Source organism: Parasteatoda tepidariorum, chromosome 12 (genome assembly GCF_982258835.1).
Source record: "Parasteatoda tepidariorum strain Cologne lab strain chromosome 12, Ptep-v5.0, whole genome shotgun sequence".
In the NCBI taxonomy this organism is placed as follows: domain Eukaryota; kingdom Metazoa; phylum Arthropoda; class Arachnida; order Araneae; family Theridiidae; genus Parasteatoda; species Parasteatoda tepidariorum.
This window is the reverse complement of record NC_141766.1, coordinates 4,857,309-4,916,121: the sequence shown is the minus strand read 5'-3', so window position 1 is coordinate 4,916,121 and position 58,813 is coordinate 4,857,309. Positions and strand designations below refer to the sequence as shown.

Below are 58,813 nucleotides of genomic sequence, written 5' to 3'. Positions count from 1 at the left end.
AACGTAAACATGCTTTTGGAGCTATGTCCATATTTAAAAAGACACTGACATAGTGCTTTTGTTACAATTATTATGTATATATTGAGTGTATAATTTTGCCGCGCAGGGGCACAAATATTTGTATCTTCCTCTCTCGCTGATGCATTATGGTAGCAAGGAATGCTGTAATTCTCATGGATAAAAATAAATTTTCTTCCGCGTTTTTTTAAAAAATATTTATAAAAGTGGTAATTAAGAGGTAAAGATTTAATCCTTCATTTATACGTAATTAGTACTTTGAGGTAAAATGTGGTAGCATAACTTTCATGCACTCCATTATGTTAATAATTTAAAAACAAGCATTTTGATTGGAATTAGAGCAATTTTCAATCTTCAAATGGTAGGCTATTAGGAGAAAATATCTGCTTAATTTGAAAGTAAGTTAGTATATTATAAAGCTATTATTGAAATGAATTAAATTGGGTCGATGTTACTGAATTTTTTTAGGGGAAAAATGAAATTCTGGTACTATTATGTCTGAAAACAGTATTTAAAACACTCGTGAATGAATTAATATTTATAATGCATAACTTTGGTTTCTTACAATGTGATTTTCAAAAATGTGAATGTATTTATATTTAATGATCATAAATTTGGTTTCTCACAATATGGTTTTTAAAAATTTGAATTTATATTTAATGAACAAATTTTTTTATATCAGTTCTTGATCTTACCTAATTTGGGTGTGTTATCAAATCTGAAATTAGTTTTGTTCCGAAAGCTGCAGATTTTTTCCAAAATTGTACTTTTAATTAAGTTTATTTTTTGTCTGAATGTACATGTTAATATGGAACGATAAGTTACATACATATATATACACTTTTTTACTTCAAAAATAACACTATAGACAAAAAGTATATGACCTTAACTTAGTATCATAAACCGAAAAGTATTATGGTCTTCTTCCTACCACGCTTCAAGTATGCTTCAAAACCGGTATTTGATTAGATTTTGGACGAAGTTGAGGCAAATATTCTGGTTGTGGTTGTTAGCTTGGTTAACACTTAACTTCACTACTCAACAAAATGAAAAGATGACTAGATGAGTAGTAGTTTTTTTTACGTCGTACTACAGCTGGACAATGGGCTATTGGTGACTGTCTGGGAAACATCCCTGTGGATAAACCATCACAATTTCATCACACGTTGGTAGTGAGCGAAGTCTAACTTTGTTGTAGTAGCTCTGAACGAGGATTGATACTGCATACCCTCGGTCCATTCGTAGGCTGAACAAAGCGCTCACTGTCATTGCCAGTGATGCTTGACTTCGGTGATCTGCATGGAACTGTGTCTTTCGAACAGTTCACTGCAGGGGCGTACGCAAGGGAGGGGTTTAAACTCCCCCCTTGAGCTCAGACAAAATGGCAAAAATAAAAATTTTAGTAGAAGTTATGCGCGCTATTATTTTTTAAGACTATATATTTTTATTTGCCTTATGCCTACTTTTATTTTTCACGGTATTTCTCAGAATACTGAAAAAACATTTACTATAACATTTACTATACACTTTTGAAACCAAATTCACGTGATACTGTTACGGGCTGGTTCGCAAGAATGTAACAATTTTGAATTATTTTGATAAAAAATCACGACCTGAAATTAGTTAGGTGACAGCATCTAGAACCAATGAAAGTTTTTCTGTTGAACAGAAATGTCATACTTCCGTTGAAGAAAACGTTTCTAGCATAGCAAAATCTGATGAATGAGAAAGTGGCCCTCAAAGTGCTACTTCCCACCCATATGACATAGGACATTTTTCTGAAGATATTACATGCGAGAAGATATTTCATTATGTTCTTAAACTTAAAAAATTTAACTAAACAATGCTGTCTAAATAAAAAGTAAAAATTGTCTAACTGTCTAAATTAGGGAAATAATAGTGCTTTATTACATACTCGAATTTCTTTTAGTGGTTTCAGAAAATTATGAACACCCCCCTTGAAAAAATTCTGCATACGCCACTGGTTCACTGTATGATGAAATTTTACTGAGGGATAATGGAAATATCATGAAATGTAAGATAACTCTTTCAGTGATGTCCTGGAATGTTACAGGAGAGAGGTCTCCAGAGATGCTCTTTTATGCTGTGGTTTGGAGAGCTGAATGGCTGCTTGTTGTCACTCATTAAATTGGATTCAGGGCCAACTTTGTCCCTGGAAAGGAAACATGAGAATCCAAAACATCGTTTCAGCACATAACGTCAGCCATAGGGATTCTTTCAAATATGCAGAGAAGGTGCGGTCATAGAACATGATGATTTCCCAAACCTCTGTTGTCATAACAGATGATTTCTCAAACATTGAAGATATATAGCGGATTCTTGTTTCATACGATTCAGTGAACTAGGGAACCGTTACTAACTCTCTAATGTCCAAAAAATCATTCATGTTAACGAAAAGTTCATGGTCCAGTTGTTTTTTTAAATAGCTGATTGCTCTCTATTTCTTTAAAAATGGTACTACTTTGACTGAAGTCTGGGAGACAGCTTTTTCAGTGGTCTCCGATTGATTTCATTTTTATGGACGCTTGAGCTCATCTGCTTGACGATTTTCGAGAAAGTGTAAAAATTCCCCGGATGAATTCACCTGTCAAGACCACAATTCTAAACAGCAAGTCGGGAACGCTCTAGGGAGAGCAATAGCAATTCGCTAATCTTCCGTCAATTAGGCAAATTTATTGCTGTAATAGTGAAAATGGATTGGAATTGTTATGTTCTCCATAAACCTGAGGTGTTTAATCTAAAACAAGTTTTCGATTGGAGCCCTCAAGGGAATAAAAAAAAAGAGGAAGGATTAAAAAACTTGGCGAAGAATGGTTATAAATAATCTAAAAACAATAGGTCAGGTAAGAAATTTGTCGAATAGTTCCTGAAAAATTGATTTTCAATTGTACAACATCTTTATAAAATTCTTACTATTCAAAATCTTTTTTTGACTATTATTAAGTAAATTCATAATAAATAATTGCTCAAAATTATTATTTTTTCTTTGCATGAAAGTATCTGAATAAGCGAATTATATAATTGTCTGAAAATTTTTTCGATTCACTAAGAACATTCTTGAGAGGAGAAATTCGCAGAAAGTAAATCTCCTGACTATTTCATTGGGCATTATTTCTCAGATTGCTGATACCCCCCTTATATTAATGGTAAGGAATCCACATCCATCGAAAAGAAAGTATGTTTAATCAGAGAAAGTACGTTCTTGAAAGTGAATTTCGTAACTTAAATTATCGTCTGCTCAATTTAATTTGCTTATTTGATGTCATTCATTTAAACCCATAAGTCCTAGGGCTTAAAGATTCGATCCCTTTATCAAAAATTATAAAGGATGTATATTACGTATTTTTTTTCTTATTGTACAGAGCGCAAAAAAACGTACCACTAAGAATGACTTTTGATCTAATGTCTTCACGTTCCAGGTTTTAATCTTAATGTCTCGAGGGGGTGACCTCAAATATGCTAATTTATAAGTGCAGATGATATTTTAAGTTATGAAAACGTAATTTCTCTCAACAAACGTACCTTTTTTTAGACGGATTTCTGACCCCCAAAATATGGTCCCAATAGTTTGGTCAGGAGAGCGCTTCAAAGTTTGAACCTCTTAATGTTATTTTTACTTTTTGCGTATTTCGCTATATCTCGAGAACTTTTTAAGCAAATTGGAAAATTTTTGCACACAATTATAAAATTCGTTTATCCAAAGATAATTTCATGCAAAAAATAACTTCTAGTAAATATTTATTATTTTTTATTATATTATTTAATACTGGTCGAAAAAATTTTGAAATGTGAGGTAAAAAAATTTTTGTATCATTTTAAAAAACTTAATTTTACAAGGCAAAAGACAAAATTGGAGAAAAATCGTTCTAATAGTTCCTGAGAAATCGAATTTTAAGTATCTGACTTTTTATAATTCAGTTTCTCAGGAACTATTCAACCGATTTTGCTCAAATTTTGTATTTTACGATGTAAAATTATATTCTTTAAAATGATGCAAAAAATTGTAGACCTTACAAGTCAAACCATTATGACCATTATGAAATAAAATAATAAAAAAGAATAAATATTTACTAAAAGTTATTTTTTGTATGGAATTATCTTTGGATAAATGGATTTTATATTGTGTGCAAAAATTTGTAAATTCGCTTGAAAAGTTCTCTAGACATAATGAAATATGCAGAAGGTAAAATTAACATTAAGAGGTCCAAACTTTGGAGCTCTCTCCTGACCAAATTTCACAGATTGCTCCTATGTTTTGGTGGTCAGATATCCGAATCCGCTTAAAAAAAGTATGTTTGTTCAGAGAAAGTGCGTTTTTGTGTCTAATTTCGTAGCTTAAAATATTGTCTGAACATATTAATTAGCCTATTTGAGGTCACCCCCTAGAGCCATTAGGATTGAGTCCTAGTAAGTGAAGAGCCGATTATTAGATCAAAAGGTATTCAGGGTGGTCCGTTTCTCTCTCTCTCTCTTTTATTTTTTGTTCTACTGTGCATTGTAAAGGCGGTCAATATAAATATAATTGACGATTTAATTTATCTGACTACTTTTAATTAAATAGATTCAAGAAAATTGATTTCTTAGCCTTCAATTGGTGAATAATTTTTGGTCTTGAACGTAGCATTGAATTCATATTAAAATCACTGATCTGTTCAATAAATAATGTTTATTTCAAAGCCTTTTTGGGGAAAATAAGTTCATTTTTGGAGTTTGTTTTCATCATCCAATCTGTTGTTTTCCATATATTCTGCCACACTTTTTGCTTCTCGTAGGTTTTCAAGACATTTCTTGCAGAAGATCACCAAATCATCCATTTCCGGAGAAGAACGTAGTTCGCCTGAGGAAGAAAGGAAAACCACAGTTAATATTATAATAAGAAAATTATTCGAAATTATATTTACTCTTAAATGATCGATACTTCAGAGTGCTTTTTCGAAACATTTTTAGCAAGGAAAGTAAAGTCATAGTACCTTATAGCAAAGAATCTCATGGACTTTAAAACGAGCTAATAGACTAATTTCAGAACTCATAACAGTTACTAAATTAGTATGATATTCGTTAGAAAGCGCAAAAAAAAAAAAAAAAAAAAAAAAATAAATAAATAAATAAATAAAAAAAACTTCGAAGAACAGCTTTCAATGTATCTCTTTAAATAACACCAAAATAATACTAGATCGTTCGAAAAATTTGTGCGATTATCGGTAGATAGCATGCACGGGCGTCGCAACCAGGGGGGTCTGGACTCCCAATAATTGGGAATAATGGGGTCCATTATTTTGAGGAAATATTTCTGTTTTGTTTATGTCTTTTACTCTTTTTTTTTCCTCCTCTTCTCTCCTCCCCTTTTTTTACATAGTGCAACTTATTATAATATTAAAAGAAAATTAATTAAAAATAAAATACATAAAAAATGCACTCCATAAAAAAATTAAAACAAGTGTATAGAGAACTGCAAGATTCCTTAAATAAGTAATAAAATGCTCTTTGCACCCAATCCTTTTTCTCCATGGAGTTAAGCCACCCACGGAGTCATTTGATACCTCAAAAATAGCAGTTTACGCTATGGGAAATTATCCTTTGCATTTTGAAATTGTCTTTATCGTATTTATGGCCCTGGACTCCTTTGCCATCTTTTAAAAATGTGAGATATCGACAAAACCATCTCTTTGTTGACTCATAAATTGTCCATAACAGGCAGTTTTCTAGAATTTCTAGGATTCTTGTTGATATTTTCTATTTCTTGGTGATTTTGCCCAGAGACTTTCTCGGATATTCTAAATCCTCTCTTACAAAGTTCTCATAGTTCTATTTCACCATAATTTAATTTAGCTATGTCCAGTTCAAAATTTTGACAAATATAAATATTCTGTTTACTTTTACTTTGCTTAATTAGTTTTTTTAACTTAAATTATTAATTGTTAAAATTAATTATTAAATTATTAGTTTGACAATTTACTTGAAACAATTTTTATTTATATATATTACATTTTATCATTTTCTAAATGAATTATCCATAATCCATTTCTTGGAAGGTAAGCAAATGTTTGTATTAAATTACGTAATACATTTATAACTGTATGTTTATGAATTTTTTGAATTGTTTTATATTTTATAAATGAAATTTATTTATACAGTACAGTTCATGATTTCACCGTTCATTGTTTGAGCATGAATCTATTTTTAACGCTCTTATTTTATATTTATGAAATTAATGGAACTTTTAAAATTTTTAAAACTATAAATCAAAACTATAAATTCTTATGATTTCTCAATAACTTTGTTTTCATTTATAAACTGAATGTCACGTTTAATTTTATAAAAAAATTACAGATAATTTAATAAACAAATTTATATAAAAATTTTGATAATTAATATCCTAATACAAAAAATACACAATCTTACATTTTAATTAATTAAAAGAACCAAGAAATATTTTATATGCAAAAGTTTCATGTATAAAATCCATATGATTTTATTATGCTCAATAATACAAATATTTTTAAGAATTTGATAATTTGTTAAACTTAATTTATTGTATGAGAGTGTTAAGTGTACTTTATGTAGTTTTATTTATTTTGTTTTTATCAAAATAATGTGGGATTTTTAAAGTAATTATTTTGTGCTAATTAACATTTTCAGAATTTGGTATTTTTCACAAATATTTTTCTAAGTTAAAAGTATTAATTTTTAAAAATTTAATACTGAAACTATAAATAGTGATAAACGAGGTAGAAAATGAGAATTCTATGTGTTTACTTTTTTGTTTCCTTTTGTAAATTCATAGTTTTAAAAATCTACCAAATGATTCAAGAAAACTATTTCATCTTGTCTGTTTCTTTTCTTATAAATAATAAAAAGGTAAATATATTAAATAAAATATGCATGAAAATAATTCCGACCACCATTATTATAAATTATCATTTCTTCAAAATATGAGTTCTTTCAATCAAATTGAATAATTTTATTTTCCTCTTTAAACACATTTCGGTTTTTAAAACCATATAAGTTGAACCGGAATAAAGATGAGAAAAACGCTAAACTGGAAACTACTATAATATTCTTCAATTTTCATTTTCCAGTTTAGAGTTTTATATATCTCTATTTAATCATGATAATCTTTACTGTAACCAATGTTTAAGATAGTTACTCTAATTATTTTTTATTGTTGTACTTTTCATCTCAGAAATCCAAATCAATTCAAATTAATAGTAATTTTTATTTATTTTTTGTTTTGTTTAGCAAAACGTTTTACGAATTTTTCTTACAATTTTTTAAAAGTTCGACTACAGTTTAAAATGTTAAAAAAATAAATGTCTGAGGGGTAACCCTAGGGGTAAAAGATACTAAAATCAACTATATTTTTGTGATATGGTGCCCTTTACTTCCGAGGTGCAAATTTAATAATTATCAAAAATTTTTTGAAATGTAAGGTAGGGTAAACCAACCAGTGAAGGAACACTACCCAGTGAAGGAGCATTTCATATGTATTGATTAAAAATAAGAGTTTGAAAGTTTTTCTTTAGATTGATTGGTAACAATAGCTTACTGCCGAACAATAGGAAGTCATCTAGCGATGTTTTGGATTACCTGGCTAAATAGTCTTCTCTGGAAAAATTTTTGAATTTGTTATTATCTCTGCAACACCTTGTTTCCTTGAAAAAATTATAAGGTGAGTGTTTGTACTTATATGTTTGAAGTGGAATTAATTGCGTGTAATAGTTTTATTTTTCTCACTGCGAAAAGGAGAATTCAAAATATAGTTATTGAAGTTACGTTTTATATTTTTAAAGCATTACTTTTTTTAAAGCAAGTACTGAGATAAGGGGGTGTTTATTCACTGTATCCCCAAACGATGAAAAACCAGTGAAGGAACAACTGTTCCTTTACTGTTTTTCTTTCTAAGTTAATGAAAATAAAAGATAAACTTTAATTTTCTTGTACCTTTAGTGATGTTCCGCATCAAAAGTATGTTAAAAATGCGAAAAACAGCTTCTAACCAGTGAGGGAACAAACAGGCACGTTCCTTTACTGGGCATAGATTCCCCAGTGAATGAACAGTATGCGTTAATATGTTGACACTATAATTTTCAATTCATGATTACAAGCAAAAGTTAACATTTTCCAAGTATTTATATGTTATAATTTTAAGAATAGGCTTGTTTTTAAATATTTGTATGGCTTATAAATTCATAAAGAACATTAAAAAATAAGCAAAATTAAGTGCTCCTTTACTGGGTGTTCATTCACTGGTAAGAGCTGTTCCTTCACTTGGTCTTCTTACTACTTGTTATTTGAACCTCCAAAACTTTAAAACAATATTATGTAAGTTCTCTACAATTTTTTTTGCATAATTTGCATTTAGTAACAAATATGTTGATGATGTCATTTAACTAAACTGACGAATTTTGAAATTAATATGATTTTTTAAAAGGCAAGCGAAGCTTAAGTGTTCCTTCACTGGTTAGTTTACCCTATACAAATTTAACACCATTTTAAACTATGTAATTTCAAATGACAAAAAAATGATAAAATTTGAATGATAACGACCAAATACTTTCTGAAATTTCAAAAAATCCACATTTTTAAAACTATTTGACCAATTTCGTTCAAATTTTATGTTTGTCTTTTAAAATTGCATTAATATGGTGTAAAATTTGCATACTTTACAATTTAAAAAATTTTCGACTACTATTAAAGAAAATAATAAAAAATTATAAGAAAATATAAATAATTATTAAAAGCTATTTTAACATGACATTATCTTAAGAGAAACGTATTTTAGAATTATGTAAAAAAATTATTCTATTCTCTTAAAAGTTTTCCAATATTTCACGAAATGTGCAAAAACCGAAATTAATATTAAGGAGTAAAAATTTTTACCGTTCTCCTGCCTTAACTATTTCGACCATATTTTCTAGATTGTGGCTACGCCCTCCCAATATTTTGATGATTTAAAATACATATACGTTAAAAAATAGAAATGTTCATTCAGAGAAAACACGATATCATTTTCACTAATTAGTTAATATATTTGAGGTCACCCCATAGAACTTAGATTGGTACTTAGCTCGTGAAAATTCGATTATCTGGCTGGCATATATTTTAAGAAATGGAATTCAGAAAAGATTTACCACCAATTAAACGAATAAAGGATTGCAATGGGTCGGGATGGCCCAGTGATTAGAGAATTAGACTCCGGTCCGTAAAGGTCGGATTTCGACTCCGCTAAGATCCATCGAATACATATATGGGTGATTCTCACGAAACATGACAATTCGGACCAAAAAATTTCTTCAAATTTAAAGTCTTCAAAACAATCTAAATTTTTTTTTGTATACTTCTTTAGCTACACTTATTAATATCTTATAGACAGCAGTGTAGTTTATTGACATTTGCTCGAGAAAAAAAATAAAATGGAAATTCACCAAATCTTGAATGCCAGGAGAATGACATTATTACCTTAGAAGTTCAAAGCAGTCATTTTAAGTTAATAGTAAGTAACTCAACTTAAGCCTTTATGTTAGATGGACCATAAATTGCTTTAATTAATTCTTTTTGATCCACTGTAGAAAGAAGCAAAAATTTTTTTGTTGCTGATATATACAGAATAAAGTTGTGTATAATAATCAATCATTAAATAAATAAGTAACTTTGATTACATCCAAGCATATTACAATCATACATAAACTTGGTATTAGGTTAATATTTGCTTTCCCTCTTTACAGTATTAGCAGTTAAAAAGAACTTCTGGTAACACTTCAATGTCCAGGCATTCATAAGCCAGGAAATTGACAGCCAGGATAATGACAACTTCGCCATTTTATAGCATATAACTTTACTTTAATTTAATATTTTGGCCGAAGACGTTTATATTCTGCAGAAAACAACAGTATTTCTTAAAATAACTCAGATGAATCTATGTTGTTTTTGTTATTAATGATTTCAAGAAGCCAGGAAAATGACAGCATAAAAACCTACTCACCTTGAAAAATTTTTTGAAATAGATTTTGAGCCAGAAAATTGGTTCTTTATTCATGCAACAAGACATGTTCAGATAGGAGGGTATCTAATCAATCTATTAACATAAGATATTGATTCCTAGCACTATCTATTTTGGTTATAAACCACTAAATAAAAGTAGCCAGGAAAATGACAGATTTTCATGGGACAAACAAATTATTGACATAAAAATTTATTTTAAGCGAAGTTTTAGTAAACAATACCCTCTGTGTATATTCTAGAAATGCTTACATAGGATAAGATAAAAAAAATTAGATTTTGAAAAATGTATGGGAAGTTTTGAAGCTAGTTATTATTGGAAATATTGTTTGGGACATGCCAGAAAATGACATTTTGATATTCAATTAAATTTTTTAAGTATACAAAACAGTCAATGCTAGTGCAAAGTCATTTTAAAATGCTAACAGCAATGCTATTTATCAATTTTTTTTAAAAAAGAGTTCTTTTAGTATTATAGTATAAGATCTTGGAGCAAGGGACAGTGAATTGTCATGTTTCGTGAGAATCACCCATATACGTGTTCGGAAAATCTGTGGAATCGAAAGTCCTGTAGTTGGTCGCTGAGCAGTACCATAGGCAGGGATCCTGCTTTCTTGTCAAACGAAAAGTTTCGGACTTAATTGGCAAAAGGCCAGTAGCTGGTGAGTTTGGCTTGTCCAAGTGTCATTAGAAACAACAACAAAGATGGCAATTTAAAATGAAAAGAAAAAGCAACTTGACAAAAGTTGCTATAGCTCAGTGTGTATTCCATCCACCATATTTGTTTAGAGTTTCAGCTATTTCGCTAATAGCAAAATTCCAAAACTCGTGGATTAAGTTTTTCGCCAAAAAACTTTCCTAAAGAAATTGAAAGATGGAAAGACGGAAATTTCATATAACTGGAATACTGGAAAAGTTGAGTTACAGACAGATGCTTGTATAATAAATATGTATATATCAGAATTTGAAAGTGTTTTGCTCATGTTACTGGGAATGTTACTTTTAAAAAGTAACGATTAAAAATACCTTTAATTAAGAGTAACGAATAAAAAGTACAAGTACAATTACTACTAAGATTACTATTAAAAGTTCTTGGTTTTACTATTTTCATAAATTATTATCCCTAATTTTTCCGATTGTTACAAAGTATCGAATTGAAACTGTTTTTTCCCTTTAAATCTGACGAAGAACCCACTGTCCAAAATTGAACACTTACATCTTAATAGCAATGTGTAATTTAGTATTACTGTCACTTAGGGTAATTATCCCTAGTTACTCAGATAGTAACAAATATTGAAATAAAATGGGCCGGGATAGCGTGGTTGGTAGGGCGCTGGGCCCATGTCCGAGAGTTCGTGGGTTTGAACCCCGCCGGCCGAAGACTCCCAGTGTAGTAAATGGTGACTGACGCACGTTAATCTGTCAAGTCGCAAAGTCCTCCATGTTCCCATAACAAATCAATACCTCTGAGAGTACTGGATTGGAGATCGATTGTTCTCTGATTCAAGTCAAAATTACAATCTGTGGATGAATGAATGGATGTATGAATGGGTCCGCTCTATAAACGGGTGCGACGTATGAGTGTGGCAGAAGTTGATTTCTTGGCCATAGAGGGCTCCACTGGAAAACAAGAACAATTGCACCCCTCTGCCTAAAGAGGCATACGCAACAACAATTGAAATAAAATTTTGTTAGTTTTTCTCCTTATCTGATGAAAAACATGTGGTCAAAAGTCTTCTATTTTGGTAAAAACGAGTTACTGTCAATTAGGCTAATTACTCCAATAATGAGAAATATCCGTATAAAACTTTTTTAGTTTTTAATTTTTCTATTTTTCTCAAAAAGAACACCTGGTTTAAATTTGAGATTTCTGTTCGTGTTATTTAGCATTATTATCAAATAGGTTAAATATCCTCTATTCACCCAACAAATCCTAGAAAAAGAAGGCCTCAGCAGCAATTAATTTAGTAGTTCGACTTAACAAACATAAACTGAGCAGTGGATGAAAAATAAGATGTCACTACGTTCCGCCTACTAAGCTGAGCAGTGGTAGTAAATATGAAAGATGTTATTACGTTTGGATAACTAATGGATCAAATATCTTGTTTATGGTAACCCGTGCTCTGACCTTTTCTAGGAGATTCACCCCGGTAATTACAAATATAAAGTTTTTTGTTTTTACGTCATTACGTAAAGAAGATCTGGTCTAAATTTGAGAATTCTAGTTCGAAAAAACGTGTTATTTATTATTACCGTTTATAAATTAAATTACAACTAGTTACCTCGATAGATCCTGCTAAATACAAATGTCGAAAAGAAATTTTTTTAGTTTTCTAATTATATATATATATACAAAAAGGATTAAAAAGAAAGATGAAGAAAATTAATAAGTTTTAATTACTGCGCATAAGCTGCAAGCGTAGAGAACTCATAAAATAAGTTCAAAATATAGATTAAGCATGGAAAAAATTACAGAATAATGAAAAGAGAAGAAGAAAATTATTTAAAAAAAAATTTTGTTATCTGGTAATCTTATTACGAGAATATTTTAAATCATTCTTGAAAATTTTCCCGTACTTGTAAGTTCATTTGAATTCGCTACTTGCTTTATAGATTTCGTTTTGTGTTTCGTTCTGCTTTTTCTATACATTTTATTTTCTGTTTTTTTTAACGTGATATTTATTACTTAATGTGTTTTATTTTGTTTCAAAACTTTTTTTGAGTGCTCAGGGCTAAAGAGAATATTCTCTTTAGCCCTGGCTCCTCACACTATATAATTGATATATTTTGCTTTGGCTATTTTGATACAATATTAGAAAGCACTCCTTTTCGCCGATATAATCGTGTGAGCTGATGAAAAGATTATATATTTTTCCGGCTCTTTATTGAATTTTTTAATTGTTTTTTTTATTTTTATTTTGCTTTAATAATCTTCTCTTTTCATTATATATATATATGTATATATTTATATATAAATAAATAAATACAAGAAAATACTAAGAAAGTTAAGAAAAACAATAAGTATCATTAGTAAGTGAATTACAATAAGTGATTTTGCTACTCTCTTTATAGTCCCCCCCTTTTTAATGTTTTTTCTTTTTATTTTATGATCTGTTTTTACATGTTATTTTTACTTTTTATGATCTTTTTTTATGTAGTTATTTTATAAAAAAAATTTTTTTTGAGTGCTCCTCACACTATTGTATTAATAAATTTTGCTTTGGCTTTATTGATACAATATCAGAAAGCACTCTGTTTTGCGGATATAATCGTGTGGGCTGAAGAAAAGATATCTTTTTTTTTTACCCGGCTTTTTTTTTCGGTTTTTTTATTAACAATTCATTATTTTTTTTTTTTTTTTTTTTTTAAATAAAATGTTGTTTGTTATTTTTTTACTTACCCCCTTTTTTTCATATGTCTATTATTTTTCTTTGTTTTATTCTTCATTTTGAACTTATATTTATTTATATATATATATATATATATATATATATATATATATATGAATTTATAACATATCGCTTGGGAAACACAAATACCCTTGTGAATATTTAACATCTTTTGATTCATTTTTTGAATTTAAAACATCTCTAAACTTATGTTTTAATCCACATAAAGTTGTGCAAGCCTTTTTAAAAAAGGAAATATTTAAAATAAAAATATGTTTTATACCTAGAAATTAATATAACTAATTATAATTTAGCTAATAAATTTTTCATCATCAAATCATATCTGACGTTGTCAACAAAGCTTATATTTCTTTTTATACTCAAATACTTTTGTTATGTTTTGTTATTATTTGTTTTGTCTGTTAAGAAATTAGCTATAGACGGATATTTACTTAATATCTGCTTGTATTATCTAAGTAATATCTGCTGTATTAACATCAAAGAGATGACGTATTGAACAACTTCTTGAAGCAGACATCTCTTTCTTCTTAGAACCCTTTCACGCAGAAAACATATTTTTTATTCATTATTTTTATTTAATTTTGGTCAAAATAAGGGGAAAATATTATATTTGCATTTTAATAGCTTACGGTTATAAAATACAGTATGGTGTCTTTTTCTACATTAAAGATAACATTTTCTAAACACGGCTTAAATTCTAACAATAATTTTTTAAGTTTGCACTAATTTGCAGTTTTTTAGACTTGAGAGAAACAGTTATTCAGCATTGAGATTTTGTTAATTCGAAACTCAATTATTGATGCATTTTTTAAAGTGAAGGAAAAGAAAAAATTCTAACTACTTTTTTTACTACTACGTTTTGTTTTATATTTTGGTGCAAATATAATTCAATAATCTAACAGATTTCTTTTCGCAACTATTTAATTGTATTTAATTATCAAATCTCTTTGATTATGGCTGAATTCTTTTTTTCCCACGTAATGTTAAATATGATACTTTTCAACATAAATAAATTAAAATGATGAAAATATTAGGTTCCTGTGTAGAACAGATGTTTCTCAAAAATAGAAATAAGCGTCATTTGTGAATGCATCTATCATCAAAATGGGAAATTTCTAATTAACTTGCAGCAAATACAAGATGTTCCGTAAGAGACTTCCCTTAATATGAATTTTAGAGTCCTTATAAAAATGAAAAGAACGTATGCTAGGTTAATATTTAAGCGAGACAGAAATGCTCATCAAAATCTGACAAATTACAGTACAGGAAGGCTAATTTAACAATCATCAAAACAAGTTTAATTGGAGGCTGAAACTTGAAAGTGTTTCTAAAGTGTTTATAATAGTTCCTCCCACAATCGAACCTCTAATATTTAGTAAATTCGCCCTTCTCTACTGTGATAAGGCGTCTAAAAAGACTCATTAAGAGTAGTCTATATGAAACACCCTGTATAAATTAACAATTTTGGAAAATATGATACTTTCAGGCATTGGGTATTCCTTAAATATTATTATTATTAGTTGTAAAATTCAGTCAATCCATAAAGTATGCAACATTCTTGACAACGATATTCTTATGATGTTTGCTGTCTTCTTTACCAATTACAGTACACAAAAAAATAAATAAGTAAACGGATCACCCTGCTTTTCACCCAATGATCGGATACTCAAGTTCTAGAACCCAATCTTAATGGTTCGAGAGGGTGACCTCAAATATGCTAATTAGGTAATGCAGACGATCTTTTAAGTTACTAAATCAGGCACAAAAACGTACTTTCTTTGAATGAACATGTCATTTTTATTTATTTATATTTTTTCTTAATTTTCTTTTTTGATGGATTGGGATTTCTGACCCCCAAAATATAACCACAATCTGAGAAACATAGGCCTCATAGCTTGGTCAGGAGAGCGATCTAAAATTTGGACCCCTTAATGCTAATTTTACTTTTTGTGTATTTAACTTTTAAACGAATCGAAAAATTTTTGCACACAAATATGAAATTCATTTGTCCAAAGATAATTCCATGCAAATAAAAGAAATTAGAAAATATTTATTATTTAATTTAATAACAGTTAAAAAAAATTCGAATTGTAAGGCAAAGAATGCAAATTTTAAAGAATGTAAATTTACATGGCAAAATACAAAATTGAAATAAAATCTGTTCAATTTTAAATTTACGGCTTTTTTAAAATTCGATTTCTTAGGAACTATTCGACCGATTTCACTCAAATTTTTATTTTGGCACGCAAAATTTCTTTCTTTAAAATGATGTAAAAAATTGTATACCTTACAGTTCAAAATTTTTTCGACCATGATTGAATAAAATAATAAAAAATAATAAATATTTACTAAAAGTTATAATTTTTTCTCTTGCGTAGAACTTTCTTTGATGAACGAATTTCTTTATTGAGTGTAAAAATTTTTCAACGAGCCTGAAATTTTTCGAAATCTGGCGAAATACGCAAAAAGTAAAATTAACATCAAGGGGGTCCGAACTTTGGACTGTTCTCCTGACCAATTAATTGAAAACATATTTCCCAGTTTACGGCTATCCCCTATATTTTGGGGTTCAGAAAATCAAATCCGTCGGAAAAAAAAGTACTTTTATTCACAGAAAGTACGTTTTTGTGTCTAATTTCGTAACTTAAAATATGATCTGCACAAATTAATTAGCATATTTGAGGTCACCCCCTCGAACATTAAGATGAGTCCTAGAGCATGAAGATCCAATCGTTAGATCAAAAGTTATTCTGTGTGGTCCGTTTATTTTTTTTGTGTCTTCTGCATCAAATTTATTGATTCGGATAGAAAGCATTTGAAGCATTTAGAAAGCATTTGAAAAAATTAATGCTGGCTGCGTGAATTTGGAGGATATAAATTTGGAGCCAAAAAATTCAGTTTCTATAAACTATTTCTCTGAATTTGATGTCCAACAATCCAAATAATTAAGAGAAGGTACTAATTAAAAGAAATTGGCTACAGTTAAATACTTAAGTGAAGGAGCACTAAATTGATCTTTCAGGTACAATTTAAAAGGTGTTGTTGAATCCAAAACGCTTATAATGAAAAATAATTTGCTCAAAGTCATGTGCATTTACACCGTATGTTAAATATTTTCTCGTCCTAAAATACTAATTCTGGCACAATTTTGATATCGTTTGTAGAATGTTTACAATGTACAGTTGGTGTGAAAGTGCTTCACGCTGTTCACTACTTTCTAATAAATAAAGTTCTTTTTTCGTGCAGCAAAAAATTGGAAAAAGCCAACTCTCAGATATCTTTCATACCAGCATGTGATGACGCAAAAATGACACTAATTTTGGAAGAGCGCCTATTTTGAATAATAAACATGTGCTAATGGTTCAAAACATTGCGATAAAACATTTTGCATACACACTGATCCATGATTCCACTTATTTTTTTTTTAAAGCAGCAGAAAGTTGGAAGAAACTAACGCTCAGATATCTTTCATACTAGCATGCATTTTAAGTAAAATTATTTGCATAAATTTAAAATAAAAGTTCTTCTCTTTGTCTCACATACCACATGCCACGCTACGTTACATAAACATATACTAGCAGTTCAGAAACACTTAGCGTAACACACGTTATAATCGTATTTTATTTTCAGTTTCACAATGTGTTTTAATGACATTTGTAAGCATAACAACAATAATGTGCACTTATTTTGATGAAAAAAATGTATCAACTAATGACATAAATATATTTAATAGGTTAACTTCAATTGTTTTAATCTTAACCAAAATGTGCTATAGCTGCAAGAAGATTTTTATGGCTACAGCGAACTTACATGGCTTACACTTCATGACGTCACGCAAGAGATGCACGGCTTTCTTCTATGGGAGGCGTTGAAAGTATTCAATTTTAGTTAAAATTAATAGCAGTGTGTGAAAGTTGGGAGCGGAATTCGTATCGGCTAGCCATGTCCGGGATTCGAACTTGGGTTACCTCTTTGAGAGACGAACCCTGAATCAGCGTGAAACGGGTCGTAGATTCAAAGAAACATGTTCTTAGAATGAGATTCACTCTTTAAAGATCGGATTGTCTAACCAGAATAGATTGCTTTGTTCAAAATAACGAGTAATTCCCCCAGGAGAAATACTCGCCAGAATCAGTATCCAGGAGAAATAAGGAAGGAAGTGGAAGTCACCGAAAGCTCAACGGTGATGCCGGTTATACTTTTTGTTTTCTGTGTGGGGGCAATTTTGCTGAATTTTTCAAAGAAGTGTACTATACAAAGTCGATGAAAGAAGTTTTCACATAACCACAGCAAGCATTTGTGGAAAACATACTCTGAAAAGCTCTCACAACTCAATTTTTTAAAATCTTTTCTGTCATATGCGATTAAAAACTTATTGGTAAATACACTGTATGGAAGCTCGAAGCTTATTAAGACATTTCTAATATGTACTGTGTAAGTTACACTTTATAAACAATGCGTAAGTAGTAAACAAAGCGTAGCCAATTAAATTTTTTATTGTTGTTGTTGTTATATTCGTGTTCAGGAGTGTAGCCGGACCGGAAAGCAACGGTACAACGTAGTAAGGCAGAAGGTTCCGGAATTTTAATGAACAACTGCATTTTAAATGAATTTTTCACCTAATCACCTTAATTTTTTTTGTTAAGAAAGCTTTTTATTATAACTCTTAATACTATAGCTCTTAATACTAGTAAATTGAAGTCTAACTTTGCTGCTAAGTTTGAAAGCAATTGTGCTAGATTAAAACAATAGCGAAATTATCCATCATCTATATAACAGTATGACGCCCGGTGGCTGAGTGGTAGCGCTTTGCGCTCCCTTGCCACAGGTCCTGAGTTAAACCCTCGGACCGGGCAAGGTTGACTAAGCCTTTCATCCCTTCAGTGGGTCGATAAATGAGTATCAAGCTTGCTTGGGAACTAAGCAATGAGGGTTTCGAGTTCGGCTAACCACCTAACCGGAACATCTGCTCCTGCAACCCAGAGCCCAAGGTCAAGAAAACTGAGATGGGCACGGTAGGCCTTGACCCAGTATGGGCTGTCGAGCCACTGAGTTTAGTTTTATATAAGAGTACAGATCGATTTTTGAACTGCGGTTATGATACCCTAATAGAAGATTCTATAACTAGTTGATAATAATAATTCAGTATAGGAATTTTTTAAATTGTTTAAAGTAGAACGATGTATAAGTTTCATTAACAAATAATCCATAAATCTGTGAGCACTACCTTACAACAGTGGAAGAGACACTTTCAGTTTTCGATATTTTTTTGAATTTCTCACGAAATACTTGAAAAACTATTTGGTAACTTTAGAAGCGTTTAGTTCATGTGATATTCATACTTTGCGATTAAGTTTAAAGCTTTCAAGAGCTTAAGGGACAGACAATAAATTTCGAAAGAAAATAAGTATTTTTGAACAGAAAATCAAGCAATAACTTGCAACAATTACTTTGGTTGTTACTTGCAATAACTACGTAAAACTTCGTAAATCTAGTTTAAACATTTATGGAGATATAAGCATTTTTATAAAGGAAATTTTTTTTTTGCGGTATATTTTTTTGTTACAAATTTAAAAACATTCAGTAAAATCAAAAAACAATTTTTAGAGCAATTTAAAATTAATTACAAAATTATTGCTTTAAAATTTGAAAAATTAATTGTTAAAAAATGAGCAAGTTATGAATATTTAAAGTAATTCTTTTGTACTGCGCATGCGCGGAAAAAAATGAAAATTATTTTTTCATAATTTTGCAGTGAATCGTAATAGGCAACTAATGGGAAAAAATCTGATTTAAATTTCTTAAAAACGTAAAAAGTTTCAAGCAATTTTCGACGTAGTGTTTGTGCATTTTAAAGGAAAACTAAGAGGGGTAAAAGGTATAACACAAATATTATTATGCTGCAATAACCAAAGTAACGGATACAAATTACGAGCTTATTTCTTGGCTTTCTGCATAGGGTGTCCAAAAATGCCTGTTTTTTGGAATTTATAGTTGGTCCCTTAAACCCCTGAATGATTTAAATTTTGATGCTAAGTATGAAAACTTGCATGAACCAAAAAAAGAAAGAAAAAAAAGAAGAAAAAAAAGATGTAAGAAGCTCTTTTAAAATTACATTTCTTGAGATATTCAAATAAATATTAAGAATTGAAAGTGTCTTTTACATTATTGTAGGGTAGTGTATATTGTAAATTGATTTTTATGAAAGATAAAAGTAAAACTAATTGCGCAAGTAAAAAAATTTAAGCTTGTTTCTTGGTAAAGGGGGAATAAAATCAACAAGATTACTATAAAAAAAAGAGACTTAAGTAAAAAAAATCTTTGTTCTAACTTCAAATGATAAGATGATCGATGATTAAAAATTATTCTTAGATTTCCCCCTTCCTCCCACGTTATGATGACTTTCGTTCCGTTAAAAATTCATTGAGAACTATCTTAGAAGCAGGAGTTTTTTGAAAATTTGTTGCTCAATGATATCTGGAAAAAACTGAATGTTGTGTTAACTTACTTCTCTGAGTTGCAGTAAGGGTTAGTGCAATGAAGGCACTCGGCAAAAAACAGAACATAGCTCCCAAAAGAGAATTTCGTAGAAACCCTTGCATAGCCTTTATACCTTGCATACCTGTATTCAAAGCTGCAGGTGAAAGTGGTTTACTGAAAAGTGAATTGAAAAAAGGCATGAACGGCAAATTAGGAAGTACCGTTTGAGGTGATCCTCCATTAATTGACAATCCTCCTTTGCTTGGAAAACCGGGTGATCCACTTTTGATAGGCCTGTCTTTATTAGGTGTCCAAGAAGGGGGAGACGGAATAGGAATATTTGACCAAGGATCCATAACTGGAGCAACTGAAAAGTTACCTTTAATATCATTAGCTTGTATTTGCTGTTGGATTAAATTTTCATCATTCCTTTTTTGAATAACTATGATTTTATTGTGTTTAATTGTTGTTTTTAAATGAGATGGGGCATCCAAAACTCTCACTGCTGAAGATCTGATTATATCAGGATGTTTAACACGATCACCTAGTACATCAGTTATAGTTGATGGCTTCTTGCCTGATTTGTGATTGTTAATAACTTCAACTTGCAATTGTACATCATCGTAAGGGAGAGTTGTAGTTGTAGTAGAGCTGCTCCATTTGTGTTTCCAATTTGAACCTGAAGAATTTAATAGGAAAAAAAATTAAAATAGTGTTTTAAAGCAAAATAACAATAAAAATAATAGATCGATTCACAAGTTATAGCAGAAGCAGGTGAAGTTATTTTCCCTGAACTCATTAAAATATTAGGTCGAGTTATAAATAAATTCAGTTACTTGCCGTAGCTTTCTGACATATTACGTCTTAATAATTTTTCATAACTTTAAATCGAGTCTGAATAAGCGAAAGTTAATATTGCTGTGTAATCATAAAAATATTGGATCGAAATGAAATATGTATAAATTTAATAAGAAAAATAATTAAAGCAGGGTTTCAAAGCAAAATAACTATAAAAATAATAGATTGATTCACAAGTTATCGTAGAAGCAGCTGAAGTTATTTTCACTGTACTCGTTAAAATATTAGGTCGAGTAATAAATAAATTTAGTTACTTCCCGTAGCCATCTGATATATTAAGTCTTAGTAATTTTTCAAAGCTTTAAATCGAGTCTGAATTATCGAAAGTTAATATTGCTGTGTAATCACAAAAATATTAGATCGAGTCATGAATAACTTCAGGTATTGCCTGTTTGCTTAGATTTGAAGATAACTTTTCAAACTACACGTAGCTAAATCTGCAACATAAATGAACTGAAAACATATTCTACTTAAAAAAAATTACTATTACAAATAAAAGCAAGAGAACTTTAATTAAAAAACCCCCAACTTTTTCTCGTTCAAAAGTTTTATCTGAAAGTTGCTTGTTTAAAATATAATTTCAATAGAGGTTTTAACACGTTCGTCGCAGCAACGTCCCACCCTTTGAGCTAAGAATTTTCTATAGTGCTATGAAACAAAATGCAAATTTCTTTAAAACTTGTTTGAGAATTCGTTCTGAGCACGCTGAAACAATATAACTAAACCTTATGTAGAGGACGAGTTTTCTTATCCCTAGTGCACAACAAATACTCACGGAACACGAGTTACCTCATCCTTACCTCATCCAAATATTCCTGGAATACGACTTATCTCGTCCGTCACGATGAAAGTGCTAATCAATTAATTCGTGATTTATTGTTGTTTTTTTTTTGGTTGTAATGAGCTCATAATAAAAAACGAAGCACGATTTGATGCAATCTTAGTACAATCTTTTGAACAGTTCGAGGATTTAACTTTAAATATGATAACTATAGGTTTTGGAGATATTTTAGGTTACGAAATCTGACCAATCATATTTTCTCTTAATAAACATAATTACAGGGTCCTCTTCTTGTTACTTTCACTCTTTGACTATTTTGTCAAGATAGAGATCTCAAATACTGTTAATGGGTTCCTTATTAGACTTGGTTCCTTATCAGATATCAAGAAAAACTAAAAAAAGTTTCATTTCGATATTTTGAAATTACCAGGATACAGAATAATTGGTCCAAAATATACAGTAATGCAAAATAACATGTTTTTAAAAAAGTTGGAGGCCTTATATTTGAAACACGTGCTACTTATTTCATTTTATAACCGTCGTTGAACAGCCGACCCAATTTTTGGGTTTACGACTACTAATGTTCAACTCCGTAGCCTTGTAATTTTGAACCCAATTTTGAAGACAAGGGAACTCCTGGATCAAGTATTAGGTGAAATTTGCCTTCGTGGAGGACTTTTTGATGGAACTAACCCGCATTTGCGTTACATGTAGAGGAAGAGCACGAGAACCTTCCACGGTTAGCCTGACGGCAAGGGGACTCTAACCCATAATCCGTCAACCATTGAGTATATTTCACGGCAGCATTGTGATCGGTGCAAGTCGGATGCGGAATTCGTATCGACCAGCCATCGCCGGGATTGAACCCCGGTTCACCTCATTGGAAGGCGAACGCTCTATCCCCTGAGTCATCGCGGTTCATGTGTTACTTATGAGATAAATAGAAAAAACTAAGAAAAGGTTTATATCGATATTTGTTTATTATTGCGGTAATTAGGGGTAATTAACCTAAATGATCAGCAATACTTAAATAACACGTTTTCACAAAGATAGAAGTTACATATTCAGAACATATGAGAAAAATAGAAAAACTAAAAGATTTTATCTCGATATTTTGTAATTTTAGGGTGTAATTAGGAGTAATTTGCCTAATTGACAGCAATGGTAAATATGTAATGTATTTTTGACAAGAGAGAAATCACAAATTTTGACCATGTGTTTAGCAGATTCTAAAGAAAGACTAAAATAGTTACTTTGTAACTTGATAATTTGATTACTTTAATATTTTGTAACTATCGGAAAAGCTAGGATTAATCACACTAACTCACAGTAATGCAAAATAACACGTTCCAACCAAAATAGAAATGTCAAACTTGAACTTTATGTTCTTTATCAATTTATAAGGATAAATTAGAAGAAAAAAAAACGTTAGTTTTGACTTTTCGTTATTATCGTGGTAATATGCCTAATTGACAGTACTGACACAATTTATACCTGGTAGAAGAAATCCACCAACACGGCAGTAAACACTGCAGATTATTTTTCTATCTAAAGATTATTAGATTATTTTTCTATCTAAATTTTCTTTTCATTTCGCTAAAACTCACTTTTTTAAAAAAATTTAAAATTGTTTTGATTAAATTTTTTTTTTAACTTTCCAATGTCCACCTGTGTTAACATCCGTTAATTCAGGCATATACAGGGCGATTTTGTTGGCCTCTCTTTCAGGGACACCATATTAGGTGGGCCAACGTCGCTCCCACAGTGAGGACAGATAGTACAGAGAAGGAAAGAATATCCATGCCTTGCCCGGGATTCGAACCCAGAACCTTTCTGATGCAAGGACAGTTCCCTGCCCCCTACACTGGCCAGTCGGCCTGATTAAAAATTAAAAAGCTGAATTAAGAGAAGATAAAAAGACAAAAAATAAAGAAATTTTTCTGCTACTCTATTACAGAATTAATTATATAAAGTATGCTTCAATAAAATTAAACTTAAATTTAAGCTTAAACCTTTTATGTAACATTCTTAAGCTCTTTATATTTGCAAATTTTGCTAAATATATGTTAGATTAAGCTGAATTTATATTAAGTTAAATTTAAAAACAAAATGTAATCATTAATTTTACATAGTGGATTTATTTAAGTCCCTAGTATAAATTATCAGATACACTACATTGATACTATCTTTAGTAAACAATTTGTTTGACATATCATGAAATTCTATATTGTATAAAAACAATATTTAAATAACCGATTGAAAAAAAAAGTGTTTTTAAAAGGGCTTTTATTTAAAAAGTAACGAAACTACTGCAAATCTTAATCTGTACTGTATAATAATAATACAATTTCAATAAGGTGGTTTTGTTCGACAAAAATTAAACAGCCAGCTTTTTAATAAAATGATGAAATTTCCTAATTACTATGTAGTATATTTCATGGCTGAGACTTCATTTTTCTTAGTTTATAAGTGCTTTCATTAAAATACGACGCAAAAGCATATTTTCCTTTAAATAAACATGAATTTTATTTTGAAATATAAAGGATAATGTCTGTGACGTTGAAAATGTTTCAGTGGGGTAGTCGGTCGAAAGTTTAGACCTTTATTTTTATTTGAAATAAATCTGGTACTAAATTGCGGAACCTTATTATAAAACTCGCTTACTAAAACTGAATTTATGAAAAAATATTTTCTAATTTTTGCATGATGAAAAAATATTTTAATTATAAAATATAAACAATATCTTACACAGGTTAAAAATAATTTTTTTTAGATACATTAGTTTGCACAAAAAAAAATTTAAAACGCAACTTAAAATATATACTTCATAAATTTGTGTTTTCGCATTTTTTTTCTCTTAAGGATTATTATTACGTTTTTTAATTGCCAGGAAAGGAATTAACATAAAATTAAGTTTCGATTGAATTAACTTATAAGAAGTCTCCGAGAAGAAATATTTACTTTGTTTTACTTGACTTATCTTTCAGTAGTTTGGAAAGATTTCATGGTACAATGCTTTTGTGATGGATTACACTTCAATTTGCAGATTAAATACGGACTGAAAGTGTTTAAAAAATTCTATTATCTTCTTATATGACTTTTGAAATCCCATTACCGGCTGAGATTCACCTATTTGATGTGAGAAGTGCTTACATGCTCAGAGAAAAGAAATTCTGGTAAAATTAGAGTGCTGTATGAAATTCGGGTTTTAAAACACACATTTTTATCAATTGTTTTACACATTTTTATCAATTTCAAAAAATGCAACGTAACAGAGGGGACATTTTTCAAATTTGACAAATAGTTACAGGGAAATATCATGCCATTTAATTAAACATTGCACCTTAAAGTAGCACATTACTGCGCAATTTTTTGTTTTCACATATATTTAATACATTTTTTATGTTAAAATGCCTGTGTGATTTCCCCTCTGTTACACTTGGAATTCTACTACTGGTTTCAGTTGGCATCTAATTCAACAAAACGACTGACATTTTTTTCGACGGATTCGGATTTCTGACACCCAAAATATAGGGGGTAGCCACAATCTGGGAAATATGGCCCCAATAGTTTGGTCAGGAGAGCAATTTAAAGTTTGAACCCCTTAATGTTAGTTTTAATTTTTGCGTGTTTCCCCATATATCGAGAACTATTTAACAAATTGTAAAACTTTTGCACTAATCCTTATCTAAAGATAAACCATGCAAAAAATAATTTTTGGTATAACTTTTGGTAAATATTTGTTATTTTATTTATTAATGGTCGAAAAAATTTGAATTGTGAAGGTACACAATTGTTTACATCATTTTAAAGAATGTAATTTTGCATGACGAACTACAAAGTTTGAGCGAAATCGGTCGAATAGTACCTGAGAAATCCAATTTTAAAAACTTCTCCAAATTTGATTTTTTGGTGTTTAGATACACTAAAATTTTTAACATAGTAGTGGGAGTTCATGAATCGTTTTGAATGAATTGAAAGCAAAAGTTTATGACAAACTTAAGGAACTTTATTTTCACTTAATCCCGTAATTAAAAACATTTTTAGTGAAAGAAGTACAGAAAACATTAAGTGACAACTCAAATCTTTGATGCCGACGATCGGACTTCCTTGTACAAATAAGTACAACTAAGTCGATTATAGTCTTGTAAAAATGAAAATTTTAAAATTCTCCGGAATTAAAAATTTAGAAACTCGTTTTTTTGAAATTTAAAATTAAGAAATTATTTCACAGTTTTGTATTTATCCATTTGATGATACATGTTTTAAAAGTCGCATATCTTACAATTCAAATTTTTGACTATTATAGCAAAATTATGAAATGAATTTATAATTAAAAATATAATATTTGCTCTTTTTCTTGGTTAAATATTAATTTACAACTCCCCATGTGAACACTTTTTAGGCTACATTTTTGACAAGGATCCTGGAAATAGATAGTAAGGTTGGTCAAAACAGTAAACTCTATATATGATTATTGAATTTAACAAGAAAATAATGGGATTTTTTAAAAGATAAATATATAAAAACATCCTTAATATTCTTTAAAAATAAAACATCTTTCATTCAGTTTTTAAAACAAAATTTCATTTTGAGATTAGTATTAAGAGCCAGTGTTTTTCGGGCAGATCAGGCAGTTTTGAATACTTGATATTTTTGATTTTCAGGATATGTTCTTCATGTTTCTTCTTCAGGATATTTTCTTTAGAACTATTAGACATAATGTAAAATTAATACGTTTTTGCTAAATTTTTTATCGAAGTTTCTTTTTCTTTATTTTCGTGGTTGGGAGGTCAAAACTTAAGAAGTTTGAGAAAAACACATCGATTTACAAGTGGAAATACTTTTTTTTGAAACGAGTGAATCAACGCACAAATCATAATTTTATTTTCTACTGTATTCACATTATACTATCAGTTGACCTTTGCTTCAAAGGTCAGAGGTCGAAATGAGTTGCTTTAATACTTTGACCACCAAAATATACTAGTACAAACAGTGAACCACAAAGATCTGTGCATACAAACTAATGAGTAGTAGCTAAAAAAATAAACACATGTGTGGCATATATTTAGCATGGCCTTAAGCCCTTCGGACATGACGTCCGGTAAACATCAATTTTTAATCCGTATTAACTTAATTAATAATCATCAGAAAAACTTCTGTTTTATCTGGTATGATGAAGACGCTATTGTTTCTAAAGGGGATACCTTGAAGCTTAACTGAATAAGATATCTTGAAGCATATTCCGACGCAATGATATGACTTTGAACTATAGGGCATATTCCGACTGAAGGAGATATCTTGAAACTAAAAGGTATATTCCAAATGAAGGGAATATCTTGAAGCTATAAAAATATTCCGACTGAAGGGGTATTAGCAAGAAACAGAAGACAATTTTTCATGGTTATTAGAAAGTTTGTTGGAAAGGACGCCATTCCAGAAACAAATTGGAATACAGTTTTTTTATGGCCCTGAAATTTGAGGATCAATATGAATATCTGGAGTTCCCCCGAGGTGAACAACAATCTAAAACAGGGCTATTTAGATAAGTGAATTTTGGATCATATGAATTTTTTAGAATAATATAAATGAGAAAAAGTCAATTTATTATTAACAGATAAATATTTCATACCTTATTTTGAGCAAATTAGCTTTTGTATGTTTAATTTTATGCTGTATCGAATTAAGAATTATACTCATACGACGAAAAGTTTAATTTTTATTTTAAAACAGCATAAATTTTGACTTATACTCTTTTAGAGTTTTTTATTCCTATATAAGCACTCTCGTGTACAGTTTTGGCTGACTAGATAGAAATGTATGTGTAAATAGTCGTAAGAGAAAAACTGTACTTTTTATACTTTAAGTCATTTTGACTCTTACAACTTCAAAACTATTAATTATATCAATTTGATTTCGATTTCATTCGATTTCTAGTATACCTGTGATCAAATACATTTCTTGTCTATATAGTTATGTCAAACCCTTTAACAAGCAGAAGTGCAAAACAGTACTTTTTATATATACAAATTTTTATAACTTGAGTACTGATAATTCTATAGATTTGGTTGAGGTTTAATTTGATTCTGCTCAAAAAAATACACCGAAACAATATGTCACTACCCTTGAGCCGATACATCAAGTTTAACACCATTTAGTTGGATGTAAACGAGAAAAAATTAAAAAAGAACCAAGAGAAGTTGTGAAACTATCTGTATCATTTCACAAAAGATACATAAAATAAATATAGTTATGACTATTAACAAATTTTAATTTTCCGTTATGTTCTGGCCTGAAGCTGGAAATAAAGTTCCTATTTCAAAACAGTAATTATACTCAGAATGAGGAATTAAAAATTTCTGAAATTGTTAATTATAAATTGATTTTAATTTCATTAATCTTTTCTGATTAAATCCTCGGTTCTCAATGTGAGTGTTACCACTTCCCAGGAGAACTTTCAGAGGGCGTTAAGATTTTCCAATGAATTTGTACAATTTACGTAAGAAAATTATTTCAAATATCAAGTGCACATTAATATTTCGTTTGTTTTGTATCGAAAAACTAATACATATTTAACTCTCCATACAATAAATGTTATTCAAGCAATTATTTGGTGTGAAATTATTTAAAAAAATAATGACTGACTTAATTACAGTTTGCTGTTTTACCCTGGAAAATTTTTACACAAGAAAACTTGAGGAATTTTTTTTTCCTTTTCGAAATTTAAACTTCTTTTTTCTGAATATTTAACGAAATATTATTTTTTTATTTTATTCACCTTGAAAATAATCTCACAATAGTTTTAGATTTTTAAAATAACCCATTTGAAAGTTATTTTATACAATAAAGTTCGCAGCAAATAATTATTTGCAATTGTAAAGTATAGTACCTTTTACTAATTATGTAACGATGATTCTTTTTCATCTTTATTATCTATACCAGAGTTTCTTACACTTTTTGGTGTGGGGACTCCATAATTTTAATGAAAATTTTGTGGGACCTCATAAAATATTGCCCAATGACTTAAAGGGTTATTATGCTTTTTGATTTAACGCGTTTTTTTTCCTTAAAAAAACAAATTTCATTTCTTAAAAAGGTATTAAACTTTCTTCATATGCTTTTTTTCTATAAAATTAAAATTTTCTACAGTTGACTTATAAATTAAAACTGTTTGAATTGATTGTTAAATAAGTTTGACCTAGCACTTTATTTACCAGAAACATTGAAAGATCACTGGTTTACCGAATTATATTCATTATTTTCTCAAGATTTATGAAAACTATGTAGTTTAATTTCTAAATTGATAATATATAGTTGATTATTTAATTAAAGTTGAAAGATAATACAAGGAATTCCATTGTATACAAATATTTACAATTTTTACGTGAAGGCCTCGATGCAAAAAATGGCTAAATAAAAGTTTAAATATAAATTTATTGGTCAATAGGAATTTTCAATAAAATAACCGGAAAATCATAACTGCATTGCATCAAAACTATTTAATAAACTTTTTTTCGAGAAATTTTTACCTAAGGAGTTGAAAAATGTTTGACTTATAAAGTGGGCAGTGTGTTAAAAAAATTGGGAAGTTATGTATTAGTCCTAAAAAATCCATAGTATGTAAACCTTCGCTTGCTTGCACAGCTATGTACTGCACTATTTATTCGTAAAAGTTTTTCGAACTTCTAATTTATTAACTATAACGACATGATTGAGATTTTATTCGTTAAAAAAATTAGAATGGAACAATATGTCCAGATGGCTCCCCCTTGCCTCAAATGTAAGTTCTGAATTGTTATTGCTGATTATCTCAGGAAAAAGTGAGTGTGGAACTTCAGATATTGGGCCTCATTTTTTAAAACAAGCATTCCCATAATTCTTTCTTTTATTCGCAAGTTCAGGTTTCAAATTTTAGGGCTATATTATCTGTAATCATTGGCCTGTAAATTCATTGTGTTTCTGCAATACTTCTTTTCCAACAAATTTCCTACTTGTCTTAAAACCGAAAGCCCTTGACTTTGAAATTTGATGACCTTGATAATAACCTTGTTTATGACCTTGAAATTTGTGCAAAATTTCAGTTTCTTGCTACTCTAAGGTCAATTTTAAAATCATGTCAAATATGTATCACATATGTTAATGGAATTATGCATTTAACGAATTATATATCTTTGTGCTTCACCGTTCAGACTGGTAGATTCTAACAGTCGAAGTCTCAGTATTGAATGATCTTTCACCTTCGATACAAAAGTCCACAGAAAGTATTTATGTCATGATAGTGTGAACGTAGAGGAACATAAAATCAGGGTTAGTGTCGTGATTGTCTCGTTTCACAAGAAGCATTGCCACTTGCAAATTGATGTGTTTCTCTCTAAATTTCAGAGAATCAGCAGCTTTGACGCACCCTCCCAAAGCTTCAAGAAAAAAAAATTTCCTTGCAAAAATAAAAAAACAAACTTCTAATAGTTTTACATAAAGAATATATCCTGAAAATTTCAGCGAAATCAAAAATGTTAAATATCCAACCTTGCTTGACTCTTAAAAATAGCTGCTTATTTGTAAGAGTCAGGCAAGTATCCAAATTGAAATAATATCCAATAGTATCCGAGTATCCAAATTTAAATAAATATTAGGGGTAACTGAAAATGTCTGCCACTTCCATATGAATAAACAAAACAAAAATGTATTTATTTTTCTTCAGAATATTAGGAAACAAGCATTCTGTTTCTACCAATTAGACATTTGTGAATTAATTTTGGCTAAATACGAAAATGAAAAAAGTAAAGTAAATTTCATTGAAAAATTACTTAAGATTTTATTATGAAATATTTTGGTTTATTATTCGATAGTTTTAATTTACTATTCTCTCAAAAGAATGTTTTTATCTGATTTCTAACGCTTATGATGGCATCGACAGCCAAATAAAACTATCTAAAGCTATCACTGCCAATTTTTTTTTTCAAATCTACTTACACAAAATGTTCATTAATGAAAAAAAAAAAAATTCCAAAGTTATTCTACATAGAGTTCTGCAGCACTTAAAGGATTGGTAAAATGGATAAATTTTTTAGATAATTAAGATTATTATTTTAATTACGATATTATTAATTAAGATTATAAATACATTTTATAATAAATAGAGGTGAAAAAAAATTGAAATATCTAGGAGAAATGTTTTAGGACGGACAGGAGGAAAAATTGCATAACAGCACAAAAATAAAAAAAAATTTTAAATTTTGTTAATATTATTAATGAAATAAAATTGTTGGAATGGTTTGCTAAGAAAATATTAGAGCCTGAAACGGATGTATTAGCTATATATTTTTTCCATTATTAAATAAACATTTTAATGGTGAAATTTTGATGGGCATTTTTAAATGATTGTTTAAAATTTTCTTAGTTTAATAAACAAAGCAATAACTAAGGCGAACAACGTTGAAGAGACAGACAGCTGTTTCGGATGCTCAAAGGGCAACCTTAATCAATGCAACAGAAAGAAATTTGACTTGATATGCTTTGTACCAGAGTATCTGCCAGCGAAGCGGACATCTCACTCCTTCTTCTGATGATATGAAATAACAATTGAGACTAAATAGCTTTGGCAAAGAAAAAGATTCAAGTTTTGGCTGCGAAGCCTCTGTTAAATTACAGTCAAATCTGTGTATAAGTTAAGATAAAGCTGAAGATAATTCATAGTCTGATAATTGCAGGGAAAGTCCCTTCAGTCAATAACAAATGAAAAATATAATATATACAAAATTATATACCGGTGAGATATGAAAAGTATAATAATATTTACATAATTTGCAAATTGTGTATCTCTGTTATAACGATGACCCGGTCGTCCCGGTGCTCGACCGCTAGTGCCGGGTTGCTCATCGTACTAACGTTAATAGACCTACAGCTTGCCCGGATCGGACCCTATAGGGTTGCTCCTTCACCGGGTTCGCTGTAGGCCAAGAGTCTTGACTGTGTTTGTTTGTGTATGTATGGTTGATAATAAGGGGGGGGGGGCTATCTGTTTGTCTTATTAAATTTGCTTGAAAGGATGCCATCTGCTAGAAAGAAGTTTATAATCGGATTATGATTACCAGCTTCTGGTATTAACTCTTTATCCAGTATCATGTTAAAATCTGCTGTTTTTGAGTTTTGGGCGTCTCCAAAGAAGCTTGCATTTAGTTGGCAGATAAATTCATGTACTGTGTCTAATTTTAGATCTCTTCTCAGAGCATCGTTCTTGATGTAGAGTGGAGCCCCAGTCAATCTTCTAATGATTTTATTTTGTACTGCATTTATTCTTTTAATTTGGGTAGAAGTGATGCAATTCCAGACAGGGCTTGCATATGTAATGATAGGCCTTATGTGTGTTATATAAAGAAGCCTTTTGAGGTTTAAGGGCAAATTAGAGTTGTGGTTCAAAATCGGTCTTAGACTTGAGTAGGCTGCTATGGCTCTGCTGCAGATTTTCTCTATATGGTTATTCCATGTTAGCCTATTGTTTATTGTTAGTCCAAGGTAGTCTGCTTTTGTGACTCTTGGAATAGTATTATTGAATAGAATGGCATTATCTGTGATTTGTTTATTTTTCTTTTTCCTTCTGATTACTAGTAGTTGAGATTTATCTGTATTGATAGAAATTTTATTACAAGCGCACCAGTCCTCTATGACTGGGATATAGTCATTTAGCTTCTTTACAGCATGATTTGGGTTTACTGATCTTGTAGCTAGTGCTGTATCGTCAGCGTAGAATGCAATTAGATAATTTATGTTTCCTTCTTCTACCGGGAAATCATGAGTATATATAAGGTAGAGTGCCGGTCCGGGAATCCGGCTCTAATTTGTCTTTTATCTGATAGTTTATTGCTAAGTTTAACTTGAAAAGTTCTACTGCTGAGATAAGAGTTGATAATGTGAATTAAGTCTGGTGGAAGCTTATTTTTAATTAGCTTTGTGATTAGCCCTGTATGTCAGACGCGGTCGAAGGTTTTCGCCACGTCTAACATAAGCAGGGCTGTAGTTTCTTTCTTATGAATTCCATCACTTATGAAATTAATTAATCTGGTTAACTGCTTCGTCGTTGAAAGGTCTTTTCGGAAGCCGTACTGTTGTTTTGGTATAAAGTTTAAGTGATGTTGTAGTATATTTAGTAGGAGCCCTTCAAATATTTTGCCAAATGTCGGTAATAAGTGAATTGGCCTATGATTTGAGGCTATTCTCGAGTCCTTGCCCGACTTAGGGAAGAGGATAATTATTGCATTTTTCCATACATCTGGGAATATTTTGTTTCCAATGCATGCATTATATATGCTGGTTAATTCCTGCAGTTTGTTATCTGGGAGGTATTTTGCTATAATATTGTTGATATTATCCTCACCGGGTGCTTTTCTGTTATTTAACTTTCTAATGATGTTAATGATGTCAGTCTTATTTATTTCTTCAATAGTGTTAACATAATTACTGTGATCATTAAAGAAGTTGTTATAGATACTAAATGCAATTCTATCTTCATCAACATCCGAGGGTTCTTTATTGATTTGGAATTGTGATTCAATAGAGTCTGCGAAAATGTTCAGTTTTTCTTCATCTTTATATACATTTGTGTTATTGTGTAATATAGGTTTATTTACAGTTTTAGTTGTTTTTAGGCTTTTTCCCATTCGCCATATAGCTTGATCTTCTGTGCATAGGCTGGCGACTTTGCCCTGCCAGTTTTGCTCTCTATGAATTTGGCAGTTTTTCTTAATTTCCTTAGTCAGTTTATTAAGTTCAGCTTCGTCATTTGGATTTTTATTTTTCTGCCATTTCTTTCTGATATAATTTTTATATTCAATTAGTTCTCTAATTTCTTGAGGTAGCCTCATATAATTGTCTTTGTTTATGCTAGTTTTTGTAGCATCATTTAAGGCTAGCTGTAGGTCATTGGTGAGTTTATTTATGGCGTCATTAATGTCTTCATTTGAGCTTAGTTCTGGGTTGTCATCCTTTGTCGTAAGTATATTAGTATAAAGGTACTAGTTCGTTTTCTTTGTGACTTTAGAGTATACTGTATTGTCTCTCCGATAAGTGCGACTACAGGGACATGATCAGTTGAGACGAGGATTATGATAGGAGGATTTCAAATTGTTCTTTTTGGTGCTTCGTATTCTAATTCCTTTATTTCATTGTCTCTTTCAATATTTTGAGAATCTGACTCATTATTTTCAACCACAGTGATTTTATCGTCTACTGTAGCTTATCTTTTTGCTTCTATAGAGTTATTTTTCTCGGGAGAAGCTTTCCTCTTTCCTTTCATTCTATTAGGAATTATTTCTTCTATGATCATAATATCATTGCATTCTATTTCAATTTCTTCGGTAGCAAATATGCTAAATTTATTTCCAAGTGGGATAATTATCTCTTTCTCTCTTCTGGGTGTTGAGATTTTATTTAATTTTGGCTGGTTTTTATTTAAATTGTTATCATTTTGGTTCTCAGGCTTTTTACGGCCGCCACTCGACTCTGAATTTCTTTGCCATCTATCAATTTCTGCTTTTAACAGTTCTATTTCATTTATTTTCATGCTGAATTGGTCAAACAACTTTCTGACTATTCCATATTGGGTTTCGATGATTTTTTGGATGTTATCATCTTTTATCTTTGTCATAGCATTATGATAGATTTCTTCGCAGATCCGAAATAGTTCCACGTTCGAGGTAACCTCATCGATGTTTTTTATATTATCTGCCTGTAACCTAACCGTGTTGGGTTCTGCGAAGCACTCAGACGATCCGTGCGCTTCTGGCGTAGCCGTCCCCGTCGGTGTCGAACGATCGCCGGACAGTCCCGCATCCCGTGGCCCAGGCTGAGCCGCGCTTCCCATATCCCGGTCAATAACGAGCTCTGATAAGAGCTGGGGTGAATGGGTAAGCTCGAGATGTTTGGTAGCTAAAGGCGCCCGAGATGCCCGACCATTCGGGGGTCTGGCCCCCGCAACTGTCTTCGGACTGTCCTTTGCCAGTAGTCCCGTCGTCGTTCATGATAGCCGGTTCGAAAGAGGACATCCTTCTTCGACCGTGTCTGGAATCTGAATCGGTGATCGGAATGATAAGACTTGTAAAAATCTAAATCAAAAATTGAAGAATTTTGAATGACTTTAGAAGAAGAAAAATTAAAATTATGATTAGAGTCCCAACAATGTTGAGCAATATATGAGCGTTTAAATTCTTGTTTTTTGACATAAGCTTCATGTTCCTTCACACGGCACGTACATCTATTGCCCAACATTGTTGGGACTCCAATCATAATTTTAATTTTTCTTCTGCTGAAGTCATTCAAAATTGTTCTTCAATTTCTGATTTAGATTTTTACGAGTCTTATCATATTTTCAAAAATTCCAAACTGTTAGTCAATGACCTATCCAGCGCTCCTTATCTTTCTCCTGTTTGGAAATCTATGATTAAACCAAACTAACCACCTTTTTGTTCTTTGCTTCCTATTCGTCGTCATCCGTTCACCCTTCCCTCCCATGGGCCGTTGCTCTAAACCCTCTTGTGACGTCATCTTTCTCTATATTTACCCTGTTTTCTCTCATTTCTTTCTGCACGAATTTTAACCATCCGCTAGTGTTATTTAATCATGTTATTATTTTATTAAATATGCGTGTAAATTAAATGCAGATTTAATCTGACCATCGCCACCGCAATTCACCGCCATTACCCACTTGCAATGCCATTAATACAGGTACCCACGGGCACAAATACAGATGAAAGTGTGAAGTGTCCGCTTCGCGAACAGGTACACTGTAACAGAACTCAGTTCAGTTCAAATTTCTTTCTGTGAAAAGGGTCCGATCTGGGCAAGCCATAGCTCCATTAAGTTTAGTACAGTGAGTAACTCGGTACGAGTGGTTGAATACCAGGACGACCGGGTCACTGTTATAGCAGAGCCATACACTAATATAAGTCATATGCTAGTATAACATAATAATGTAAATAGTTATGTAAATATTATGTATATATCTTATCTTAATCTTGTCTTATTTTAATAATGCACCTTCAATTTGTGTTATCATATCCAATTGATAGTTCTTTACTTGTTTTTTTATTTTGTTATTTGCATTTAACGATGGGGGAATTCTCCCTATACCCTATTATAACATAAGATTTAATATTCCTATGACCTGAGAGCTTAAAGCAAACTGGTATAGATGAATCGGTTAGTGGCGCTTCGCGCCAAACTCCGAGATTCCACTCATATCAAGCAAACATTTTTTTCTGTTGCACTGATGAAGGTTGCCATTTGAGCATCCAAAACAGCTGTCCGTATTTTATGAATATTTTTGTGCTCTTTAACATTGTTTGCCTTAGTTTGTATTTTAGCACAAAGGTCGCCCACTTGTGTATTTGAAACGATAACTATTTTTCTCATTACTATTAAGCTTTAATTCCTATAAAATACTTTAGTAATTTATTGTTTTTTAATTTATTTCTATTTATTTTGAAACGAGGAGTGTTCGTTGTAATCCATCTTTCATGTAAAGGTACATTGCAAATTGATGATCAAACAAAAATGAATTATTTGCAAAGTTAAAAAAAAAAAAAAAAAGGAAATCGTTGAAATTCACCGAAGCACAAAATTCATATCTCCTTCGGCAAGATCAATCAATTTCATCAACCGAAGAACAATTGTTACGCCTGGTGTTATAAGAAATGAAAAAAAAAAAAATGAGAATGGAGAAAAAAAAGAAAGTGCTTTTAAAAGATTTGTTGAAGCAAAAATATTTTATCTGTTGAAGTGAATTACAACGAATTTTGAAGTGAATTACTCCTCGAATTTTGAAAAAAAAATTTAAGATAACTAAAAGTTAAATAAAGTAATTTTTTTTAATAATTTTGTGTTAGATGAATAACAACAAAAACAAATAGTTTTCGAAGAAAAAAGTCTTGTTCGAATTTAAAATAAACCCATTTGTGCTTAGTATCTTTTTCAAAAGGAACGTTTCTTTTTTCTTCAAAAAACTAAAACATGGTGGCGCAAGTGTCTCATTATTATTTTGCAGAAACAAGATAGCTATGTCTACCGTAATAAAATTATAATAATAAAAATAATTTATAATTGTGTTCAGTTGGACACTACAGCAAATTTTCAGAGATGAATTCATAGGTAACTGAAGAAAATATCATTTGGTTTAAACATTTTGTATTATCACTTTTATCGTAAAGTTGCTTTATAAAATCGCTATAGAATATGTGTTGGGCATTAATGGGTTAAGTAGCATTTCTTACTTTATAAACCTCAAGTAAACCAATTTGTAACCTAGTTCTACGAAATACTGTGCACGCAGCGTACCATGAATTAGTAAATTTATGTAGTTAATTTAGAGTTAAAGTTAAAAAAAAACTATTTTTTAGATTTCAAAAAAGTTTTTTAAATAATTACCTACTTACATAAATTTCTATTTGCTTTTTTCCAAATATAGATTTTTAAACTAATCGATAATTGCGGAGCATACTTAATTGAATGTTACTTAAAAAATGTTCAGATGTAGCATAATATATCAATATATTAAATAAATTGATTTTTAAAAGTATCCCGCTTAACAGTTTAAGAACTATATAGATAAATTACTGGTATAATACAATATTTCACTCAAACATCTTTTTCTAAACCTTAATAGAGCGTTCTCTGCAAATGTATTACAGTACAGACTAATATAATGCTTAACTGGGCAGCAAGACTTTAATTTCACCCTCTTAAAAGAAAGAAATAATAAACTAATATTCCGAATCAAAAATTTAACATTACAGTAATTAAAAGGAAAATCATTATTTCGCAAAAAATTATTTCTTGCTTCCTGAAAACACTCAACGTTATTTTAATTCTTAAGAATTGAGAAAAAAACTAAATTTTTGAAAATTCTACTGCACAAATTAGTATTAAAGTTACAGAAAAAAATAATTTTTTTAATTACTGTTATAATTTTAATCAAGGATAATGATTGAGGAATATTAGTTTATTATTTCTTTCTTTTGACAGGGTGAAAGTCTTGACTGAGCAGCCCCAGTTAAGCATTATATTAATCTGTTACGCAATCTTTCCTTTTTTCTTCCTACTGATGCACATTTTAATAGGGGGCGTTGTTTTCTTTTATTTCCAATGTTTCTTTTACATTGAGTTAGTTTCATGAATTTGCTGTTTGACTAGTTTACTGTGAGTTTTGTATTCTCATTTTTGTATTATGTTCTCGTGATTTTATGTATTTGTGTATTTCTTCCTGGACTTTTGCAAAACCTTCGGGGTACTGAGAGAGCATTTTTTGACATTTGTCTGGCATTTGTTTTGACATCTGTCATTTTTTGACATTGCTCCCCACACCCCATTTGTGCAGTATGGCGAACAGACGCTCCCCTTTGTAACATCTGACGCTTTCATCATTGTATTGCAGATTGATATGTGGGAGAAAACAATTTGTTACTACTTTGAAAGCCATAAACCCTGCTGCTGAGCCCATTGAAGTCGGAAGAGTTTGTGATTCAGATATATAGGAATCCCGAGTAAAGGAATTCTTGTACGCAATTGATGCTGCAGCAGATGGTGAGCTAGACAACATGTAGTCGTGCTCCAACGTTGTGCTAACACACGAGAGGACGTTATACGGTCCGAAACAGCTATGCGGAAAGGTGACTGTTGTCCCAAAATGTTGTGCTATTGTATGCCCCATTCCGTCTTGTTTGTTTTTCCTGTGTCCCTTTTTTCTAAGCACGTTTCTAAACACATAACACAGCGTGCGGGCCCTCTCGAATATCGATGATGCGGCTTCGTACGAACTCCGTCAGTTGCTGATATGGCGTTGCCACTTTTGACGAGGTATATTGACCTCTAATTAAACGTTTACCGCAACACAGAAAACTCATTTCAACTGATATTTACTGTCCTTTACATGCATGGAAAAGACCCATCATCGGTTCTTGCTCCACATATCTGCAATCACTTTGTAATTCTAATCATTTGCATGTATTATTATTTAATGTAAGTTTGATTCAATTTGCATAGTTCCTACATGGTGTTGCAATTTTCTGTACATATATACAGTCCCTGGCCAAATTATTAAGATTCCATGTAAAATCTTAATTATCCGGTGATACTTTACAGCTTTATTGTTTTTACGCGACTGAAACCGGTTTGCACTTGTTTACGTTCGTGTATCAATTGGTTAAATGAGACGATAGTTAATATAAATTTGACGGTGGGATAAATTAGACGATATATTATATAAATATAGAATATTTATTACATCAGGTATTATATTAGTATATTATAATAATTAGACCAAATTATTCGACGCAATGTAGTGTTTTAATAATTACACGATTTGCAGGAGTTTCTATGCAATACTTTTATATTTAAACACACATCTAAGGGATTTTTATTTAGGATATATATATATTATATACTTGCTATTTGCATTAATATATTATTTTTTTAACGTATTTCATTACAATGCTAACAAGTAAAAACCGGTTTCAGCCGCGTCAAGAGAATAATGCTGTATAGTATCACCTGATAATTAAGATTTTACTTGGAATCTTATAGTGTGTCTAATAATATGGTCAGGGACTGTATATCTATCAAAACTTTACAGAATTTCTATCTTAATATCTTAGAACTTGAAAAGTTACTTCAAAAATGAATTTTTTGGTCTCCTAAAAATGAATTACAATCGGGGCACTTTTTTTCCATCAATGAGATTTGAGAAATTTTTTTACGATCTTTTATTGGATATTTTACACGTCATTGATTTCAAATCGGTTTCTCTCTCCAGTTTTCCTTGAAATGATATTTTTAGCCTTTTTTTTTTGTCGAAAGAAAAACATTATACGTAATAGGGGATCGAATAAATTTTGCTGCAAATAGCAGATTCCGCAGTTATTATCATTAAAGTTGCATAGGTGTCCATGCCAGTAAATGTCATCGCATGGGGCTCATCATATTCTGTTCAGACAAAGAAAACAGTTCATAATAGAAAAGTGTCTATTTTCTTAATGCAACATTTATGCGATCCCCTGTTATATATGAAGTTTTTCAACATTTCGACAACAAACAGATAAAAAATATCATTTTAAAAAATGAAGCAAGGTTAAATTCATAATTGAAATCCTCATATCCGAATCAGGCAAGATTTGTGTTCATTCATTTCATTGTTTTTCTTCAAGGTTATAGAGCTTCGTTCCGTTGGCGACTTTTTGTAAAAGTTAATAATTTTGTAAATACTTAAGCTTTTTGTACAAATATAGGGAGAGTTGGGTAGCCCTGCCCACTGTCAATTTCATATGTATAGAATATTTTTTCAAATCAATGGGCCATAGGACATTAGTTGTTATATTAAAAAAAGATTATTTTCAAAGCAATTATTTTATGCAGCTGTTAACATGGTAAACAATAGTTTTGAAAATATGTTGAATACAGTAGTCATGAAATTAAGAAAAATTGGTTGAATGTTTCGATTATACTTCATTTTAATACTAAAAAAATAATTTTTTCTATACATACAGCATTAAAGTATGTAGTCTTAAGCTTAATTTGCACAAAGAAAGAAGTTTATATGTGAAAAATTATTCGAGTAATTACAAATTTACAAAAAAATTGGATTTCGGGTTGCCCCGCTCACATAAATGTCGGGTATCACCGCCCAATTTTATTTCGTCGACAAATGTACGGTTGCAAAGATTATTATCTTATTGCTTCAAATTTGAATGTTATATGCATTTTTAACAACAAATATTGTTGTTATTAAATGATTGTTATTAAATGATAGAATTCACTAAAAGTATATAAATAAGTATTAAATAAAATAATTTTGTGATAAAAATGATAAACGAGGTTTATCTATAGGCAATACATAGGTCATTTTCATTTACACCTGAAAAAACAGTCAAAAAACATAATTTTTGTAGCTGGGCGGAGCTACTCGACACATTTTGAAAAGAGATGAAAAACATGTTTTTTAAATTTCTATTTTTTTAAGTTAAACTATTCTTTTTTTGGTTTATTCTTTTTGCATTATTTAATTAGATGTCAAAACAATAGAAACATACAAAAATATTGATTATTACTCAATATTATACAGAAATATAAGCAATACTCCTTAAGTGGGCGGGGCTACCCGACTCTCCCCTAATTAAGTATTTAAGCCTCTTTTCTGTTCTAAATTTAATCAATTTTTCTCAGACCAATTTTGTTTTCAGTTTAAAATTAAAACTTTTACTTTTCACCGGTTTCAAAATGCTTGCACGTATTTTACTTAATTGAAAAGTTTTGAAGAACACCATCAAAAGTCTGGAGTCTATTGTTTCAAATATTTATGAGTGAAAAGAGTGATAATAAAAGAAAAAAAAATAGAATACAAATTTGGGACGAATTCAGAAAAGTAAAAATAATTATTTAAAAGGTTATTATGACAATGATAAAAAAGTGTGTTGTATTTCTTAAGGAATGACATAACATAAACATCCTTTGGATAATAGGCAGGAACAGCAAAAAATAAATTGCTACATTGATGTTTTTGACCTCTTTAATTTCTCTTTGTCATTAGATGATGTTGTAAAATATCTATTTTTGTTTGTCTAAACTGCACTATCGCTCATTAATTTCCACACAATTTTTGTGTTTTGAGGTTCTTCAAGAAATTTTTAACGAGCAGAATTGCCCGGGGCTGAACCATTTATTAGATGTCTCTGAAACCTCTAATAAGAGCAAAAAAAAGAAAAAAAATATTAAATGAAAAATACTGAAATAATATACGTAAAAAATATCGGGAAATTATATGAAGACGGAATTTATTTTACGTTTAAAACTAATAATTTCCGAGAAAATAAAGGCTAAGATCAGAAAACATTACTTCAGGCCAAGTGGCCAGTTTTAGCATTTTTAAGTAACTACTTTTAAAAACGTGTGGCCCCTTTTTCAAAAATTGAAAATTTAAAAAAACTGTTTTTATAACTGTTTATTTGTTAACGATTAAAAAAAACTGTTTATAATAATAATGTAAGGCATTTCTTGGATTTGAATCTATATTTTAAATATGAATTTAGAATCAAAAGGAATTTAAATTAAAATAAGGATTACGAAAAATCTAAATCCATATTTTAAATTAAATTCTTTCTGTATAGGAAAGGGGAATTTTTTTATGTTTTAAACTAATATTTCTGATAAAATATAGGCTAAAATCCAAAAATTTTGCTTCTTTCCTGTTGTAACATTTTTAACACTGACCACTCTCAAAAATATGTGGCTACTTTTTCAAAAATTGAAAATTTAAAACAATTAGAAGAAACTGCTGATATTAATAATGTATGAAATATCTTGCGTCTAAATCCATATTTGAACTGTGGATTTATATTCAAGACGAATCTAATTCAGAATATGAATTATGAAAAATATAAATTCATATTTTAAACTAAACAGGAAAACAAATTTTATGTTTAAAACTAATATTTCCGACAAACTATTGAGCAAAATTAGAATACTTTGCTTCTGGCCAGTGGCCAGTTGTAGCATTTTTTATAGTGATCACTCTTAAGAACATGTGGCCCCTTTTTCGAGAACTGAAAATTTCAAATTATTAAAGAAACTGCTGATATTAATAAAGTAAGACATTACTTGAGTAGCATTTTTAAATTTCGGTAAATATTACGAAGCTCATTTCTAAAACGAAGAAAAACGAAAGAAGCAAGAGGGAAATACAGTAATTTTGAAAATATTATGAAATATTTACAATAATCCTACGTTTAATAACTTCTTAATTGTTATCTTTATTTTAAAATCACTTTATAGAACATTTTACTTCAGCCAAAAAATTAAATTTCATATGAAAAACAATAGATTCAGTGTTTATAATCATAGATTGAATGCCTTTGGTTTCCATCTTTGCAAGTCATTTCAAGAAATAAACTTAGCAATAAATATAAGCTTTCTGTAATTTATAAATATAAGGAATAGTGACATTTTTCAGGTATTTAAATTTTCAATATTTTAACGCCCTAAAACTTTATTATTATAATTGTTTTAAAATAGAATTATATTCTTCATTAAACATTGTTCTTGAGCCAAATATTTACTCGTTAAAAAATTCAATTTTATAAAAGCAAACAAACAATAGAGTTTTGTGTGTATATTATAGTCAGTTGGATGCATTGTCCCTTTCCATATTCGCAAGTCATTGTAAGAAATACATAAAGTAATGAATATAAGCTTTTATTGAACCATATTTTATTAAAAACAACATTTTGTCTTTCCATTATCAAAGCAACCAATTTTAGAAGCTATCATCTCAGTCCACATTTCGAATTCAATATTGTTCTAGACACACATTAAACCACTTCCCATAAAAGATCTGTGACGCACCTCTCCAAATAATCTTGGTTTAAGAGTCCCTCCCTATTTTCGATAACAGTTTATAAACTTTTGATGATAGACTATTATTCGATATCTTTTTATTTTTTATTAATTTCTTTTTATTTTTTTTTTACAAAGAGCAATAGTGCTTAATAACTTTTAGAACTTTATCTGCTTATTTTTCAAACAAATAAAGCAATAAAATTATGTGGTTAATAATTTAGACGGTTGTTGTTTAACTGTTGCGATACATTGAGTTCACAATTTGTCTATCTCCGTCTAGAGAGTAAAACATTGCAATATAAAATGTTTCGAGTTGCTACGATGATACTAAGTTCACAATTTGGCTACTACATTTTGACACCACAATATAGCATTGCAATATAAGAAATGGATCATTTCTAATTGTTACGATACTTTAAATTTGTCTATCTCATTTAGAGATTATACACTGCAATATAAAAAATAGATTATTTCTTGTTGTTACAATATTCATAAATTTCCCAATTTAACTGCCCCATTTTGAGAGCAATATAAACATTGCAATATAAAACATTGTAATACTTAGTAGTGTTACATAAAAAGCAGGTTGTTTTACGATACATTAAGTTCAGAATTGTAGTCCTAAATATTTTTTCTTCTGGAACGGCATCGTACTGAAGGAAATCTAAAATAGTATTTATCTAATTTAATCTTCCGTTAATAATTATTAAATCATCCGAAGCTATCGAAGTTATTTTCAGTTACGTTACCTAATTTCTGCTTCATTATAGTCACAATAATATTTCTCTACATTTACCGATGACCAATTCTAAAAATTTTATTTTATTATTTATTTTAAATTTTTTTGGAATTTAATTTACAATATATTAGCACTTTAAGATTTATAAATAATTTATTAATAAAACTCATGCATTGAACTGCTTTAACCAACTTAAGAAAATTAAATTCTTTAAATAAGATATAAGTTATAAAATATTAGAATATCATATCCTCAGTTTAATAATATAAGTGTAGAGTTATATAGATTGATAATTTTGCAATTGGCAAATTTTCTTAATTAACAATTAAATATATTTGTTTTCAAACTTATGACATTAATTAAGTTTACTTTCAATTTGCTAGTATAACAAGCGGATTATACTACTTTTTTAATAATAAAATTTAAGATCATAAAGTAAAAATCTGTTTATTAAAGTTCAGGAACTACATCTCGCTCGATTCACTAGAAAGTACCAGAACGTCGTACTGGTTCCCCAAATGAAGTTCACAATTCGGCTACGTCAGGGTAAAAGAATGGAGCATATGAAGTCGGTTGTTCTTAATTGCTACCATACATTAAGTTCACTTTTACTATTTGGCTACCACGCTTAAAGGGTAAAAGATTGGAACGTATGAAGCTGGTTGTTCTTAGTTACCATCATATATTAAGTTAATAATTTAGCTACGACGTTTAAATGGTGAAAGATTGGAACATGTGAAGCTGGTTGTTCTTAATTGCTACCATACATTAAGTTTATAATTTGGCTACCACGTTTAAAGGGTAAAAGATTGGAACGTGTGAAGTCGGTTGTTCTTAATTCCTACCATACAGTAAGCTCATAATTTGGCTACATTGTTTAAAGGGTAAAAGATTAGAATGTATGAAATAGGTTGTCCTTAATTGCTATCATACATTCAGTTCAAAATTTGGCTACAACGTTTAAAGGGTAAAAGATTATAACGTACAAAGTTGGTTATCCTTAATTACTATCATGCAGTCCTGGGCCAAATTATTTGACGCACTGTAAGATTTAATGTATTATCCTAATTAACCTAATTATACAGCCTCATTGTTTTTACGTGGCTGAAACCGGTTTACATCTGCTTACGTTCGTGTATCAATTGGTTAACATTGTAATGCAATACGTTAAAAATAAATACAAATCGGAAGTATATAAAAAATTTCCTGAATTAAAATCCATTACATGTATGTTTAAATAGAAAAGTATTGCATATAAACTAGTGCAAAACACTCAATTATTAAAACACTATAGTGAGTCTAATACTTTGGTATAATTATTAAAATATACTAATATAATTCATGATATAATAAATATTCTATATTTATATAATATATCGTCTCATTTATCCAATGGTCGAATTTATATTATATATCGTCGAATTTAAGCAATTGATACCAGAACGTAAACAAGTGCAAACCGGTTTCAGTCGCATAAAAACAATGAAGCTGTATCGCATCACCTGATAATTAAGATTTTACATAGAATTTTATAGTGAGTCTAATTATTTGGCCAGGGACTGTTCAGAATTCTCTAGCGCGTTTAGAGTGCAATAAAAATGTTGTTTTTAGTTGATACATTAATTCATAATTTTACACAGAGAATAAATCACTCACCTTTATGATTATTGTTGATAATTTCTAATGGTGTAAAAGGTCTTTTCCAGGGTGAAATATAATGATTATTTACTACTTCCTCAGGCTTTTTTTTAGAATTGTAAAACACCGGTCCGATTGTATAACCTTTTTTTTTCAAAATAATTGTAGAATTCAAGACATGATGTTCTGTTTCAGGACCGTCAACAAAATGGAGAGGTTGACTATCAATAACATGTTTTAGTGAAACATCAAGAGAATTGACGGTTTCCAAAACAAACACTAAAAGTGTGACAAACAACATCATAATTACAGAACGAACTTCTCTCTTTGAAGAAGTGACGGTTAAATGAAATTCGAAGAATATTCACTGAATGCGATGGTCCAAAACTTGTTGCTTGCTCATATGGGTCATTAGATCAACAACTGTCTCTCCTCTGTTTGGGATGATCTTCAATCAGTAAACGGTCAATTCAACGAAGCATAGCCGTCAGGGTCAAGCTTTAATTCTAGGACTACAGTCCACTTTCAAATTAATTTATTTTCTTGTGACGAAAATGAGTTGAAAATTAGATAAAACACAGAGTTTTTAAAACGGAAATCGTTCACCGTAGCCACACGAGAAAAAGTTGAGGCACCCTTCTCAAAATGCGCAAGTTAGCGGAACCAGGACCCCACCTTCTTTATGGCCTGCAACGACCTTTTAATGATTTCAAAAATCCTTTCATGTCATTTTCACTTCCTTGAATTTTCACTTTGTTGCGAATAAAAGAAATTATCATTTTTTCAAACAAATTTCCTCTTTTGGGTCAAAACTTGCAATTTTCGGTTTTACCTTTTTCTTTTTATTTGTCTTTATTATCCATCAAAGACAAAATCTACCTACAGTACCTGGCCAAATTATTAAACGCACTCTAAGATTCTATGTAAAATCTTAATAATCAGGTGATACGATACAGCTTTATTGTTTTTATGTGACTGAAACCGGTTTGCACTTGCATACGTTAGTGTATCAATTGGCTAAATGAGACGATATATGATATAAATTGGACGATAGGATACATTAGACGATATATTATATAAATATAGAACATTTATTATCTCAAGCATTATATTTGTACATTATAATAATTAGATCAAATTATTAGACGCGCTGTAGTTTTTTAATAATTACACGATTTGCACGAGTTTATATGCAATACTTTTATATTTAAACATACATGTAATGGGTTCTTATTTGGGAAATTTTTTATGTGCTTTCTATTTGTATTTAATTTTAACATATTGCATTACAATGCTAACCAATTGATACAGAAGCCTAAAAAAATGCAAATCGTCCGAGTAAAAACAATACAGCTGTATAGTATTACCTGATAATTATAATTTTATAGAGAATTTTGCGACCGTCTAATAATATGGCCAGAGACTGTAAGTGATACGCCAAAAATATTCCAGTGACTGTGAACTACTTATCAAAATAAATGAAAATTATTCTGCATTGGTTGATTCCTGATTGAGCAACCACTTAGATTCCACCTATTCAGGACCAACTGAAAGAAGCACTTCCCGCACTTTCTGAGAGTGCTAAAGAGTATGTATACGCAGTAATATGAGGTATAATACTCGAATTGAGATCTCGTCCGTGTGATATTGGGGAGCTAGAATCAAAAAGTTTCGTTTCATATAGGATACCGTTAGCCGTGAATGGGGAATCACGCGATCATGCATATGTGATCACAGTTCTGATAGGATTAAAATTCTTTTCATTCAAACTGAGTGACAATTAAGTAGATCTGGGCACCTGTAATGGCCCTTTTCTCATTCATCGTAATTTATGGATGTTTCAGGTGGCACTGGATTGTAAATGCCATTACAGAATGTCACTTAGAAATTAGGGGAATAAATTGAGCATTGACGAATAGAAAATTCTTTCACTGCAAAATGACGAACTTGTGAAAAATATATATTGTTTCAGCATAGTGTGTCTTCAAAGATATGTCGATAAATGTAATATGAGTATTATTTTGATAAACATCTTATGATTAATTTATTAAAACAAGGACCACATTTCATGATACAAATTTTGTTAGTACTTCAACTATTTTAGCGAAGGCCCATAATTCTTATGATAGTGTTATTCTTTTGCACTAATCTTTGCAAAACTTAATAACTGTTGTTTTTTTTTTTTTTTGCATCGTAGGTTATTTTCTTTGATATATATTATTTTTAATGTTAAAATTTTTTTTGTTCAATTTCAGCCGAAATTTACTTAATTTTGATGTGTAGAGTGATTTTTGAACACTGATCTTTGCTAAACTTCATTATTGATTTTATTTTTTACATAATAGGTTACTTTTTGAGTACCTTTCTCTACCAATGTTCTAAAAAAATTCATTTTGGTATCTTTTGTTATAGTTCATATTTTTGATCAGTTTCAGACAAAATGTATTCATTTCTGAGGTATGGAGTGTTTTTTCAGCATCAATCTTTGTTTAACTTTATATAGATTTTCTTTTTTTTTTGTTGCAAACAAGTTTTTTTTGTTTCTTGTTATCTTACATATTTTTGATCAATTTCACTTTCACCTTTATATAATTTTGATAGTAGAGTGATTTTTTAGCATCAATTTATGCATAATAAAAATAATAATTATTATTTTGCATAAAAAGATACTTTTTTTGGTATCTCATTATTACATATTTGATCTCTTTCTTGGTACATATTTGATCAATTTCAACCGAAATATACTTAACTCGGTTGGGTAGTGGGATTTTTGTACATCAATCTTCGCAAAAATTAATAACCGAGTTATTTTTGCGAAAAAGGTTATTCTTGTTGGTGTCTGAACCAATCTTAAAATTTTTCTTCTTTCTCATTTTATAATGCAGATTTTTTATTTAATTTTAATTTTCTATTTTCAGTCATTTATCTTTTATTAACGCAAGGAGACAATTTGTTTTTGAAAAAGATTTTGATTTAAATTTCATTTTTGAGTGTCAAAATGTTAATTTAAATTTTTTTTTTAAATCATTAATTTTCAGTCTCATTTTCATGCAGTCTCATTTTTCAGGATAAAAAATATGACTTTTTCTCTGATGATTTTGGAAAATATAGGCGAGAATGAAGAAGGGGAAAAATTATATCGTTTGAACTAAATTATTGGACCAACTTTTTTATAAATATTAAAATATAAAAAAATGTCAGATTGTAATTAAAAAGCTAAAAATACAGTCGCCACTTGAAATTTATTAGTCGCCAATGGCTAATGAACTTTTCGTGCCTCAGTAATAAGAACTACAATTTTGGATGTCAGTATTACAGACAAACCATTACAATAAGGAACGTAAAAATTACCAAATGAAGGGTAAAAATACCGTACATTTCGGTTTATTTACCAGAAATATCTTTAACATACAAGAATGGTAATTTTACTATAATTGTTTCTCCGTGTTTGCGTTGCTCGGTAGTATCTATCAAAACAAGTAAAATACAAGATTGTCACTCACCCAATAGCTGGAGAATATAACGCGTGATAATTTAGAATTTCACTAAATTTTTACTCAGAAAATCATACAATTTTACAATCAGTAATTTTAGAAACGTCCTACCAAACTTTTTTTAAATTTTTGAAAAATATTTTCGTTTTAGAGTAATCTATGATGGAGAATTTTAAGAGTAATCCAAATCAATATTTGTTTGTTTTAATAAAGTCACTGGTACATTTTTAAACATATAAACACAGTATTAAATTACTTATTCAAAATTACTGAACGCCTAATTTAATTTTTTTAGAAAAAACCTTTAAAGTTCTAAAAGTTATTAAGCGTTATTTTAACCCACCGAATAAAGCGATACTTTTGAATCTCATCTTTTTGGAAATATATTGCGCTGTAATTCTGGAACTACATACCTTAAGCGCATTTTGTAATTATCACCTACATAGCAAAAGAAGGAGAAAAGATGTGTGGAATACGTTTTCTATAAAATGAAACTTATTGGCTGAATTCTCATTCAGTTGTTTTTAGAATCCTTATTTTGTAATCAGCGTTGAATGGCTGAGCTCATTTTTTGATTTACAGCTATCAATGTTCATCTCTGTAGCCTTGTAGTTTTGAATCCAACCAAGAAGACAAGGGAACTCATAGATCAAACATTGAGACAAGCTAGCCATCGTGAAGGATTTTTTGCGCGTTTGTGTTACATGGAGAGGAAAACCTTCCACGGTTAGCCCGACACAAGAGCATTCTAACTCACGATCTGTTTACCACTGAGGATATTTTACGTCAGCAATGTGGTCGGTGTCAGCCGGGAACAGAATTCGTATTGACCAGTCATAGCTGGGATTCGAACATGGGTTTCACCTCATTCGTAGGCGACTACTTTATTCCCTAAGCCACTGTCTCTCGAAGCAAGGATTGCTTTTAACTATTTTATTTCATGACCATTGTTGAACATTCGACCCAATTTTAAGTTAACGTTATACCAATGCACAACTCCGTAATCTTGTAATTTTGAACCCAACGCAAGGGAACTCCTGGATCAAATATTGGGAGAAATTTGCCAATGGGAGGGACTTTTTGATGGAACTAATCCTCATTTGCTTCACATGGAGAGGAAATCCACGAAAACCTCCCCGGTTAGCTTGACGGCAAGGGGACTCTGACTCATGATCGGTCTACCACTGAGGATATTTTTTGCTTCAGCACTGTAGTCGATGCAGGCCGGATGCGGTATTTGTATCGACTAGCCATTGCTAGGATTCGGACCTGGTTCACCTCATTGGAAGGCAAATACACTATCCCCTGAACCACCGTGGCTCAAATCTGCTTATTACTATTTTATTTTATTTTACAACCATCGTTGAATAGCCCTCCCAATTTTTGGGTTCACGACTACTAATGCTCAACTCCGTGACCTTGTAATTTTGAACCCAATCCAGAAGACAAGGGAACTCCAGAATCAAGTATTGAGAGAAGTTTGCTTTCGTGGAAATTTTTTAGATGGAACTAACCCGCATTTGCTTTACAAGGAGAGGAAGACCACGAGAACCACCCACGATTAGCCGGACGGCAAAAAGGACTCTAACCCATGATCCGTCTACCACTGAGGATATTTCACGTCAGCACTGTGGTCAGTGCAAGCCGGATGTGGATTCGCATCGATCAGCCATCGCTGGGATTCGAACCCAGATCTCCTCATTGGAACACGAACACTCTATCCTCTGAGCCACCAAGGCTCGAACCCCTCACTTAAAAAAGTCCTATAATTAAATGTTTCAAATTGAAAGTCGTCTCTTAACAAGTGATTTTACTCTTAATCATTGTTCAGTAAACTGAATAAGAGTTAGTATCATTTATGTCATCCTGAAGAAATTTAAATACGTATTTGTTAAAAGTAATTAAATCCAAATCGATACTTCTTTTTGTGAACTAATTCTTTAGTTGCCGGAGTTATTTACTTATAATCATGGGCATTTAAATCTTGCATTTCATAATTCACCTTTGGAATTTTAATTTTAAGCGTACTTTTGTATAAATTGTTTAAATGTAATCCACATGTTTTTTAAAAACAATAAACTTATAACAGTTGACATTAAATTAAAAGTAATTTATAATTGAGGAAAATAATATCTTCAATAAATTAAATGCAAATTTAGAAATAATTAAATTCCTTACCAATTAGGTTTTTCAAAACGCTTTTTTTTAAAAACATAATAAATTCAAGATTACAAAGAGTTAAAAACTGTTATCAAACTTATTTAAAATCTTACAAAGCTTTAGCATTAAATTAAAAGAAATTAATCAGATTTTATGTTGGTAATCATATTTTCACAAGTTCATCAAATTGACTGTGATATCAATAATTTAATTGGAAACCTGCTTACTTTTTTTTCTTTCTTCCGTCTGAGTATTCAATTACAAATCTGTTCTATTTTATAGAGAATCAGGTTAAAAAACATTTTGGTATGTTACAAAATTAGTATTATTACTAATATTTTTAGACCAAAGTGAAGATACAAAGAAAATAGATTCAGTGAAGTGTTTATTAGGTCAAAAGGGATGAAATAAGATTTTACGCTATCGGATCTAGATTAATTCTTATGCGATCTATTTTCTTTTGGCTTGTGTGCGTGCTAACGAAACGCATAATTCTAGTAAATCAAAGGTCTTGTTGTTTTAATTTCTTGCTTATTTCTTACTGTATGTATTCAATATAAAACGAAAAATAAAACATAATTCTTGCAAATGAAAGGTTTTGCTATATGAATTTCTAGATTATTTCTTATTGTATTTATACAATTGTAAAACGAAAAATAAAACTTAATTCTCCTAAATTCTTGTAAATTAAAGGTTTTGCTACTTCAATATCTTGTTCATTTCGTATTGTATGTATTCAATATAAAATGAAAAATAAAACATAATTCTAGTAGATTCTTTTAATTAAAGGCTTTGCTATTTCAATTTCTTGTTTATTTCTTATCCTATTTATTTAATGGTAAAACAAAAGATAAAACATAATTCTAGTAAATTAAAGGCTTTATTATTTCAATTTCCTGTTTATTTCTTATTGCATTTATTCAATTGTAAAATGATAAGTGAAAACTATAAGCACTTGAAAACAATACTATTAAATGCACATAATTATTAATTCTATTGATATTATGTCATATGTAATAAGTCAGCGAATCCCAAAAAGTGTTCAGCTGAAGCCTAGGGTTCCGTACAAGGGGGTTCCGAAAATTAGGATTCCAGTCATGATTTTCGAAACCTGTAATTAAATTTGTATTCAATAAATTAGTCATTGTCATTTAATATTTCCGTTAATTTTATGAAATTATAAAATTGAAATGCTTGAGAAAGGAAATTTCGAAGCAATGTTTTTTAAGGACAATAAAACGAATGAATTTTGATAAGTTTCAGTATTATTTCGGTGCATCGAATAAGAATTTCCAAATTCAACAAGTTCTCTGATTACCATCCCCAACTTTTAATTTCTTCCTTTTTATTTTGATGGAAACCATATTTCATCTCGTTCATTTTCAGATTATGAGCGAACTAAAATTTGATAAAAAAAACTAGACAAGATACCTTTCCAGACCTGTAATTTCAACTGTCTGATATAAAACATAATTTAAAGACTTATAATGATGAAGCGATATGATGAAAACAATCTTTCCGTTGTTCCTTCTCTAAACACTTTCAAAATAATTAATGAAATTTAAATTATTACATATTTTGAAAATAATTGATAGTTTTTTAATGTGTTCAAAATGTGTAATGAAATTTATTCATTAAGTCTCGGGGTTCTGCCAAAAGAAGCATTTAGGGTTCTGCAGCCGAAAAAAATTGGGAACCACTGCACAAAGTATTCAGTACACTGTAAAAGAGTTGCCACCATTTTTTATGTTGAGATAAACTAAAATTTTTACAGAGCATAAAGTCCGATTTTGTATTTATTTTTTCACTGATTTATTTATTTATCCATTTTTTGCGTGTCTGCTTATTGACAACGCTTATACACATTAGAATCAATTACTTCATTGCAAACACTTTTCATTTAAAAACAATTACATTTTTACTAATATATTCGGACAAATTCTCTCAAATAATTATTATTTCGTCAGTATTGTAAAAGTTTTGCCCGATAACAACAGTTCGGCGTTTGAAAAAGGAAATTTGTATTAGTTTTAGATTTGAGAATGTATTTGTTACAATTTCATATTTTATTTACCAATACATATGTATTAGTAAATGCAATTTAATAAATATTGGGAGTACAAATTAGTTCGGTTCATTTTATGTGTGGTCAAAAATGCATTTATTTCAGAACAAAATGAATGAGCAGATTAATCAAAGTATTGTTCATGGCTGACTACTACTTTTTCCCACCTCTCAGGCAATTTTCGAATTCCATCTCGAAAAAGTGTCTCATCTTTAGAGGCGATCCAAGTTAGGAGCCAATTTTTGATTTCTGCGAAAGAAGAGAACCGGTAACCTGCCAAATCATGCTGCATCCGTCGGACCAACCAGTAATTAAAAGGAGCAATGTCCGGTGAATACGGCGGGTGCGGTAAAATATCCCACTTCCAAATAATTTTTATGACTTTTGCGACATGATGCCGACCGTTATCATGCAGAAGAATAACTTGCTCGTATTCCGGCCGTTTTTCTCGTAATGCACTGCTCAAACGAATCAATTGTAGCCTATCCCGATCGCCCGTAATGGAATGGTCAGGTTGTAGCAGCTCATAGTATACGTCGAAACCATTCTCTACATGATTTATCAGTTGGAGCATTGTCACCATAAACTTCTACAAGCTCTTCAGTAGTACTTTTCTTCCAATTAAAGCAGAAACTGCCGCAAATGGTGCTTAGCCATCACAAAATTTGATATATTCAACAAATTAAAAAACTCAAAGCGATATAAATTGAAACCAGCTGAAACATTCATAACAGCCATCAACGGACCGAAGTAATTTGTGCTCCCAATATTAAGTACTGAACTGTAGTTATCATGCAAAAATTTATATAAAATTTACGAAATAATAATTATTTGAGAGAATTAGTCCGAATAAATAACTAAAAATGTTTTTTAAATGAAATGTTTTTGCAATGAAGCTATTAAATTGGTGCATGAAAATAGCCAATAAGCAAACACTCAAAATATGAATAAATAAAATAGCTGTAACAGAGTTAATACAATGTTACTATCTGCATTGTAAGAATTTTAGTATGTCTCAACACCAAAAATAGCGGTAAATACTTTTTTTACAGTGTGCTTAGTCAAAATATTTAAAAAAAAAAAACGCTAACACTATTATAGTGGCTGGATTATAATAGTGTTATGGATGGTGGAAATACGAGCCTTAATGGTGGAATAATATTTGACTTGTAAGGCATATTAATTTTTATATGATTTTAATTTATCAAAATTTTAATTAATACATTTAAGCAATTGTTTTTGAGCTGCAAAATTAAAAACAAAAAAGCGTATTTTAGAAGTTCTCGAGAATTATTCAACAGATAAAATTTATCAATAAAAATGACGCAGTTTTAAATGACGAACAAATTTGTAGGCTTTCTTCTTAAAAGCGATTGTTGTTTTAATAAGTATCGTTGTATAAATGATTTTGACAATTGACACACTAAAATTATTCTAAGGCAAATGGAATTATTTCAATCACTGAACTAGGGGTTGGGATAGCCTGGTCGGTAGGGCGCTGGGCCCATATCCAAGAGGTCGTGAGTTCGATCCTCGCCGGCCGAAGACTCCCCGTGTAGTAAATGGTGACTGATGCACGTTAAATCTCCGAGTCTCAAAATTACAAGGCTACGGAGTTGAACGTAAGTAGTCGTAAAGCCATGAAATCGGGTCGGCTGTTCAACGACGGTTATAAAATAAAATAAAATCACTGAACTAGCATTTTTTTAATTAAATATCTTTCAGTAGGTAATAAATAAAAATTTTAAGTAATTTTCATAAAATTATTCTTTAACTTTTGAAAATGATTTTTTTTTAACTCTGAAAGTAATTTTTTTATAACAATTAAAGCACGCGCTAGACAGAACTTAAATTGCATAACTAAATTTTTTGAAATAAACCGACAGAATTAATTTAATTATCGCATCTATCGATCAGAATCGATTAAAAGAATAATTTAATTATTGTATTTTTGCAAATGCCTTGCAGTAGCTTTTGTAATGCAATAAGTCATTGTTGGATCCGATCATTTGCCCGACAACTCAAACACCCGACACCGTTTTTCCGACAAGTAAGTTTGCCAGACAAATAATTTTCCCGACATATGCATTTTCCCGACTATTTATTTTCCCAATGGGTTCGTTTTCCCGACCGGACTGGCATGTTAGGAAAATGAGTTTAGTTTTTTTTGTTGTTATTTTTCGTTATAGTTTATATAATAATGCTCGCTATTGTTTATAAGACATATTCATTCATATTAGTTATACTATTGCAAATTTGATTGTAGATTACTATAATTTGGAATAAGAATCTAAGGGCCTCATCCTACACTTCATTCAAAGGGATTTCAAGATGATATTCACATTTAATGGGTGATAAGATAAAAAGGACTTGAGGAATCAAATTACTAATGTCATTTGCTGTCTTAAAATGAACTGTTCAGACGCTGAACTAATAGATTAATAGATGATAATATAAGATTGTGTCTGTGGAATAAAAAATTATACAATGGGATGGTGGCTGTAATAGAGCATTGTATTAAAGAGTGTAGACAAAAGTATTAGTCTACGTATTAATTTTTGAAAAATACTACAATTAGTATTTTTAAAAAATTAATGAATTATTCAAGCAATTATATCTGCCAATCAGTTAGGGTTTAGGGTTTTTGTCGGGCAAATGCATTGTTGGACAAATGAGTTATTAGGTAAACGAACCCGTATGACAAACGTACCTGTCGAGAAAATGAGCTGTCGGGCAACGTACTTGACGGGAAAATGAGTTGGGCAATCGAGCAGTGATTCATGAAATGAAGACAGCAAAATTCAATCTCTGTTTTATATTTCAATGAAATATGAAACAAAAACTTTACCCCAAGAGTTACAATATACTTTTTTCCTTAAATCTGAATTATTATTGGACAATTGGCAACTTGGTTATTGACAACTATGAGTAAGGATAATGGTTTTACAGCCTGTTGTTTTGATACATGGTGCACTCATAAAGAATTCGCTATTTATAAATGTCATTGATATTCGCTATCATTGATATTTGAATCCTTTTTTTCCCCATGACCACCCATATGCTGACATTCGGGTATTAGAAGGAAGGGTAGATTTGTTGACCACTCTTTAAGGAGCCACCATATTAGTAGTGTCAACGTTCAATTCACTGTAAGAAGAATAGATAGGACATCTATGCCTGTGACCAGGAATGGAACCTTTCTGACACGAGATCTGCGATACTTTGATCCTATCTGGACATTTTACGCGTATTACTTTTTATAATTAATTGAAATCAAACATAGCAATTACTCTCTCCCATGGATAATTACTGAAATTTTTAGCATAACTTCTTCATCATTGGTAGTTAATTAATTAATTATCATTACACTGGTATTGAACTTTCAAGGATTTTCCTTGTCCTTGTACTATTTTTTTTATTTTAGGAACATTTAATACTGCCTATATACACTTGATATTTCAATTTGACTTTTAATTTATTTCTAAATTCGAAAAATAATTTGGAATTTCTCAAATAAGCCTCAAATAATTCAAAAAAATCTTTTTCCAAATGATTTCCTTTTGCGTGATCATTTCAAATCGATTGAGGTGTTTGTCTCTGACACCATCTTTTCCGCCTCTTCTGAAATATTTTTTTCTACCGTATGCTATTAAAAGAGTATTTTTGATTTAAACTTGTAATAAGATTACGATCAATGTAGACCTCACTACTTGGTTTTCCATAACATATTTCACATAAACATTCTTAAAATTTAAATCTTATAGTAATTTAATGTAAGGAAATATCACGTCCTTAATTTGGTTTTAATATTGTAAATTGCTTATATTTTGTACAAACTTTAAAGAAACACTATTATCATTAATAACATTTCTAGGTCAAAGCGAAATTTGATATTCGTACATTGCAAAATCTTTTTGAATTGCTCTATGACGTTTTTGTATTTTTCAAGTTCTGAGTGTAGTTTTGATGCTTGCGTGTGCCTTCATAGATGGTAAGTCTTCTAACATTTTTCCTGGATCGTGATTAGTTTCAACGTTTCGACTACATATGTAATTGGATCAGCAGGTTTGAATAAGAATTAACTATTTTGGCGTGCCTCACTGTATCATGGATGCCCGCATTTTTCTTATTTTTAATAGAGCGCTAAATTTGCTTTCTGCCGCTTTCATACTCCCTCAATACCTACCTTTAGATTTATTCGTTTCTTCTTCTCATATCTTAAATCCTAAAATACTCTCTTAATCTGGAAATTAAGAATATAAGGATTTTTTTTCCTTGTTCCCTGATCCCCCCTGATTGTTCTTTTTATTTGTTTTTCTTTTCTGCCAGTGATATAACAATAGTAAAGAACTGAAAATACGTTATGTAGTTATAAACTCACACCTTCTTTTCTACAAAAATATTTAAAAAAAAACAATATTAGCTTGAGCTAGAAACTATTAACCCAAAAAATGTATCAAAACATTATTTCCAGAAGTTTCAGAATCGATATTTTGCATTAAAATTATTGTGTAAAAGAACAATAACTCATATTCTTCTTTTTCCCCCCAGTTCTACAGTCCTTAGTGGGCCTCTACAATAGAGTTCCCCAGATTTCCTTCAGTTTCAATTTTTCCAGGTCTTCCTCAACTTGAGCCAGCCATCTTAGCTTTGATCTCCCTCTTTTTCTATTATTATACAATTATTCTGCCTTCATTTTTTTACGCATGTGTGTTTCTTTCAACATGCTCTGTCCACTATATTCTTTTATATATCTTATCTGTATTCTTTAATATATCTTTTATATATTTTAATTGATAAATCTTATGATGTTTTTCCTTTTAATTAATTTTTCTATTTCATAATTGTATCTTTTTCTCCCTGTATTATTTTCATAGATGGCTCCATAAATTCTTAGAATCATTCTACTTTGAAAATTTCTTGATATATTTTCCTCTTTGTTGGGTAAAACTCAGGTTTCAGCTTCATACTGACTTTATTAAAGTTTTGTATACCTACATTTTGCATTTTCCTAAAATTAATTCACTTTTTAGTAATCAACTATTTGCAAATACTGCTTTATTTCCATTTTGATTTATATTGCAATTTTTAGTTCTCGGGTATATTACTTATCGATATTAGACTCGATTTTAAAATTCTTCACATGCTCAACTCTTTCATGTAAGTTCTGTGGACAGAAGAATATTTTCTGGATAACAAAAAATACGTGTTTTTCTGGAATGTTTGTTTTGACATGATCTCTAAAAATGTATAGAAAATTAATCATGTAATCCAACAAACCTTCGAATTCGAACTTTAAAATTCGGTTGTTTTACTCTCTTATCTGAAAATTAGTACCCAAGTTGCTGAGATTTTGCCTTAACTTGATTTAAAGTCATTTTCTGCCCTGTAAACAAATTAAATTTCACCAACCTTAAAGACAATATCGCTTTTATTAATAGTTGGGGCATTCATCAAATTTCTTGCCAATGCTGTTTATCGTAAATTGGACAAATTAAACCTGAAACTTTTATTTAAAGAACATGAAAGGTACATCAGGATATTAAATGATCTTTCATCGTCCTACATAGTTGCAACTCTAATCATAGGTTTTAATTTTCTTCTACTAAGATCATTCAACACTGCTCCTCATTTACAGAACTTGATTTCTGGAATCACTCCATATTTTGAAAAATTCTAATAATTTAGTTTATGATCTATATAGTATCCCGCCTTATCTCAATGTATGGAAATCCCTTCTAATTTTCTTCCCCCCCCCCGGGATTCTCTCCAAAC

At 30.2% G+C, this 58,813-nt stretch overlaps 1 protein-coding gene across 2 annotated transcripts; it reads right to left on the bottom strand.

The window, feature by feature from the left end:
* Window positions 1-4,573: 4,573 nt before the first annotated feature.
* Window positions 4,574-45,941, bottom strand: LOC107453355 (uncharacterized). Of its 2 annotated transcripts, none has more exons than XM_016070146.4 (3): window positions 45,338-45,941; window positions 19,957-20,607; window positions 4,574-4,876 (listed from the first exon to the last, which is right to left on the bottom strand). In XM_016070146.4, the coding sequence occupies exons 1-3, from the start codon at window positions 45,621-45,623 to the stop codon at window positions 4,737-4,739; spliced, it is 1,077 nt and encodes a 358-aa protein (XP_015925632.3). In that variant the 5' UTR covers window positions 45,624-45,941; the 3' UTR covers window positions 4,574-4,736. The 2 variants fall into 2 exon arrangements, with proteins under 2 accessions (XP_015925632.3, XP_015925633.3); XM_016070147.4 differs by having other exon boundaries at window positions 20,150-20,607; window positions 45,338-45,940.
* Between the last annotated feature and the right edge of the window lie 12,872 nt (window positions 45,942-58,813).

What these genes read in the sequence shown, in the direction of transcription:
- LOC107453355 (XM_016070146.4), bottom strand. Translation starts at nt 45,623, where the DNA reads ATGATGTTGTTTGTCACACTTTTAGTGTTTGTTTTGGAAACCGTCAAT. An exon ending in TATCAACAATAATCATAAAG is followed by an intron (nt 20,608 to 45,337) that starts GTGAGTGATTTA and finishes TAAATTCTTCAG; the next exon opens with GTTCAAATTGGAAACACAAA. An exon ending in CCTTACTGCAACTCAGAGAA is followed by an intron (nt 4,877 to 19,956) that starts GTAAGTTAACAC and finishes TTTCTTCCTCAG; the next exon opens with GCGAACTACGTTCTTCTCCG.